Here is a 72,089-nt window from a genome sequence, read left to right on the forward strand (position 1 = left end):
GTAAAATAGATAGATGTAAAGACAACATTTCTTCATGGGGATCTGGAAGAGGAAATCTACATGAAGCACTTGAAGGCTTTGTAGTGAAGGGTAAGAAAGAACTGGTATGCAAGAAGTCTCTGTATGGGTTAAAACAGTCACCAAGGATGTGGTATCAGAAATTTGATACATTTATATGGGGACTTGGCTTCACCAGAAGCAAAGCAGATCATTGTGTGTATTTTAAATTAATTGGTGACCATGTTCTTTATCTAGTCTTGTATGTGGATGATATGTTGCTGGTACTGCAGATGTTTAATATGCAAGATAGTAAACCAGTGAAGGTTCCTATTCCTGTAGGTGTGAGGTTATTTGCTAAATAGTGTCCCAAGACACAAGAAGAGGAAGAGGACATGTCCCATGTTCCATATATAAGTGCAATCAGTAGCTTGATGTATGCAATGGTATGTACTAGACCAGAAATTGCACATGTAGTGGGAGTATTGAGCAGGTTTATGTCAAAACCAGGGAAGGAGCACTGGATAGCAGTGAAGCAGGTTTTCAGGTATTTGCGTGGCACTAGTGATTATGGTTTGTGCTACCAAGGAAGATTAGGATTGGACATAATGTTGGATATTCGTGACTTTGTTGATGCAGACTGGGCTGGAGATATGGATTAGATAAGATCTACAAGTGGGTCTGTGTTTAACCTATTTGGAGGTGTAGTTAGTTAGATGAGTAAGAAACAATATGTAGTGGCACTATCAACTACAAAGGCAGAATACATGGTAGCCACTCATGCAAGCAAAGAAGCAGTTTGGTTGTAGAGATTGTGTTCAAATATGGGGTTAGTACTGGGAGCTATAAGGATAGACTGTGATAGCCAAAGTGCAATTTTCTTGGCAAAGAACCTCGCATATCATTCAAAGACAAAGCACATTGATGTTTAGTATCACTTTGTGAGGGACATGATAGAAGACAAAAGGTGTTTCTGGTAAAGGTGGACACTTTGAAGAATACTGCAGATGCATTAACAAAATCTGTGAGCTCTGAGAAGTTCTCTTGGTGTAGAGAGACAATGGGAATTTTAGGGCTGGAAAAATGACTAAGCTCTCTTGCGGCCCCCTGTGGAAAGAAAACAACAAGTGGGAGAATGTTGGGTTGTGCTATATTCTTTCCACGACTAGCCCACGTAGTTAACTGGGGGGTTAGAGGGGGGGCGGAGACCCCCTTCATTGCGCCAATTGTGTAGCGGGGGGGGGGGGGGGTGGGGGTCACAAGGGGTTTGAGGTGTACCCGTAACCCCATTTTATGGGGTCCAAGCAGTGCCTTAGAAAATTTTGGTTTTGGACCCTATGTTAGGTTAGGCAGACCCACATATGGTTTTTGTGCATGATTTTCAGTCCATGGTTTTGGATGCAATGGTTTTCGGTCCATGGTATTGGATGCTTCGACATGTATAAATATGTATTGTAACATTGAAAGGAACATAATGAAAAAATCAAGTTGGTAGTCCCAGTTTTGGGATCCAGGGGGAAATCTCTATGTATATGTGTTTTATGTGTTATGCTCTCGTATTGTTTATTTTCTATGTTTTAGAATTCATATGCAAGTAGTTTCTGTACGGGGTTAAAACCTACACTAATTTGCAAGTATACTGTTTATTTGTTGTGCAAACTTATATGAATGTTTTGTATAAATAATTATAACGTAAGACATCCAAGTACGCAGAGGTAATTAACTGGTATAGGAAGATAAGTAAGATCTTGGGTAATAATGTAGAGCGTGGCTCTAGCAGCATGGAAGCTCCACAACCCCTAGTTAGGGCTGCGCGAAGGTAGTGTATCAGGCCGTGAGGAACAGGGAAGTACGTGAAGTGACCTACGCGCAGGGAAAAATAGTGGGACCAGTCGAACCTCTCAGACATCTCAAGGGTGTGGAAACCTGGTTCTAGCACCCTTCCATACTACTCCGAGTGAGACCTCAGTCCGCGCCCCTCGGAATGTTGCCGAAAGGGCTAGTAGTACAGGGATTTGTTTGGGTAATTAAACTCTGAACCTGGGTCAGGCCCCAACAAGCCAAAAAATGGTTCTATCACTGGGACCAAGATCTGCATAGAGATGTCTAATATCGTATCACTAGAATCTGACAAAGAAAGGAGTTGAAGATTGGTTGGATAGGAAGATTCACGAGTTCACGGCGCAAGAAAATAGGAATCTGCGACTATGAAAGAAAGAGTAGTTAGATTGCTACTTATATACAGAGATCCACAAAATTTTCTTTGAATCCTTCCCAGTGAGTTGTACGAGTGGATCGCAAAGCTAGCAGATAGCTAAAGAAGGTGTAAACTCGATAGACCTATTGTGTGGACTCCAAAGTTGGTGCGCAGACTGGAAGCATAGGAAGATAAGATTGTGCACATTGTTGATCACTGGCTCAATTGAATCATAGGAGGATTCATCATCGAATTCATGGTAGATACTTCAGTCAGCTATAGCAAGGCATAATGATGCTTCCTCAAAGGACCACGAGGTAAGTACGTTAAATCTTTGAACACTTGGATTAAAATGCTACTGTGTGAAAAATAGGTTATGCAAATAAATTGATGTTTGGGGCTACGTGAAGTGGGAAAATCTACAGAAACGAATGTAGTACAGAACTAGAAACTAGCCCCTTGATTTTACCTCCACGAGGGGGTGAAGAAGAGCTCACGAAGGTCTCGCCAAGAAGTGCGATCAATATTATAAGGTAGAGAATTCCCCACATACCACCCCCGCCCACACCACTACTAGTTTCATTATCTTCACCCCTGTCTTCACCATACCACCTCCACCACCACTGCGAAGCAGTATGGCAAGCGCGATAAAGCTACCAGTGTTCAAGGGAGTAGGGAATGAAGATCTAGATCAGTTTTGGTTCATGATAAAAGCTGTATGGGAAGCACAAGGAGTCACAGATGACAATATAAATAAGGAAACATTGGTTAGCGCTTTGCAGGATCGCGCGCTGACCTGGTACATTAAGCATTCCAATGACAATCTGATTGTGAGGATTGCAGATATCCAAGCTACGCTAAACAAAGAATTTAGCAGGCCAAATTCAGAGGCACAGTTGATCATTGGGTTCAAGGAAATCACAATGTTGCCAGGCAATACCCCTTGGGAGTTGGATCAAAGGCTGCAGTGCACAATTCGCAAAGCTAACATGACGTTAACAGATGGGCAACACCGTGAATGGTTTGTAGCATCGTTAACGCCACATCTACGAAACGCGCTGTCACAATAGAGGCTAACCACTCAGGCCGAGGTCTTGGAGGTCACAATGAGATTGCACAAGACCACGATACAAGATCCCAGCCTGGGAGTTCATCAGATTCACATGCAGTTGAAAATCCTGTGCCTTGAGATGTAGAGTTTGAAACAAGATAGGACAATCCACCCAGAGATGTGCAATGAGGTATGGTGAGTAAAATTTAAGGGCCAGGGGCATGACAAGGACCACTGCTTGGTGTTCGTGAATTACCTTGCGGGAGGAGGGCCAATGCCATTAAGACTGTAGGCACAAGCAGGACCGAGCGTGGCGCCTACACTATGGTGCGTGATTTGTTAGATAGGAGGAAAGCATGCTACAAATAACTGCCATCTATTACAGAAGTATATGCATAATTCATAGAAGTTGTTTTGTAATTTTTGTAGGTCAGTAGGACATGATGAGCGCACCTGTAGAAGTTATGAGCTGATGATGGATCAAACTCCTACCTACAAAGTTCAGGTTGAAACACGACCCCTCGATCAACACGTAGGAATGACACGCACTGAATTTCAGGGGCACAGACGAGGGGCCTAGTGGAGGGGGACCGGGAAGAGGTCGTGGACAGCTGATATGTTACAATTGCGGAGGGCCAGGTCATTATGCCTACGATTGTATGAATCCAATGCAACCATCATGCTTGTATTATAGGTTGTTTGATCATGAGATAGAGGATTGTCCCAACTGATAGTGAGGTTGCGCGATAAAGGAGCACTACAACCTCCCCCAGCGCAGAACCTGCAAACGATGAGGTTTGAGCCACGCGAGGAAGACCCTAATATAAATATCATGCTCCGAAGTGGAATTATGACAGGGGATGACAAAGGCAAGCAACCTAAAGAAAGTACCTGGGTTCGCAAGGCTCTAACGAAGGAACCAAAATTTTATTTGGAGCGCGCTAAGGAGACCTTCATGGAAGCTAAGAGGAGCTTCGCTAATGCCTCCACTTCAGTAAGTAAAGGCATACTGGAGCCGGAAATGGACGCATCAATGCTCACTACATTCTTGGAGACATGCATGAAGTTGTTGCGCGATAGCAAGGCTATAAAGGGGCTGCAAGAACTCATAACTAGATGCGCTGGGACCACGCCAGGAGAACAGCGCGTAGTCTAGAAGCTTGGGAAGCACACAACGCAAACAGGAAGGGAGATGAGATTGAATGTGCATATTGGGGAATATGAGATGGTCCAAGTGATTTTGGATCTAGGATCGAACATGAACATCCTACCAAAGCAGACATGGGAGCGCATGGGCAGGCCTACGTTGTAATGGTCTCCTATCCAACTGTGAATGGCGAACTAGCAAAAGATCCTACCTATGGGGAGATTGTATGGAATCACAGTAGATATCGAAGGAGCAAGCATGCTAGTAGATTTCAAAGTGATAGAGATTGTTGATGACAACAATTCCTACCCCATGCTATTGGGAATAGATTGGGCCATTGACATGAATGGAGTGATAAATCTAAAGAAGCGCAAGATGATATTTAAGAAAAAGTCTCTGCGCGTAGTGGTATCTTTAGACGCTACAGAAGAATCGCGCTACACGGAGCCAGTGTGTGACTACGACAACGACAATGATCTAGACTGCATCTACAAGATAACCGCGCGGGAGAAAGACTAGGTAAATCCAACCGCGGATGGCCGAATCTCATGGGAGCACGAAAGCTCTTGCACATTAAATTCTGAAGAAGAGATAGAACGATGGTAGAACTGGTTACACGAGGTAACCATGCTCAATTGTAACATGATGACGAGGTCGCTGCACTGTGTAGCAATAGAGGTAAGAGATCTGCCTACGTATGATAGATTAAGCGAAGTGGATGACTTCCTAAACATATTTAAAAGAGAAGTGCTGGAACAACAACACTTTGAAAATTTGAAATGGGTACTGCGGGCTACACCCGCAAGGTGGTGGGGTACGTACCAAATAAGTTTTGAGGACTGGCGCGAATGCAGAAGGATGACGCGCATGTGGTTTGGGAAGCCTCTGATGTGGTTAAAAGACAAGTATGACAGATGGGATGATCCACGTGCACAGCTCACAAAATGGACAAAGGTTTATGGGGAAGAGCCACAACCTGAATGGGTGCACCTGTTCTGTCATACCTTGGATATTATACCCATGAATTGGCATATAGAGATGGAGCTATGCCATGGCACGAATGAATGTGATATCTTGCGCGAGGGATTCCTATTAACCTTCATGTTTGAGGATCGTTGGTGGGATACTGTTGATGATGCGCTACGAGAAGTAAAAGCATCTATTTTTAAAATATACTAGGAGCCAATGGAAGTGATTCAGCCTGAATGGGCGACCCAACTAAGCTACACATTGGAGTGTTACAACGTAAATATTGAAGAAGACAATGAAGATTCGTGAAAAGTTAAAATTCTAGAAACTGAAGGCTATCATAAGGTTCAAGGGCCATCGATTGAAGACCCTGACATAACCGCGCTGGTAAAGATAAAGTAGGTAAACATTGGTACGGAGGTCGAACCTAAGTATGCAACACTCGAAAACTACTGGGATGACGCCACGGTGGATATGGTCATTGAGTTACTCCACGATTACCAAGACTTATTCCTGACCAAGATCATGGACGTAAAGGGGATCGTTGGCGATTTAGGGATGATGAAGATCACCCTAAAACCCAGCGCAAATTCAGTTAAGCAGAGGCCTTACCGCTTGAATCTGAAGTACAAGGAAAAGGTCTGCATAGAACTAGACAAAATGCTCACAGCTGGAATCATTGAGCCAGTGGAAGAATCTGACTGGGTAAGCCCTATGGTAGTGCAGGAGAAGAAGTAGAAGGGAGAAATAAGAATATGTGTGTACCTCAAGAAATTGAATGATTCATGTGTGCACAACCCATTCCCAACTCTGTTCACAGATGAAGTATTAGAAAATGTTAGCGGGCAAGAAGCATATTCTTTTACTGATGGGTTCTTAGGGTACCACCAGATCAAAATCGTGCCGGAAGATAGGAGAAAGACCACCTTCGCGATTGAGTGGGGTTGCTTTCAATACACCATTATGCCATTTGGGTTAAAGAATGCGTCAGCCATTGTTTCGTGTATAGTTGTTGCAACATTCAAAGAATATATCCACAAATTCTTGGAGGTCTATCTGGATGATTGTATTGTATTTGGATTGGTTAAGCACCATGTAGCGAGCTTACGCTTGATGCTAGATACTTGCCAATGACACCAAATCATGTTGAACCTCAAAAAGTGTATGTTCCTCATTCCCTTTGGGAACCTGTTGGGACATGTGGTCTGCAAACACTGACTAATGGTAGACCCTGTGAAGATTGCAGTAATTCTGAATTTGGAAGCACTGCGAAGTGTTAAATAGTTGCGCGCTACCCTGGGACATACGGGGTACTACAGGAAGTTCATCATAATCTATGCCCAGATCACCGCGCCAATGGAGAAGCTATTGAAAAGGGAAGTCACGTTCTGCTGGAATGATGATTGCATGAAGAGCCTGGATGTACTAAAAGAGAAATTGGCCTCTGCCCCAATCCTGGTCTTCCCAAAATGGGATGTGGAGTTTCATGTCCATGTTGACGTGTCATGTATACCACTGGGAGTTGTGCTAACACAAGAGAGTGGAGAGGGCTTGAATCAACCTATCATGTTCGTGAGTTGCAGGTTCTCTAAAGCAGAAAAGAACTATTCCACAACCGAATGCGAGGGGTTGGCTATGGTGTACGCGCTCCAAAAATACCGACACTATTTTCTAGGGGGACATTTCAAGATGTATACAGACCATTCCGCACTGAAATACTTGGTCAACAAGCTTGTGTTGGGGGGGTGCATATGCAGGTGGCTCTTATTGTTCCAAGAATATGACTTTGAGGTCATGCTGAAGCTTGGACGCCTGAACGTAGGACCGGATCACTTGCCGCGTATTGAGACGAGAGAGGAACCTACTAGTTTGAAGGAAGGATTACCTGATGCACAACTCTTTGCTATGCGCGTAGCGGATGGACACTTTGAAGATATAATCCACTTTATGACAATGGGAACTATGCCGAAGGAATACTCCATTCAGCAGAAGAAGGAACCGGTGGTGTGCATGATTTATTTTTCTGTCATCACAGGGCACGTATACAAAATGGGCAATGATGAGATACTGCAAAGGTATGTACTTGAATTTTAATGAAGTCATATCCTTGTGGAAGTGCATGGGGCCATTGCAGGAGGACACTATGCAGGATGATTGATTGTGTAAAAAATTCTCTTCGTAGGGTTGTGGTGGCCAACCCTTCATCAGGATTCAAAAGCACCCTGCAAGGCCTATGATATATGTCAAAGGACAAGTAAACCATCACGGAGGAACGAGATGCCTTTGAATCCACAAATGACATTGCAACCCTTCGAAAAGTGGGCAATCAAGTTTGTAGGACTTATCAAACCTTAGGGAAAAACGGGTGCACGATACATTATCACCACGACAGAGTACTTGACTCATTGGGCGGAAACGCAACAGTCAAAGACTGCATGACCACCACGACTACGCAGTTTTTGTTTGAACACATGTTGACTCATTTTGGCTGTCTGAAAATGTTAATGAGTGATCGTGGTACACATTTCCTGAATGAAACCATCAAAGTGCTAACAAAAGAGTTCCATGTGTATCATCAGAAAAGCACACCGTATCACCCACAAGCCAATGGAACAATAGGAGCATTCAACAAAATACTGGATACTACGCTAACCAAAGTATGCAATGCATAGCGGAGCGATTGGGACCTGCACATACCTGCAATACTATGGGCTTATAGGACAACGTGCAAGAAACTGATGGGATAGACACCTTTCCGGTTGGTTTATGGTGTAGAAGTTGTCATGCCAATGGAGTATATTGTACCTAGTCTATGCATAGTAGCGCTCACAGATATGACGGACCGCGAAGCACTGGAAGAAAGGCTCACGCAGTTGGAAGAACTTTAGGAGGAACGATTCCTGGCTAACTTTCATCAGCAGGTGCAAAAGAAGCGTGAGAAGGCCTGGCACGATCACCATATTAATTTGCGCACCTTCAAGGTAAATGATTTAGTGCTTTTGTATGACAGTAATTTTAATAAATTCCCGGGAAAGTTCAAAATGCATTGGCTGGGACCATACGTTATTAAGGAGGTCACAGATGGAGGCACAATACAACTAGTCAAACTAACTAGAGAACCTTTCCTAGGCAAAGTGAATGGCAACCGATTAAAGTCCTATACGGGTGGCTCGGCTATCAGACTAGTTGGCAGAAGCACAATCTTCACGCTTCAAGGATTTGGAAGAAGGTGTGGGACTATAAACAAATGCAGGGGATACAGGCACATATGCAGAGAAGCACTTCCGACACCACGGTCTCGGAACAACGCATGTAGTAGATCCAGCAGGCAGCAGTTCGAGCAGAGTTGGAAGGACTGCACGCGAAGATCTCTGCGACGATTTTTGTGTTGGGGGCTTGTTGGGAATGGAATCCCCCCAAGACATGTTTTGGGTCTTAAGGCCGAAGTGTTGACCAAATCCTTTTGTAAAAGCTCTGCGAATTGCGGGTGCGGAGTGTGAAATCATAATAGAGTCACAGGGTTGTCCACCCTAGTTTTTGTAATGTAATGTCGGCTGGATAGACCTACCCATGGTCCGTGGACCATGGGATTTTATAAATAGAGCAAGGATCTAAGTGTATAAGATAACAAAATGAAAAGAGAATAGGAGGATGAGAAGTCTAAGTGATTAAGTAATAGTGTAAAGTGTGTCTTTGGGTTGTAGGGTAGGGGAAGGCTCTGCAACTGAGTGCGCAGAGGCCTAGTAGTATGCAGCTAAGTGCATGGACCCCTACAGCTGAGTGCGCAGGACAATTCGAGTCTGTAACCATTGGAAGAATCAATAAAGAGAAGTTTACCATATTTATGTGCATCTTTTCCTATTTTAATATATGATTGGGTATAATTTGCAAGTATACTATTTATTTTCTGTGCAAACTTATATGAATGTTTTGTATAAATAATTATAATGTAATACATCCAAGTACGCAGAGGTAATTAACTAGTATAGGAAGATAAGTAAGATCTTGGGTAATAGTACAGAGCACAACTCTAGTAGCTTGGAAGCTCCACAGCCCCTGGTTAGGGTTGTGCGAAGGCAGTGTATCAGGCCGTGAGGAACAAGGAAGTGCACGAAGTGACCTGCGCGCAGGGAAGCAATGGGACTAGTCGAACCTCTCAGACATCTCAAGGGTGAGGAAACTTGGTTCTAGCACCCTACCATACTACTTCGGGTGAGACCTTAGTCCGCGCCCTGCGAACTGTTGCCGAAAGGGCCAGTAGTATAGGGATTTGTTTGGATAATTAAACTTTGAACTTGGGTCAGGCCCCAACAAGCCAAAAAATACCATGGGCAATAATACCATGGGTACACTATACCATGTGCCCAAAACCACTACTATTTAACTAGGTCAACCTTGACTCAAACCCGAGTCAATTTTACCTAACAATTCCCCACTTAAAGTTGACTTGGGGTCCCTTGATTAAATCGTTCCAAAAATGGTAAGTGAGACAACCCCCCCAACTCTAGCACTTACCCCCTTCAAATTTTTTTCCCGAGGTATTTGTTAACCAAACATCCCCCCTATCACTTAGGCCTAACAAAGACTTTACTAGTGATTTACCTAGGGGTACGTATGCCTTACCAAGTATTAAAACAATATGGCCATTTAAATTTACATGCAAAAATTTTACTCCATCATAATAATTAATAATTTTCTTTTGTTAATTACTTTTTTTTCTATCCTAACACATCCTCTCTCCTTGATACACTTGGGACCATGTGCTCTTCTCTCCTCCATTACGCATTTCAGCCTTGTATCCATATTTCATTGAACACTTTCCTTTTAATTTGTGATGATTACGTTCCCAAAATTCAATCTGATTTTCCAAAGAAAAATATCAATGAAACACAACATAACATCTATAGCGACATCAACATGGATATGATCTTTTAGACCTCATGTATTGGACATATCACTCTAGGATCATCCTGCAACCTCGCACTTTTGTCTATCCCCACCAATTTAACAATTAGTGCTAGCATGGACTCAATGGTGGACGCGCTGCTCACAACCTCCACTTACCATTACTTTAATTGCACCCCCAATATGTGCACTTGGCGGTCATTGAAAACAATCTTTGCCTCATGCACTACATTCTTTCACATTGAATATATCGTGCGGCTGACTCCTACAGTCCACAGTTCTGTACCTAGAAATGAGATAGAGTCAAGATCTCGTTCATTGTAAACGCTTATCTCCTTCGTGTCCTCACATCTCACTGCAAAAATGATCCTCTCCGACACACCACTAACACTGTCGCAAACCCCACATCTTCTTCACTACCACCACAAATCTCCTTTAACACGCCGAATGCTTCCAATTTAGTTTCTGTAAATCTTTCCATCTACTCTTTCTCATAAACTTGCTCCTCCTCTTTCTCAGGTCTGTTTAGTCCAAGATTCTCCAGCTCAAAATCCATTTTTCGCCATTACTTTCCATTTTGTTCCAGTAAAACTTCATGTGGTTTTTCATATCCTAAGGGATTAAGCTTAGGACAAGCTAGAGGGGGTGCTACATCACTGAGAGGACTTAGAGGGTGGCTCGAGTGGGTGATGGTGGGATGACTGGAGGTTCTTCTCTCAATCCCAGAGCCCAATTTCTTTCAATCCTCACCCATTTTAGCCAAAACATCCTTTCGAGAGTGAGCATTTCTAAATGAATTTGGCTTCAACTTCTTCTTTGGCGCATTGACCTTTAGAGCGTATGATAAATATGATGCTAGTAGTGGATCATTCCTTCAATGACTAGATGAATCCAATACAAGCTGAGACTTTCCCATGTCCTACCACCCCATTGCTCAGTGTTCATAGACTCAAATGATCCAGATCTGTGATCGCCCAAATCAAACCTCTTCCCAACAACCCAATTATCGACCTCATTTGCTCTGGACCCCTGCCCCTTGACATCATATTCAAATGTCTATCCACCAGCACCATAACTAGATTTGCATTGAAATCTTTCAATTCCATCATCCCCATCCATTGTAGAACCTCTCACAAGTGGCTTCTCGTTGCTCCATACCATTTTTAACCAAGGTATAACAACAACTGCATGTTGCCACTTTCCCAAGAACACCATGCCACTTCTCTCAATGCACCAAGCCATTACAAACCACTGGCAATAGAAACATCTCTCTAGAGCTAGCTTGGCTTTGATACCAATTGTTAAGAATTTACTAAAGAGTGATAAATTATTTACGTAGATGTACTGAGAGGAACAATAACCAACAACAATCATAAACACACATGTTTATCTGAGAAAAACCAAAATCTGGGGAAAAACCCAACCCAATGAGATCTCATTATCCTTGGCCAAAATCCTAGCCAAGATGACTAAATGAGAATTCACTGCTCGCCTCCTAGGCCTGCCTTACAATGATGTCTTCTCACCTTTTATAGGCTCCATTACATGCAATACTATGGGTAGTAATACCATGGGTACACTATACCATGGGCGCAAAACCACTACTGTTTAACCAGGTCAACCTTGACTCAAACCCTGAGTCAATTTTACCTAAAAAAATGGATCCCTATTTTTTAGGGATACTTTTGGATTTTTTCTTTTCACTTTTTTGGGAAAATTGCCATGTATTTCCCGGAAAGATTGCATAGTTCTGGGAAGGACTGTGTTGGGACAGGGTCCCATAAGGTCAATTTTGGGGCAAAAGCCCAAGTTTTTGTATGTAAAGTGTAAAGTCTCCACAATTTGTGGTCCCGGAGCACGTAGATGTAAAGTGTCATAAAGGATTTTTAACCTTAGTTTATGTATACTGTGTCGGCTTTAGAAGATCTACCCATGGTCTGCAGACCATGGGATTGTATAAAAAGGAGAATCTTAGAGAGTCTAAGGCAGTTCATAGAAGTTTTGAAGGAAAATGTAATGGGTCAATAGGAGATAAGAGCAAAGAGTCTTAGAGTAGAAGAGAGGCTCTGCGGCTGTGTGCGTAGAGGCCTAGAGTAGAGTCCACAGTTGTGTGCATGGATCCCTGCCGATGGGTGCATAGGGTAGTTTGAGTCTATAAGAAAATATGAAAGTATCAATAAAGAGACTGTTATGGAAATATCTGTGTTTTACCCATTTACTTCTGTTATGAATGAATGCATTTATCTTATGATGAATAATGGGTTTATGATTTAATGCTGTATTGATGCGCGGATCTGTATGTTTTACAGTTTTATATGAACGCAAGTAATAATATATTTTTACGTGAAAAATATCTTAATGCATGCTAAAGATATGAGACCCTTAAGCTGATCCGGGTAATAACAGACTTAGGAGTGATTACAGAGGCACGTAAGCAGTTGATCTGCCTGTTTAGGGTCCGTGAAAGATAGTAGTAGACCTTCGCAAAGGTCTAGAGGCTGATAAGAGGAAGTTATATCGATAAGCCTCAAGGGCTTGTCAATCTCCGTGAAGGTAGATAAAGGGGTACAAAACCAATATCATAACCATCTCTAGGTGTGGAAACTTGGTTCCAGCATGCCCCCATATTGCTTTGGGTGAGACTTCAATCCACACTCCACGGATTGATGCCGAAAGGGCCAGTAGTGTAGGGATTTGTTTGGAAAACTTAACTCTGAACTTGGGTCAGGACCCATTAAGCCAACAAATTGTTTCATTGCTGGGACCGGGATTTGCATAAAGAGATGTGTGATGTCATATCACTCGAATCCAACTAAGAAGGAAATTGAAGATTGGGCTGATGGAAAGATCCATGAATTTTTGACACAAGAGAATAGGAACCCATGATTAACAAATGAACAATGGTTGGATAGGTATCTATACATAGAGATATACGCAATTTTATTTTGTTCCTTCCCGGTCGAATTATACGAGTGGATCGCTAAATTGGCAGATGGCCAAAGAAGGTGAAGGCTTGATGGTCCGATAGTGTGGACCCTGGAGTTAGTGCGGATATTGGAAGCTTCTGAAGATAATATCACACGCACTGTCGATCACTGGCTTGATCGTATCATTGGAGGATTTGTGATAGAGTTCGAGGTTGATACCTTAGTTAGCTACATCAAAGTAGAGAGTCGATTCTTTAAAGGACTGCGAGGTAATTATTTAAAGTCTTTGAATACTTGGATTAAAATTCTCTTGTGTGGAAAGTGGGTTATGTAATTACCTTGATGTTCGGAGCTACGCGAAGTGGAAAGTTATTTAGGGATAGAAAAGGAACAAGACCTAAATATAGCCCGCTAATTGAGCCTCCTCTGAGTGATGATGAAGAAGTAACACAAGATTCTCCGAATAACGCTGTTCAGTTAATAAGGTGAGGGTTCCCGCGAATACCACATCCACCCACACCACCTCCATCTTCACCTCCATCGCATATACCTTCACCCACTCCACCACCACTTCCACCACCATTCAATATGGAAAATTTAGAAAAAATTCCCGTTTTCAAGGGCTTGGAGAATGAGGACCCGAACTAGTTTTGGTTCCTTGTGAAGGCTATGTGGGAAGCCCAGGGAATTATAGATGATTGGATGAAGAAAGCTATGTTGGTTATTGTTTTACAGGAACACGCGCTAATATGGTACATGAAGTACTGTACTGATAACCCGATGGCTGTGTTGGCGGACATTCAGACTGCATTGAATAAGGAATTTAGTAGGCCCAAATATGAAGCGCAATCTTTTGTTGGATTCAAAGAAATAATGACAAAACCTGGCGAGACACTCTAGGAGATGGATCAGAAATTGAAGTGCAATATCCGTGAAGCTAACATTAATCTTATGGATGGGAAGCACCGCGAATGGTTTGTTGCTTCACTCTTGCCTCATCTAAGGATTGCTTTATCACAACAAAATATTTGGACCGAGGTGGAGGCCCTGGAAATTACAACGAGACGGCACGAGATACTAATTCAAGATCTTGCTTTGGGAGTTCAATAGATTCACATGGAGTTGCAGAACCTTTTCCTAGAATTCCAAAGTCTGAAGAAGGATAGAGCGGCTCGGCTAGAGGTGTGTGAAGAGGTTTGGTGTTTGAAATGTAAGAGTCAAGGGCATGATAAGTATCATTGCCCTGTCTTTGCGAATTATGTTGTAGGAGGAGGGCCGATGCCTCTGAGGCTGGAAGCTTAAGTAAGACCAAGGGCAGGGCCTATGCTATGGTGTGCTATCTATCAGGTAGTTGGAAAACATGTGATAGATAATTGTCACTTGCTTCAAAAATTTTTGCAGACACCACAACATCTCTTCTGCAACTTCTGCCATTCAGTAGGCCACGATGAGCATAATTGCCAAATTTATGAGTTAATGATGGATAGAATGCCCGCATATCAGATGTAGATAGCAACTTGGTGTTGTAGGGAAAAGTATCCGACTCGGATGACCCTATCCCACTCTAAGGGTGATAGTACCTTAGCAACAACTGTAAAACAAACTACTTAAGGTTTACTTCTTTATGAAAGCAAAAGAGAATGGAGAAATGCACTAACCGTTGCCTTGCGCTTAATGTCGAATCCAAACTCTTCTCTTTGGCTGCTTGCTCCCAGCTCTTTGCTCTTTTGCTGGCCCAGCTACAATGAGATCCTACAAAATAACAAAGAAGGAAACTACAAGAAGCATGCAATCATAACTGGTTCAAGGATTAGTGTAAACCAAACATGCAATTATCACAATATATTATTGAAACAAGAGCACATAGAAGAACCTCAGTAGCTTTTATTAATGAAGAAGTAAAGGTTCTGAGAGTATTACAACCATTGAAGGTTCCAATCCAGCAACACCTCCCAGCAGAAAGAATTTCTCCTCTTCACCTCTCTCAAACAATCACCCAATAGCTCTATAGTGAAACCAACAGCATATCATTACTTTGCACCAAATTCCAGCCTCCTGAGCTCATAGGAGAGAGCTCAATATATAGATGAATTGAGAAAGGATGAGTCAGCTTGCAACTGATGTGTAGCTGCCTTGTGTCCTCTCTCTCTTCAGTTAATCTTTAGTTGATCTTCAGTTCTTGAGTCCACTTGGGGAACTTTGCTTCCACTTGGAGAAACAGAGCCTCTGACTCATCACAAGGCGAAATCCCTGATCCAAGTGTCATTTTTGGAAGATTCCAAAGCAATGACTCATTGTGCCACTTGTCCCATCTCGCTCAGCGCAGGTGGCCTTTGTCCCACTTGCTTTGCAACGCAGGTACACCATGGAGCAACTGAGTTTCAGCGCAGAAACCTACTGGAGCACCTGCTTTGATTTCAGGATTTCTTGTTTTTGAGTGTTTTCAGGTGGAGAACTGATTTGAGAGCTGTTGGTTTGCTGACCTTGTTCCTCTAGGGGTAGGAACATCATGTTTAGAGAACTTTGGATCCCTTGGTTTATTGACAATTCATGCTTGTTGCTGTAAGGCACAAAATTGTCTATAACAGATGCCCCCTAAAGTATGAGGTCGTTTATCGGGTGAAATGCTTTATTGAGAGGATCCGAAGTTCATTCAATCTGCTGAGAAGTGTCCTGTAATAAGATACAATACAATACATTATTTTTCATACATTTTCATGATCTAGCTGAGGCGGGTATTCCCATGCTCAGCTTTATAAATACATTTTGGTACATAGAACAGACGATCGTCTGATTGTAGACTGATAATTCTCTGCTGAAATTATCATCCTTTGAGAAGGATGATCATCTGCTGTAATGATGTACATATCAAATGTCTTTATGTCCTGAATATATATCGCAGCCCGGATGGATGAAACTAGATCCGGGGTCTTCAATCTCTTCCGATCTTCACTCGATGTACAAGTCGATCCATGTGAGAATTTCTTGAAGTCGAACATGGAAAGACATCGCTTGATTATCGGTCAATGATGTAAACCGTTAACAAGCGCGAGAGGAATCACCGATAAGGATGATGACCCTCAAGGTACGGCAGTACAATCCACATGGTGGGAATAAAAGACTTGGCGTCGACCACCATGCAAAATCTTCTGGTCGAAGGTCATTGATGTATACCTGTCGCCGGAAGTGAGAAACTTGCCATTGAGGCATGCAAGCTTCAAAGTACTGAAGGGTGTGTTCCTAGATCAACTCCTTGGATAATGAGCTGATGTCGACAAGGAGCGATCCATCAAAGGAGGGCCTTAATGAATCCCACATCAGTGACACGGAACGGAGCTAATGATTGTGATGAGGTGAAAACAAACTGTGATGTATGATTCAGGGTGGCGGTCATGAAGTGGATGAAGGATAATGTATGGCAGTGGATGGGACGCGGTTGACTCTTTGCAGAACCACATCTCTTGAACATATAACGACACTGATGTGATGGATTGGTAGCATTACCCCAATTGTGGATGGTGTGGCGAGGACCATGGTTATGAGACCGGTGAATGAAACAACCCAACCCGATGTGATACGGAGGACAAAGTGTCATGTTCAAGAGCGACTTGCTACCATTAATGCTGTGAGGTTCTCCCAATTTTTCCCCAGTCATTGCTGACCAGTACCTCTTTATTTTTGTCAAGCTTGAGGAGGATAACATATGCTTGTTCTATAACCTGCCCTTCGGGCAAGCCCATCGCTATGTTTTAACGAGCCTAGCGATAGGGAAACTCGTTCTCGTCTAAAGACAAGTTTGTCGCTATTTAATCATTTTAACGAGTCTAACGACAAGGAAAACTCGGTCCTTTTCATTTTTAGAGAGTCTGAAAAGGTACGGAAAGTTAACTCCAAAATTCCTTTTTCGTCTTCTAATCCCTTAAGTCCGAAAAAGTATAAAACCATACAGAAGGGATGAATTTTCGATTTCTTTAACGAGCCGAACAAAACAAGTGCTCGATCTTTTTGTGCAATAATCCCTCAGGTCCAAAAAGATTAAAATCTAGAGGAGGGATAGCTCTTCCGATCCTTTTAACGAGCTGGAAGGCCAAAACTCGGCAAACTTTTCATATTTTACGAGTCAGTGAAAAGAGCTCAAAGAAGACTCGTCTTTTGAGGAACGAGTGATAAACAGGGATAACAGCAGATTCCAGGTACAGGTTGGAATTTTCCAATCACGGCAGTGTCACAAGGATGGCTAAGTGAAATCACTCTTCGCAGCTGTTCCTCAAAATGGGTAAACACACATATGGAGATGAATGATTGGCCAAAATGAACGGATGGAGGTGATGGCATATAAACACGACCAAGGGCTTTTAATATGGCTTTCAAAGGTTACTTTTCTCAATGGTTATTTACCGGTTCATTTTTTCTGAGTGAGCTTGAACTGCTAGGGAAAGATTGCTCACAATTTATGTTTATTTTTTAACGAGCATGAACTCTTCTAAAACTGCTCAATTCTTGCGTTTATTTTTTAACGAGCATGAACATTGCTAAAACTGCTCAATCTTGATGCCCCCAGCATAAAAATGCGGACGAGGCATATGTCCTCTAATTCTTAAGGGGACATTTCATTTTTTTAATGAGGTTGACATCGTAAATAACTATCCTCTTTACTCTTTATTTCATTTTTTAAGCGAGGTTGACTTGAGATAGGAACTATCCTCGAAACCTTTAGATCCATTAAAAATAGAAGGCTTCATATCCCGTTGCACCCATCTCCGCAAGATTACTCGGTGATGGTGGGGCAAAAGTGCCTATTAAAGAAGGGCCTTTTAGGAAAATTACTCCGATATATTGGAGAGGATGATTGCCTCCATGGATCGTTGGAATGCCTCTCGTGTTGGATGGCGGCACAACTTCTGTCGAAGTTGTTGTCGAACTGCCTGATCGACCTTTTCTTTCGCCATTCAACGACTGTGAATTCCCATGGCTTTTGTCTAATGTTGAAATTAAAGCATCATCTTGGCGCTTAAAACTTGACAACATCATAACCTGTGATGGGGAAGCATTTCCACTGTCAACCAGATTCTGACTTGGGTCGGGAAATGGATCAGTCAATACGGCTGGAGTGTGCGGATTCTTTACGAATCTTTTAAACTCAGCTTTGTACGGGCAATCTGCCATCCAATGATCATCGTCACATATGTGACATCTCCTAGACGTTTTCTCCTTTCTACGAGGATTTTTTCGAGGAGATGACTTTCTTTGATCTTTCTTCCCTTCGTGTTGATTCTTCTTGCTTCCTGGTTGATTGGTTTCTTTGCCCTTATCTGTCGATACAGCATTTACTTCCGAAGCAAGAACTTCTTCATGCGCATTTTGATTCGAATCCTTACGGGCCTTCTTTTGTTGGGTCTTTTTTGGATTCGTGTTTACCGTGCCTATCACGCCATCACCAGCATGAGAGTCACTGTTTGATTTAGGAGGAGGAGGGATTGAAAACTCTGGTCTAGGGGCGTCTGGTATTTTGTCATAGAGCGTGCCGGACTGAGTATATACTAAATCCAAATATTGTGCACGAGCGATAACCTGCTCTTCTGTTACGACTCCTCCCTTTGCCACATCTTCCGTTATGGCCGGAAGTAACGACTTTATAAACCACTCAGCTAAAAGCTGATCAGGAACGTATGTTTTAACCATTCTTCGTCGACGTCGCCACTCGTGTATGTGATCCGATATATGAGTTGTGGTTGTCTGTTTGAAGTTGGTCAATATCTCTGTTCCCGTTTCATACCTTATTGGTAATTGAAAGTGGGTTAAGAATGTCGTGGCAAGGGAGCCAAAATTGTCGAACGAAGCTCTAGGCAATTCTATATACCATTTTGCCGCTGGACCTGTCAATGTCCTCTGAAAGAGGCGAAGCCTTATCGAATCGTCATTCAAAGTGTTCGACGAACACCATAGATGAAAAGTCATCACATGATTCGATGGGTCTTCACCTGGATTTCCATTGAATTTAGGAATGTCGGATGGAAGTTTGTGCGGAATCACTGGCCACCATGGGGCGTAAGCAATTGGATCATTGGTTAACCGATGTAAATCAGGCAACTCTAAAGTTGCCACGAATGGTAACTGTTGATTCAAGTTAGGTGAAGCGTAACCAGGATACGATGGAATCGCCTGAACAGTTGGTCTTCGCATACCAGCATAATGGAGTTGATGTTGGTATGATTGATACGGTTGATGGACTTGACCACTGTAAAGTGGTTGATTTTGACCATTTTGAATATATGGTTGTCCCGTATTCGTAAAGATTTGCTGTTCAGAACCCTGGTACACTTGTTGGAATTGCGGCTGTTGGTATTGCACTATCCACGGTTGCGACACCATGGGTTGTTGCACTATACTAACCATTGGACCAAGATGTGGGGTAGTTGTACCCGACTGTACTTGTGTTGCCCCACCAGTAGGTGATTGTGGTTGGGTCGCAGGGTCAAGGGGCTGTTGCATGAGAACCTGAGAAATCTGAGGTTGACACACAACAGGCATTGTTTGAACTTGCGACACGGTCACAATAGCTGGTGTAGTTGGGATGTTTGTCACAGGTACACACTGTTGCATAGAATATACAACTCTTGGTGGCTAGGATAGCATAGGTACCCAACTACTCGTTGCAATTCCACCATAACTTGAATAAGGTTGAGAACTCCCGTATGGGTACCCTCCCGGAGGGGGTAATGAAAAGGCATACTGCCCCCCGTACAGTAGCAATCCAGAACTCAAGGCAATTGATTGTCCTGGAGGACTGGATGGCCTAATTAGATTCCCAAAAGGGTCAATTTGATGAGTCTCACCATGAGAGTTACCAGACATTACTCCGGAACAAACAGGAACAGACCATACTGTCGAGATAGTCTCTTGGTGGACTCCTTCTAGCGATTGAGAGCTAGTTGGAACAGATAATATGCCGGCGAACATTGTTGGATTTGCAGCAGGTAATTCTGCCGTCGCCGTGTCATTTGACACAGTCCTAGATGTTGGCGGTTGTTCAGACATTTTTAGTCTATCCAATTGATCGCCTAGTGATTCTACAGGAACTTCCACTGGTGATGGACAAACTTTTGTTGTAGCAAGAAATAGAGTGACCCCTACTCCAAACTGAATTGGAGTGGATACTTGCGGTTCCTCTATAATTTCCTCTATCGCAATCAGACCAGGTGGAAGAGGAAGACCGTCAGGTCCGTAAAAGATTTCCGGTGCCGAAGAAGGGGTTGTATCAAAAGCGACAGATGTTTGAGGCACAAAACTCTCTGGACCAGTTACAGATGGAACTGGTTCAGTCATACAAGTATTTTCCCCCAAACTAGGATCAGTATTACTGTCCCTCTGTGGTGGTTGAACTTCTTCTATGGAGGCAGGGTTTCCGGAAATGTTTGGAGTGACCAGAATCTCAGATGTTGTTGGAACACTTGTTCTAACTTTTAAAGGAGATTTTGAACTGGTTCGACGAGTTCGCTTTGCCCAGATTGTTTTCGATTCCGGAGACAAAGATGGTTGACTCGCAAGCCTCCGAGAACGACGGATATTCAATTGACTTTCTTCCACGATTGCGGATTACTCGATCAACTAAAATATAAAGGGGAAAATTTGTGTTTCCGATTTGAATGAATTTTATTAGACGCTTTTAAACATAACTTTGCTTTTTCATGTTTTAAGAGTCGAGAAAAAGCTAAAGATGACTCTAGTCTCCTTCGATGTATTAACGAGCCCGAAGTGACAAATGCTCGGTTGGACCTTTTCAGTTATAGAGTTTGAAAAAGGCCAAAAGAAACTGCTCTGGAGATCTAGGCAGAGGGTGTGCCAAACCTTTCGCGAAACCACAGAATACGTTTTACGGTACGGGTGGTCGATCTTCGTGAATGCTGTGTTCACTGCATCGCGATCAGTAGGGCGGCCGACACGGCTTCCTATGGATAAAGGATAATTGCCTATAGGGGTCTCCCAATATATATGCGACGGTACGTGGGAGCACAAGTCCGTATTAGTGCCACCGACTCTCAGGAGGAATCACCCACCTTCGTAGAGATCGACAGTCACTATGTTTAACGACGCCGGAACACGTCTCTACCTAGACCTCTAGATGTTTGCGTTATGTTACAATGCGTTGTTAGGTTCATTCAGTATATTTTAAGTTGATCTTTTTAAAGTTTGCCTTTCAAGGTTCACCACGAGATGTATATGACAAATTCCTAAATGCAGCCTAAGATGAGAAGCAAGCTTTTTCCAAATCTTTTTGACTGATGAAAATCTTAACTACTGAGAGAGAAGAAAGGCAAATTCTTTTCACACAGTTCATACAGCACAAACTAATGCACTTTCTCCTAAATCATCATGCAAACTTTTTCAAATGCAAAATGCACAATGCATGTATTTTCTTTTCCCTTTCTTAATGTTGATGGATTACAAAAAGAAAGTGGTTATATAACTTTGATTTCAATTTAGAGCGAAAACAAACAAGTTGTCCAAAATCAAAAGACACCTTAAGATTCACTTGCTTAATCACTGGAAATATATGAAATCAAACCATACTGACGAAAGTAAAATGACTAATCAGCTATGGACAGCAAACAAGCTAACTCTTTAGACCAGCAAAATGCCTAACACAGGTTCAGATCTAAGAGGCCAAAAGCAAGACTAGTTTACTCTTCGTTATGGGAAATTGTAAATGAGTAAGAAATACAAAGAACAAGTACAATTTCGTTATATAACAGAGACAGAATGATGGCCAGTAATATTGGTTTCAGAACAGGTACAAGACTGACACCTAGCAGCAAAATCTAAGTGAAAACAGGCAAGAGAAAGTGAGGAAACCCCAAATGCACTAGGCAAATTTGGGCCAACGCAGGTGCTGCACAGCCAATCTGGCTCTCAGCGTAGGTAGCCCCTTCGGGACCTGCGTTGCAAAGCAGGTAGCCTGTGTACTACCTGCTTTGGAAAACGAAACTTGCGTTTTCACAGTTTCCGGGTCATAATTTTCTCAAAAATGCACAGTTTTTGCTCAAATCAGAGACAATCAGTCAAGCACACTCAAAGGGATGATTAGGAAGGTGAAAAGCTATCACTAAGAGCTTACAAGGATCCTTGTAGATCAGCTCTTCAAATCATGAACTTGCTCAGAAATGAGCTAGAGTAGCTGCCCTCTACTTCGCTTTTGATATAGTCAAAAGCTTTTCGATTTGGTACTCTTTTGTTCAGGCAATGAATAGCAAAATACTACAAACACAATCAAACGGATACGATCCCCAGCGGAGTCGCCAGTTTGTTGTAGGGAAAAGTATCTGACTCGGATGACCCTATCCCACTCTAAGGGTGATAGTACCTTAGCAACAACTGTAAAACAAACTACTTAAGGTTTACTTCTTTATGAAAGCAAAAGAGAATGGAGAAATGCACTAATCGTTTCCTTGCGCTTAATGTCGAATCCAAACTCTTCTCTTTGGCTGCTTGCTCCCAGCTCTTTGCTCTTTTGCTGGCCCAGCTACAATGAGATCCTGCAAAATAACAAAGAAGGAAACTACAAGAAGCATGCAATCATAACTGGTTCAAGGATTAGTGTAAACCAAACATGCAATTATCACAATATATTATTGAAACAAGAGCACATAGAAGAACCTCAGTAGCTTTTATTAATGAAGAAGTAAAGGTTCTGAGAGTATTACAACCATTGAAGGTTCCAATCCAGCAACACCTCCCAGCAGAAAGAATTTCTCCTCTTCACCTCTCTCAAACAATCACCCAATAGCTCTATAGTGAAACCAACAACATATCATTACTTTGCACCAAATTCCAGCCTCCTGAGCTCATAGGAGAGAGCTCAATATATAGATGAATTGAGAAAGGATGAGTCAGCTTGCAACTGATGTGTAGCTGCCTTGTGTCCTCTCTCTCTTCAGTTAATCTTTAGTTGATCTTCAGTTCTTGAGTCCACTTGGTGAACTTTGCTTCCACTTGGAGAAACAGAGCCTCTGACTCATCACAAGGCGAAATCCCTGATCCAAGTGTCATTTTTGGAAGATTCCAAAGCAATGACTCATTGTGCCACTTGTCCCATCTCGCTCAGCGCAGGTGGCCTTTGTCCCACTTGCTTTGCAACGCAGGTACACCATGGAGCAACTGAGTTTCAGCGCAGAAACCTAGTGGAGCACCTGCTTTGATTTCAGGATTTCTTGTTTTTGAGTGTTTTCAGGTGGAGAACTGATCTGAGAGCTGTTGGTTTGCTGACCTTGTTCCTCTAGGGGTAGGAACATCATGTTTAGGGAACTTTGGATCCCTTGGTTTATTGACAATTCATGCTTGTTGCTGTAAGGCACAAAATTGTCTATAACACTTGGCCTTCGGATCAAGGCGCTGGGGGGCCACGAGGAGGATATCAGGGGCGCAGATGAGGTCAAGGTGGAGGAGGACCTGTGAGAGGTCAGGGGAAAGTTATTTGCTACAATTGTGGAGGTCCAAGACACTATGCACGAGAATGCACAAACCTGACGCACCTGTCCTAACAATATTGTACCCAGTTTGACCATGCAACTAAAGATTGCCCTGTATTACTAGCTAAGATATGCGAAAAAGAGGCGTAGCCTCAAAAACCTATGCAGAACCTATAGATGATGAGGGATAAACGCCGCGAAGAGGACCCCATTGTGAATAGTGTGCTGTGAAGTGGAATGAAAACTGGTGAAGATAAGGGAAAGCATCCTGAAGAAGGTCAATGGGTCCGCAAATCTCTAGAAGAGGAGGTTGGATTTTTTTTTGGAGTGCATGAAGGAAACCTTCATGGAAGCAAAGAAAAGATTCGCTGAGGCTTCTACCTTGTGAAGTCAGGATAAGAAGTCTGAAGAAATGGACTCATCCATGCTTACTACATTTTTTGAGACCTGTATGAAGCTACTATGCGATAACAAGGTCGTAAAGGGATTACAGGAGTTGATCAATAAATGTGATAGTAATGCTCTTGAGGGACCACACGTGGTCAGGAAAATTGGTAAGAATAAGGCGAGAATAGGGCATGAGATGAGGCTCACCGCGCAAATAGGAAAGTATGAAATGGACAAGGTTATTCTGGATCTTGGGTTAGATGCGAATGTTTTGCCAAAACAAACACTGGAAACAATGGGGAGACCTATGCTGCAGTGGTCTCCTATTCAATTGAGGATGGAGAATTGAAAAAATATTATCCCCATGGTGTTTAAAATGCAACAAGATGCTGGAGCTTAGTGAAAAGAAGTCACCTTCACTAAGTGGGCCTGCAGGCTATTTTTGGGGCAAAGTCTATTTTTAGATATATGAATCATGGTCTATGAGTTGCAGGATGCTATTTATGGATGATTGGTCATGTTGGTAAAAATAGATGGACCTCTATTTTTAGACATATGGGCGGAGTCTATTTTTATACTGCCAGGCTAAAAATAGAACAATCGAATATTATTAGCTCTTAATAATATTTGGACTATAAACATTATCTTATCCTCTTGCAGCACTTTAGTTCGAGCTACGGATGTGGCACATGCAACTGCCAAAAGGAAATACACTTTTCCTATGGGTTAGTTGAGCTATTGCATGATGGACTTCAATTAGAACTCAAGTGATTGAGTTTGGTGGAGTTGATTGAGGAGTTGATGGAGTTGTGTTCAGTTTGACTTAGTTGAACTAGTTGTATTTAGTCTAACTGCCAAATACACTAGTGATGAGTGATGTGAATTAATTATTAATTGATTCACTAATTATTAACTCATAAATCAACTAAAGTATACATCAGTCAACTCAGTGCATGGACAGTTTAGTAGAGACAAGTGTTAGAGGTGGGTGAAAGGGTGAGACTACTATCAGTTGTGACTATAGCTGTGCATGCGATTTGTACAATCATTGATTGAGATTGCCAATGAGGATTGCGCAGTACAAGCCAAGGGAATTCAAACTTGGATCTGATCTATTCTCAACTTGGATTGCGCAGTAGAGGCAGGCAAACAGTGGAGGAGATTTGAACCCGTGACTTGTTTAGATCTGAGCTAGTTTGTGTGTAGCATGTGGAGATAGTACTGAATACTTGTGAGGAGTATTGTACTATGTATTGTTACATGTTCTCTATCATTATAATATACAGATAGTTGGGGGTTTTCAGTTGTATGCTTTTCCCATTACATACTGTGTTGATATGTGTGATTGATGTTTCAATGTGCACATGCGATTGTTTCTTAATTTTGCAAATTGATGATCAATGGTATAGGAGGTTATGTATTAGGCATGCATTCCGCAAATAGTGTATAATCAGGATAATCTCTGTGAATAAGTGTTATATTATTCAAATTTCTACACATGGGAAGATTACAAGGAGTGATAGTCGATATTCAAGGCGTGAGCGCATTGGCAGATTTCGAAGTAATAGAGATTATCGATGACAACAATCCCTACCCCGCGCTCCTAGGGATCGACTGGGTATTGACATGAACAAGGTGATCAATTTGAAGAAGCAGATGATGTCATTTGAGAAAAATCACTATGCGTAGTAGTATTGTTGGACCCCGCAGAAGGACCGTGCTATACTAAACCGGTTCGCGATTATGAAAGTGATGACGATTTGGACCAGATTTATAAGATAACGATGTGAGATCAGGATTGGGTGAATCCGACAATAGATGGACGTATTTCATGGGAACGCGAAAGCTCCCACACATCAGATTTAGATGAGGAATTGGAACACTGGCAAAATAGATTGCACGAAAGTCTATGCTACACTGTAACATGATGACCAAATTGTTGCGTTGTGTATTGTCGGAGGTGAGAAGTCTGCCTTACTATGATGGTTTAAATAACATTGATAAATTTCTGGATGCATTTAAAAGGGAAGTGCCAAAGAAGCATCACTTCCAAGCCTTGGACTTGGCACTGCACGCTACGCCTGCAAGATGGTGGGGTATGCATATAGGCAATTTTGATGGATGGTACGAATACAAAAGATTGATGAGGGTGCGGTTTGGTTGCCAAAAGGTGCGAGTGACAGATAAATGTGATGGGAAGAGTGATCTACGTGATCACTTAGCCAAATGGACCGATGCTTATGGAGTTGAACTGCAACTAGAGTGGCTACATCTATTCTGTCACACCTTGGATATAATACCTATGAATTGGTACTTGGAGACAGAGCTCCGCCATGGCATGAATGAATGGGATATTTTGAGACAGGAATTCCTGATGACATTCAGCTTTGAAGATGGCTTCGAGTGCACTGATGAAGCACTATAGGAGGTCAAAGCAGTGATCTTTAGAATCCCACAGGATCCCTTGGACTTGATTCAACCAGATTGGACCACTTGGTTGCGCCATGCACTGGAGTGCTACAATGGGATTGTTGAAGAAGAAGAGGAGGATCCGAGGAACATTACTATCCCAAAATAAAAGGTCACCATGAAGTAGAGGGGCCTCAGATAGAGAATATTGATATCACTGCGCTGCTGAAAACGAGACAAGTGAACATTGGGACAAAGGTGGAGCCGAAGTTTGTGAAGATAGGGGACCACTGGGATGATGCTATGGTAGATAAGGTCGCTCAATTACTCTGCTAGTACTAGGATTTTTTCCCTACAATTTTTTCAGACTTGAAATGGATTATAGGTGATTTAGGGGTGATGAGGATAACATTAAAACCAGACGTGAAGCCTGTGAAGCAGAGGCCATATCACCTTAATCCTAAATATAAGGAAAGGGTCCATTTGGAGTTGGATAAAATGTTAGCGATAGGAATCATTGAACCAGTGGAGGATTATGACTGGGTAAGTCCTGCGGTAGTTTAGGAAAAGAACCAGAAGGATGAAATAAGGATATGTGTAGATCTTAAGAAGCTGAATGACGCTTGCATGCATGATCCTTTTCCGACTTCGTTCACCAATGAAGTGTTGGATAATGTAGGAGGATAGGAAGCATATTCATTCACTGATGGGTTCTCAGGGTACCATCAGATCAAGATCACGGTGGAAGATAGGAGTAAGACGACCTTCACGACTTAATGGGGATGCTTTGAGTACACTGTAATGCCTTTTGGACTGAAGAAAGGGTCGACGATCTTTTCGCGTGTAATCATCGTAGCATTCAAGAACTTCATTCACAAGTTCTTGGAGGTATACTTTGATGACTAGACGGTGTTTGGGCTGGTGAAACGCCATGTAGCTAGTCTACGCTTGATGTTGGATACATGCCGAAGGTATCAGATTGTGCTAAATTTGAAGAAATGTTTGTTCTTCATTCCCTTCAGAATCTTGTTGGGTCATGTAGTATGCAGACAAGGATTAATGGTGGATCCAGCTAAGATCACGATTATAATCAATTTGGAGGTGCCAAGAAGTGTTAAATAGCTGCACACAACGCTGGGGCATACTGGTTATTACCAAAAGTTCATCAAGAGTTATGCCCAGATTACCGCATCGATGGAAAAACTATTGAAGAAGGATGCTACATTCTGTTGGAATGAAGAATGTTAGCGGAGCTTGGATGTGTTAAAAGAGAAGATGGTCACCGCACCGATCCTAGTCTTCTTGGATTGGAAGAAGGAATTTCATGTGCATGTGGATGCGTCATGTATTGCGCTGGGAGCAGTACTGACACAGGCCGGTGAGGGAGAGTTGGATCACCCTATCACGTTTGCAAGCAGGAAGTTATCTAAGGCTAAGAAGAATTATTCAACGACAGAGCACGAAGGTTTGGCTATGGTGTATGCGCTCCAGAAGTTCAGACACTACTTTCTAGGTGGACACTTTAAGATGTATACAAACCATTCTGCATTAAAGTACTTGGTCAACAAGCCTGTGTTGGAAGGGAAAATATGTAGATGGTTGCTGTTGTTTCAGGAATATGATTTTGAAGTCATTGTAAAGCCAGAGCAATTGAATGCAGGACCAGATCATCTATCATGCATTGAAATAGGGGAGGAGCCTACCAATTTGGAGGAAGGACTTCCTGATGCACAACTCTTTGTGGTGTGCATAGCAGAAAATCATTTTGAAGGCATCATACACTTTTTGACTACAGGAAAGACTCTAAAAGGGTACACCAGCCAAAAAAAGAAGGAATAGGTGGTGCACACATTAGATTTTTCTGTTATTGCAGGCCACTTGTATAAGATGGGAGTGAACGAGATATTGTGACGTTATGTGCCTAAGTTCAAACAAAGCAGAATCCTAGCCAAAGCTCATGGAGGGGCTGTGGGAGGCCATTATGCAGGAAAATCAACAACATAGAAGATTTTACGTGCTGGGTTGTGGTGGCCGACACTGCATAAGGATTCCAAAACTTATTGTAGGGTAAGTTCATGGGAAAGTAGAAGAAGGAAGAGGCCCAGTCGAAGATTCAACAGTTGGCTGAAAAGAGAAAGAAGGAGACTGAGGAGAAGGCACGTGTAGAAGCAGAGCATGCTACCAAGGAACAAGAGGAAGAGCACGACTTTGACAAAAGTCAGAAATCTCCTTCACCACAGATAGAGGAAGAGGAGCAATCAGGACAGGGTGGTGGAGATTTGGAAAGCACTCCCTTTCAGGTGAAGCAGAATAGGGAACAGGAAAAAGAAGGACCGCGGAAGAAGACCAAGGCCACTAAGTCATCCCTAGACTCGATCACCTTGATAGAGGGTGACTTGGATGACATTGGGGACAAGGTAAGGGATATGACCATAGAAATACTACAACAGTTTGAGTAACAATAGAAGTAGACATTAAGTGCCATTCAGACGGGTCTGCATGAGCTACAGATCCAAGCCACTAGATTGAAGATAGGTGCAGGGCAGAGCAGCATAGCCTCAACCAGTTTAGTGCCAGGGACAACTAAAGCAGCGGAATTAGTTCTCTCTTTGGATCTCCAGGAAGTCACGTTGCCAGATGGAGCTCTGAATGTGGAGGCAGAAGCTGAAAAGGATATTATCAGAGCGCTGAGGAACATTGGCGTCAACTTGGCTGTGCTTCCCAGTGAATTTATTCACACCCTACAAGCAGATGTCATTAAATAACTTAAGGCCCGAGAGTAGCGCGCGCTATGCACGATCAGTGAGAATAAAATCAACAACGAAGAAATTTTCGTTGAGAAAATAGCCGCTCTAGAAGCTTGGAAGAAGGTGCAGGAGAAGAATGAGCACACTACCACGGTAGTAGCCAAAGCATGCAAAACCGTTCCGGAATTGCATATCCCAGAAGAAGCACCGGTGGATTCCAAGTTTAGAAGTTGGTTGGAGGTTTGCGTGATGCAAAGACCGAGATGGCAAAGGTTCAGTTTGAGCTGAACCTAAAAATCACACAGCTTGAGTTGAAGTCACAACCTTCATCTCCACTAGAGGATAGGGAACAACACAAGGCACATGTCAAGGATGCAATCACTATAGTGGATGCCATGATGGCGAAATACATTGTGCTCTTCGAGCAATTGATGGAGGTACTTATGAGTATGCAGGAAGATCCCAACCTACGGAGATTAAATACCAAGGCAAGGGAATTATATCAATAGTACGATGAAGCAAGAGTGACGATGTGCACTGTCACTATCACACAGAGATTGGAAAAGCTGCAGGAGGCAAAGAAATTGAAATAATAGGTGGAAGCAGCGCAATGGAAAGAGGCAGTCCTTAAGGCCAGATTGGGGCCTTGGCTGGATGAAGCCTATGTGATCTCTGCCACCATGGGGGAGAAGTTGGCTAGCCTATAGACAACACAGCAGAAGATCCAGGAAGATAGCACAGGACCAACAATCGAGCAGCTGGTGGAGTAAGTCAACTACGTAGCTACGTAGTGCACAACTAAAGTTGTAGTAGTGCAAGTGGAGTTGGGAGGTCTTTGCAATAAGATCTCCACGCCAATAGAGTGACTTGGGGGCGAGTCATGATATTTGTGTTGTGGGCCTGTTGGGACAGGGTCCCCTAAGGTCAATTTTGGGGCAAAAGCCCAAGTTTTGGGGTTGAAAGCCCAAGCTTTTGTATGTAAAGTGTAAAGTCTCCAAAATTTGTGGTCGCGAAGCACTTAGATGTAAAGTGCCATAAAGGATTCTTACCCTTCGTTTATGTAAATTATGTCGGCTTTAGAATATCTACCCATGGTACGTGGACCATGGGATTGTATAAAAAGGAGAGTCTAAGGCAGTTCATAGAAGTTTTGAAGAAAAATGCAGTGGGTTAATAGGAGAAAAGAGTCTTAGAGTAGAAGAGAGGCTCTGCAGCTATGTGCGTAAAGGCTTAAAGTAGATTCTGCATCTGTGTACATGGACCCCTGTAGCTGAGTGCACAGGGTAGTTTGAGTTTGTGAGAAAATATAAAAGTATCAATAAAGAGAATGTTTTGGAAATATCTGTGTTTTACCCATTTACTTTTGTTATGAATGAATGCATTTATGTTATGATGAATAATGGGTTTATGATTTAATGTTGTATTGATGTGTGAATCTATATGTTTTACATTGTTATATGAGTGTAAGTAATAATATCTATTTATGTGAAGAATATCTTAATTCATGCTAAAGATACCAGACCCTTAAGCCGATCTGGGTAATAATAGACTTAGGAGTGATTATAGAGGTGCGTAAGCAATTGATCCGCTTGTTTAGGGTCCAAGAAAGAGAGTCGTAGACCTTCGCGAAGGTTTAGAGGCTGGTAAGAGGAAGTTATATTGATAAGCCTTAAGGAATTTTCAATCTATTCGAAGGCAGATAAAGGGGTACAAATTCGACATCATAACCATCTCTGGGTGCAGAAACTTGGTTCCAGGCGAAGGTTTAGAGGCTGGTAAGAGGAAGTTATATCGATAAGCCTTAAGGGATTGTCAATCTATTTGAAGGCAGATAAAGGGGTACAAAATCGACATCATAACCATCTCTGGGTGCAGAAACTTGGTTCCAGCATCCCCCCATACTGTTTTGGGTGAGACTTTAGTCTGTGCTCCGTGGATTGATGCCAAAAGGGCTAGTAGTGTAGGAATTTGTTTGGAAAAATTAACTTTTAACCTAGGTCAGGACCCACTAAGCCAATAGACTCGGGAAATTCTCTTGTTCATGCACTAAGTGGTTTCTGAGCACAGTGGGGTTTGAGCCATTTCTGGGCTCTGTGGGTATGAGCTTCCTCTCATATCTGCGTAATTTCCTAGCTTGAGGATGGCTTCCATTTAGTACTATGAATTTCCTGAGCTTAAGGCTAACTAGCAGTTAATACTACTCAATTCCTAAGAGTAAGGCCAGTTGTCCTCAAGAACTGCGTAGTTCTTCGAGGCAAGCCCATAAATGTTAAGGGACCAAGTCAGGAGATTAGCTTGTGGGTTAGAAAATGAACTAAGTGAGAAAAGACAATCCAAGATGAAAAGAATAAGGCTCATTTGAAGCATAAGTACCTTGATTTGTGCAAGATGAGCTGCTATGGTTTAGAACGAAGGCTCCAAAATCGAAGCATAGGAAAAATTTTGGAGGGTCGTTGTAGTCGCTACAACAAGGTCAGATCAAGTACTTGTACTAATGATTGTATTAGTAGCCTTATTCCATTTTTATTTATCATTTAAAAAAAGTTTCATGAAGTTTTGGGTAGTGGCCTGAGACCTAGCCCTAAAAAAGTGGCTTAGAATTTGGGGTCACTGGCATGCATTTCTATGGGAGCAATTGGAAGGCCTCAATCTAATGCATGGATTTTCATGGGAGCATATGAGGGTCCAAATTAGTAAAATGTCAAGTTTTCTCAAGGTTAAGTACCTGGAAGTGTTGGTTGCCTCCTGAAGGGTCTGTAGCTCTGAGGTAGGTCAAATTGGTTTATTTTTGTCGGTTCTACTTCCTTAACTATACATGGGTATTTGAATCACATCATAGTAGCCTCTCATCACATGTTTACCACAACAAACTAGTTAACTTGGGTAAATGTGGGAGGAGGGTGTTATACAGTGGTATCAAAGCATGGTTCACCCCTTGTACTGGATGGGTGATGTGTTGGTCATGCATACATGTCGCTTACATATGTGTTATTTATACTTGTGGTCTATGTGCTTGTGGTGTATGCATGGTGTTGGTCATGGTCACATTCATGTCTCTATGTGAAAGTTGATGGTGTTGTGTTGGATGTGTTTGTCATGAGTGTACGTCGGTTATGCCTTGGTTATGCATGTTAGTGCTTATATGTTGTTATACATACATTGACATGGTTATAGTTGTCATACATGAGATCACGGTATGTGGTGGGTATGGTCATGCATGGTAATTGAATGATGGTTGAGATGATGTTTATGTATTGATATGATTATGTTTATACATGTATTGCACTAATCTGGTTGATCTTGTAGACAAGATATTCTCCCCTGAACTATATTAAGGCATGTTGATTATGTTATGTTTTGGTTTAGCTGACATGTTATACTTGTAGGAAGAGATCAAATATGAATAGAAAGATGGTATATTACAGTTCATGAGACTCTCCTTATGGATCAGATGGGCAGCGTGGTGTTGGGCACTCTTCTGATATAGCAGAGACATTGAGAATATTGAAGGCAAAAATAAGAAGTTGCAAAGTGGATGTTGGGCATGGAATCTCCCCAAGGCATTTTTTGGGTCTCAAAGCCCAAGTTTTGACTGAATCTTATTCTAAAGCTCCGTGAATTGTGGGCACGGGGTGTGAAAGTATGATAGAGTCATAGGGTTGTCTGCCCTAGTTTTATAATGTAATGTCAGCTGGATAGACCTACCCATGGTCCGTGGAGCTTGGGATTGCATAAATAGAGCGAGGCTCTAAGTGTAAAAAGTGGGAGGTAGAGAAAAACAAGTCTAAAGTGATTGAGTCGAAGTGTAAAGTGTGTCTTTGGGTTGTAGAGTAGGAGAAACTCTACAGCTGAGTGCGCAAAGGCCTAGTAGTCCTCAGCTGAGTGCACGGACCCCTACAGCTGAGTGCGCAGGGTGAGTTGAGTCTGTAACCAAGGAAGGAATTAATGAAGAGAAGTTTTGTCATAATTATGTGTATCTGTTCTTGGGTTAATGCATGTTTGATATGATTTGCAAATATACTATTTATTTACTGCGCGCACCAGTATGAATGGTTTATGTTGTTAAGTATAACTTAAAGCATACAAGTAGGCTAACATAATCAACTAACATTGGAATGCCAGTAAGGTCTTGGGTAGTAATGTAGAGAATGATGTTCAGCCCCTCGGTAGGGCTACACGAAGGTAGTATATCAGGCTGCAAAGTATGGGAAAGTGTGTGAAGCAACCTACGTGCAGGGTTAAACCGTGGACGACTTGAACTCATTAGACATCTCCAGGGTGCGGAAACCTAGTTCTAGCACCCTACCATACTACTTCGGGTGAGACCTCAATCCGTGCTCCATGGACTGTTGCTGAAAGGGCCAGTAGTACCTGTTGGCTAGTTGAATTGTTTATTGATTAACAATCAAGTACCACATTAAATTGTCAACCTGGGAAAGTCTTTTATTTCAAAGGCTACCGCGTACTGTATGTACTTAACTCTAAAAGCATCAAAAAGCTGTAGTATACATAATTCTCACGCAATGTCATAACAGTGCATTGCAAAGATAAAACGAAAGCAGTTAATTAAGATTACAAATCTGAAAAGAAAAGTGATGGATGCTCTGTTAGCAGAGGATCAGGAACCTATCCTCCAAGCAAGGACGTTCAGCACCTGCCCCTGTAACCAGATTGCTAATACACACTGCAATTCTAATTCACCGGTGAAGTACAGTTTTAAACGATTAACAAAACAGAGTGCCAGCAAAAAGGAAATTATCAGAGGTAATGCTACAAAATCCAAAACAAAATATCAGCAGAAAGGAATTACCAAACACACTTACACACTTGATAGAAAAGTAAATGGGTGAATCTTGTGAGGAAGGTGGGCCCGGTCCCTCTCACAAGATTCCCCAGAACACAAATGCTAGATTAGGTGCTCAGAACAATCTTCTATTCATCTGCCAAAAGATCCAGTTACAATAAAAGTTCAGACTTTATTGTTGCCTTTCAAAATTCCCCTTACAAAACTATTTTTCTCCCCCCCTCTCTAATGTAGATGTCTCCTCTTTATAGAGGAGACATCTATTACAATAGACTATCATAGTTCATTCAGTTAAACCTTTCTGTCAAAAATAAGAGTTACAGGATGCTGTTACAACAGTGTGACAGTGTATTCTTTCTTGGTTTTCTTACTGTTACACAGCTGGTAACCGAACTTCGACTGTCTTCTTGGGATCCTCGCACTATCCTTTGCCGTTTCCCCATGGTTGCTGATTTAGTAAACCCGTGTTGTTCCTGATATTTTAGCAACTGTAACTGTGTTTTACCCTTTTTGGACAGTTGCTGATCATGCTGCGTCAGCGTGGAATTCTGGCGATCTTCAGATAGTTGTCGTTTGTTATTTCCAGTTGTTGCAAAATAGCATTCCCCTGCTTTAGATAGTTGTCGTTGCTGGCTATAGCAACTGCGTAGTTGCTGCTTCTGGTGTTGCAGCAACTACGTAGTTGCTGTTTCTGGTGTTACAGCAACTATGAATTATAATTCATGCAGACTTTAGACAGTTCAACAGTTACTTGGAAACTTAGTTAGCTTTTCCAAAGATAAATATAAAGATAATCATGAATATGTAATGAAAAATTAAACATATAGATATGCGGAGAGTTACTTCATACCTTGGGGTGATTAAGTCATTATGTAATCAAAGCTTTCAACTTATGAACTGAAAAAGGATAATATTATGGCAAAAATATAAGGTCAAAATTGGTCAATTCTGAGTCCTAACATCCCCCCCAACTGAAGAGATTGCATGTCCTCATGCAATGCTTACTCTGAGTCTGAGTCGGAGTACTGGGATGAACAATGTAAATTACTGAGACAATAGTTATAGGAAGTGGCATCAAACTTATCTCTGAACCCACAGACAGTCTGTATTTTCCTCCATGCTGCTGCTTCTTCCTTTTTGGATAATCCAAACTGGCCCTTGTATTGTTCACCAGATAACCATAGAAGTGGAAATTTAAATCTGTAGCCAATCCAATTTTCAGCACAGTGTTGCATGCATCTAACATAGTAAGGTACCCTTGAGAGTGATGCCTGTAAATTAGGTGGATTATAAGGGTGATATTCCTGCCTCTCCTTGGGGAAGTTTTCCCAGAACAAGTTATTAGCCTTAATAGCCAAGGGTGCTTTGGTTTTCACATAATGTTGGCAATCTCGTAGGACCACTGCTTGTAGTTGCCTGACGTGATCCTTCATTTCAGGGTCACTTATCATTCTTTGATGCTGTGCAATGAAGGTGGCTGCGTTCTGAGGTTCAGCCCTAATCCACAGAAGGCAATTCTGTTCATTATGTTGAGCTGAGGTAAAGGCGTTTTGCCATGTAAGTTGGTTGGCTAAAAAGGAGATGAAAGCTCTCAGCTGTATGTTGCCAACAACAGGTAGCATATTCATGTTTCTTTCTTTGGACATGGCTTCATTATGGAGATAAAGCTCGCATAACAAATTTTGATCATTTTTAGGTGCCTCTGCAAAGGTTTGCATAAATTGTTTTGATGTAACCACCTGATGAGGTCTACCTTCTCTAACTGCCTTTATCTGTAAGAATGTCAGTCTTTCCCTCAAAAATGTTGCATAATTGAAAGAGGGTTTCCTTGTGGCAAGTGTTCTTTGGAATAACTCAAACATCTGGGACAATCTGGCTTTTAGTTCCTTAATTTCTTTGTACTGAGCTCTACACTGCTCAAGTGCTTCCCAGTTCTTATATGCATAATTGAACCAGGTCCCCTTCTGCTGTTGGAATGCTTTGCCTTGTGACAGCTCATATTCTCTCCACCATTTTCCTTTTAATTCTTGAAAACTATATGTTTCTGTGCATGCATCACTAACAGAGGGAAGTTCTGTTTTTGTACAGGCATCAACAAGGATAATCTGCTCTGTGATAATTGGAGTAGGCCGGAATGATCCAATGTCTTCCTTTCCATTTCCAGCTACTGTTTCTTCGTCTTGTTCTATATTCTGTACTGATTGCTGTGTATCTGCTTCCTCTTCTTGTTCCATGGCAATTTGGGTAGGCCGAGGTGAGTCTATGCCTTTTTCCTCATTTCCTCCTGTTTCCTGTGTAACTGCTTCCTCCTCTTGTTCCATGGCAATTTGGGTAGGCCAGGGTGACTTTATATCTTCCTCTTCTTTATTCCCTGTTACTTCCTGCATAGTTTCTGGAGAACTTGCTGGTTCTTGTGTTTCAGCAAGTTCTTCTGTTTGCTCCCGTGCAGTTTCTGGAGAACTTACTGGTTCTTGTGTATCAGCAAGTTCTTCTGTTTTCTCTTGTGCAGTTTCTGGAGAACTTACTGGTTCTTGTGTGTCAGCAAGTTCTTCTGTTTGCTCCTATGTAGTTTCTGGAGAACTTACTGGTTCTTGTGTGTCAGCAAGTTCTTCTGTCTGCTCCTGCACCTTTTCTGGAGAGCCTGTTGGTTCTTGTGTGACAACAGGTTCTTCTGTCTGCTCTTGCACCTTTTCTGGAGAGCCTACTGGTTCTTGTGTGATAGTAGGTTCTTCTATCTACTGCTGCACCTTTTCTGGAGAGCCTACTGGTTCTTGTGTGACAACAGGTTCTTCTGTCTGCTCCTGCACCTTTTCTGGAGAGCCTACTGGTTCTTGTGTGACAGTAGGTTCTTCTGTCTGCTCTTGCACCTTTTCTGGAGAGCCTACTGGTTCTTGTGTGTCAGTAGGTTCTTCTGTCTGCTCTTGCACCTTTTCTGGAGAGCCTACTAGTTCTTGTGTGTCAGCAGGTTCTCCTGTCTGAGCAGAGGGTTGTGGTGTTTCCGTCTGTGTAACAACAGGTTCTTTTGTTTCAACCACAACAGTAGGGACTTCATTCATTGGTTCTGCCACTACCTTGTATCCTGCTTGAGTATATATCTCACCACAATTGGCACACAAATATTCATTGTCCTTACTCTTCTCTGCTGCAAATTCTACTCGTGCTAAAATATGCAGGCTAAATTCATTTTGATAGGCTTCCTTGACCCTTATTATTTCCTCCTGGTAGTCCTGAATCTGGGACTTCAAAAATTCAATTTCTTCCTGCAGAGCAGATATGGTAGGCTGAGCTTGTGGAGCAGCAGGTTCCAGTGGAGGCAGAGGTTGTGCTTCAACATTGATTTGATCCCTTATACCCTCAACAGGTGGTTCTTGTGTGTCACCTGGGGTAGTGGCTGTTTCTTGTGTTGCAGCTTCTTGGCCAATATTACCTTGGGTGTCGGCAGCTGGTTCTTGTGTGTCAGCTGCCTTAAAATATGATGTCACGAAACTATGAATACTCTGCATCTCAGCCTCCGAGGGTGAGGGAGAGGAGTTTCCAGGGCTGGTGGGAATGCGGGTTTTTAACGTGATGGGTGGTGAGCTAGGGAGGGTGTGGCTAGGAATTTCAGCTATTATAGACGATCGAGTCCTTTGCTTTGGTAGAGAAGCAGGGAATTCAAACATTTTTCTTTTCCAGCTGGCTTTCTTTAAGATAGGGATGGTGGCAGAAATAGTAGCTGCTTTAGCCGAAGCCCTAGTTCTTCTTCTTTTTGGTGGGGTTCCCTTTTTCTGCTGTATTTTCCGTTTGAGGAGAGTAATAGGGATGTTATCATCAGAGTCATCGGTAGAAATACCAAGTATGGGAATGGAAGGATTGGTTCTATTGGGGGATGGGGTTGTTTCCACGGGTATTTCTACTGCTGATTGCTCATTTTCAGCAACTTGTGGGGGTGTTTGCTGGAGGACTTCTTTGGGCATTTGTTCTGGAATGTCATCTGCTTGCTGAGGGATTTCTACGGGTATTTGCTCAGGAATGTCCTCTATTTGTTGAGGGATTTCTTCATCTTGCTGAGGTATGTCTTCAGCTTGGTGAAGAATTTCCTCTTCTTGATGAGGAATTTCATGTTCCGACTGTGGAATTTCTGCCTCTTGATGGGGACTAATGGGGGGTGGAGGGTTATTTAAGGCGAGGCCTCTATTTATCAGCAATTGAGCTAAACGGTGGTGTTTCAAGGAAAGAAGCGGACGCTTTGCGTTGACAGTGTAACGTGACATATTTTTAAGACATCCCAATAAATAATATGGCATATTTATCAACTGACCATTCCTCAAATGATTCAACAAGACGAAATTGTGCTGGTAAATTACCTGGTACCGGCCTTCGCACGTCAGGTATTGCTTCAAAAATTCAGCAACTTTCGGCCACGGTTGAGGCAATGACTGAAGTGCTATGCCTCTGCCCTTGGGCTCTACCTGCTCGCGTGGTTGAAGAAAATCCTACTGTGCATTAAGGATCAAGTGCTTCCTACTGAACCACCGTATGCCATTAGCTGGTAACCCGGTAACTTGGGCTATGACTTCCTCCGTGACTGGGATTTGAACTCCTTGAACGACAGAAAATCCTTCTGTTAAATTTCATGCAAACTTGAGGACTTGCTGTGCGTCGAAGTCTGGAAGTCTCCTGAAATAATCTAGCCATCCCGCTTGCAGAAAGATTTGATAAACCTCGGGATAGAGCTCAAGAAGTGTTGTTGTGCTAGGTTCATATGTGATGAGATTTCCTCCCATAGCTGCTATTTCAGTGAAATTCTCAGTTCAGAGCCGAGCTTCCGAGTTCAGTTCAGAGTAAACCGTTGCAAATGGTAACATGCCGTGATAAGGTGACTTTTACATATTACCGGGAGAGTTAAGAGCGGCGGCAGTTGGCATAATATGCAATTATGAGAGCGCTTTGGTAATCCCCCCTATGCGTAAGTGATATGATTGGAAGTACAATTATTCGGTAGTCCTATCAACATCTCCGCATTAACTATTATTTAATGTCCATACATAATCATGCGTACCTTTATGTTTTACCTTTTTGGTTGCTACGTCGAAAAGTCTTGTCTTATCTTTTGCTGGATCATAATGATTACAGCGGGTCTAAGAGCATGAGAATACCGACAATTTTTAATAATAATGACGGGAAGTGATAGTGGAGTATTGTAATCATCACAAGAAGTGGTGTATTTTATAAAAATTCGTTTCTTGGGGGCTGAAGTGGAGAGACTGGTGTTTTTATAAATGAGAGAATTGCTAAAAAGGTATTACGGGATCGGGAAGTGGTGTTGCAGCAACGAGATTGGTGTTGCAGCCACTGGAAGTGATGTTATATCATCGGGAAAAGATATTGTAGTAACGTGAAAAGGTGTTGCAGCAACGGGGATCGGTGTTGCAGCAACAGGAATTGGTGTTGCAGCAACGGGAATTGGTGTTGCAGCAACGGGAATTTCAAGTCCGCAAAGTGATTCCTTTAAAGCTTTCGTTCTTATCTATTTTCCACAGCTCAAATCTGCAAAATACTGAAATATAATATGGTAACCTTTGGCAGGGATTATTAGTTAAAGAAAAAAAAGAATATCTAATCTAAAAAAAATGCATAAATAAACAGAAATTTAAGTGCTTTAAGGGACAACAAGTTCCCCTGGAAAAGAATATTGTTTAATTGCCATGCAAGTGGCTTTAAAATCTTCTTTAGAAACAGGCCTCTGATATAAACGGAGTCGATAGCCATTCACTAGTAGTGGTGTTCTGCTTCCATCAATTGTTAAAAGTCTAACTGTCCCATTTGGAAAAACAACATCCACTTCATAAGGCCCTAACCACCTTGTTCTTAACTTACCTTGGAAATTATCGAAATGGGAATCATAAAGTAGAGCCCAGTTACCTTTCTGGAACTACTTTTGCTTGATGGTTCTGTCATGCCACCTGCTTCTTTGTTGTTGTATCATGGTTGTCTGATGGATGGCATCCAGTCTTTTCTCGTCCAATTCTTGAAGTTGCTGTAACCTAGCTGTCTGTGCATCAGTCAAATCAAGGTTAACAACTAAAGCAGTTCTTAAAGTTTTGATCTCAAACTCTATAGGGAAAATGGCATTCTTTCCAAAAACTAATTCGTAGGGTGAAAAGCCTGTAGTATTCCTCCAAGTAGTTCTATAGGTCCATAATGCCTCGGGCAACCTTTGAAACCAGTCCCTTCTATTCTCCTTTATTGTTTTTGTTAGGATGGCTTCTATGACTTTATTGGTGCTTTCTACCTGCCCATTTGCTTGGGGGTGATAAGGTGTAGTCATTTTGTGCTTAATATGATATTTCTGAAGCGTATTTTTGAAGCCATGAGAGTTGAAAGGAGGTCCTCCATCCGTGACTAATTCTCTGGGCAATCCAAATCTAACAAATATTTCTTCAAATAAAAATGTTAGTACTGCTTCTTCATTAGCTTTAAGGAGTGCCTTAGCTTCTACCCATTTAGTCATATAATCTGTGCATACTAATATGTACACTCTTTGATTGGATGGAGGATTAATGGGACCTATAAAATCTAATGCCCATTTCTCAAAAGGTTCAAGAATTACCTGGGGATTGAGTGGCATTTCATCCCTGTGATTAGGCTGGCCCATCCTTTGACAACTATCACAAGCCTTCACATATTTTCTAGCATCTTTGAAGAGTGATGGCCAATAATAACCCATTCTGAGTACCTTGTGTGCTGTTCTTTTATCTGCAAAATGTCCTCCACAAGGGCCATCGTGACAAGCTTTTAGTACATCATAAATTTCATCTTCACCAATGCACCTCCGGATTTCCTGATCGATTCCTGTATGGAAAAGACACCCGCTTATCCAGCTGTACCTAGCACTTTGCTGGATGATCTTTCTTCTTTCCCTGTGTGATAGATGTGATGGTAATTTCCCTGCAACTAGATAATTGGCAATGTCTGCATACCAAGGTGAGTGAGCAGATACTGCAAATAAATACTCATCAGGAAAAGAATCATCTACTGGAGTATTTTCATCAGTTTTTAATCGAGAAAGGAAATCAGCAACTACATTTTCTTTTCCTGGCCTATCTACAATTGTGATTTCAAATTATTGCAATAATAACAACCATCTGGTGACTCGGGCATTTGTAACTGATTTATTCATTAAATACTTAATGGCCGAGTGATCAGTATGCACAAAAGTAGTGTAGCCAGTAATATAATGTCGAAATTTATTGATAGCATAAATAACTGCTAGGAATTCCTTCTCAGTGACTGTGTAATTCAGTTCAACTGGTGTCATATTCTTACTGATAAAATAAATGGCATAGGGAAGACTATTTTCTTCCTGACCCAAGACAAGTCCAATTGCAGTGTCTGAGGCATCAGAGGATATATGAAAGGGTAGTGCCCAATCAGGTCCTCTCAAAATGGGAGCTGCAGACAACTGATGTTTAAGTTCATTAAATGATTTTTCACAATCATCAGCCCACTTAAATTGAGCATTTTTCGTTAATAACACAAATAGAGGAGAAGCTATTTTGGAAAAATTCTTAATAAATCTTCTATATTATCCAGCATGTCCTAAAAATCTTCTTACATCAGTTTGTGTTTTGGGGATAGGGAGGGTTTGAATTACCTGTATTTTAGCTGGATCGACTTGAATTCCTAGGAATGAGACGAAGTGACCCAATACAATACCTTGATTCATCATCATATGACACTTTTTAGTGCTTAAGGCAAGGTGTGTTTCTATGCATCGCTTAAGTACTTTTTCAAGATTCTGCAGTGCATCCTCAAAAGTCACTCCATAAGGAGTAAAGTCATCCATAAATATTTCTAATGAATCATTTAGCATATCAGAAAAAATCCCTATCACTGCTCTTTGAAATGTTGCTGGAGCATTACATAGCCCAAATGGAAGTACCCTATAAGCAAAGGTCCCCCATGGGCTAGTAAACGTGGTCTTGTCCTGGTCTTGGGGTGAAATCTTAATCTGATTATATCCACTAAACCCGTCCAAGAATGAAAAGAATTTCTTACCTGCAAAATTATCCAATACCTGATCAATGAATGGTAAAGGGAAATGGTCTTTCTGGGTGGCTTTATTCAGTGCTCTGTAATCCACACATACTCTCCATTTCCCATTTTTCTTGGGTACAATTACAAGTGGGGAAACCCACTCACTATCAGATATAGGGTATATAAATCCTGCATTCAAGAGTTTTTGAAGTTCCTCCTTCACAATTTCCCTTAGGTTGGGATTCATTCACCGCTGGGGTTGACAGGCTGGCCGGGATCCCTCTTTAATATAAATCCGGTGAGTGCATAGCTCAGGGGAGATCCCTTTCATGTCTGTATAGTCCCATGCAAATGCTTCTTTATTTTCCTGGAGTAACTTTATTAATTGCTGTTTTTCATTATCAGTTAAATTAGGATTTATATTTAACGTTTTGCCAAGCTCAATTTCTATTGTTGTACTTTTGGAGGGGCTGCCTACTGCTGTCTGAAATAAATTTTTATCTTCCAAGTTCTGCTGAGATTCAGCTTCCAAGATTGCAGTGAAGTGATTGTACATTTCTGGGTTGACCGAAGAAGGTTCAGAAATGAAGCTGCTGATTAATTCATCTTTGGTAGAGTCTTTGAAAGTTAAGGCTTGTCCGATAGTCAATATAGGTTGGGTTTCTTCATCCTCATAATCTACCCATACAGAATTGTCATTATTAATCATGGGTGTAGCATGAGGATAGAGGGTAAGCTATTTGGTTTCCTGCCCATTAGAGATGGTCATTGATCCTGATCTACAGCTGATGAAAGCATCTGCTGTAGCCAGCCAAGGTCTTCCTAGAATCAGCGGATGACCCCCCAACTTTGTTTTAGTTTGTAACACCACAAAGTCAGCTGGGTAATTCCAGGATTCTACAGAAATTATTAAATCTTCAATGACCCCTTCTAGTTTAATTGTGGAGCGATCAACCAATTCTAGGATGGTTGGAGTTTCCCTAATAATTTTTTTTAACTGAAGCAATTGTGTTGTTTCAAGTGTCATAATATTTATTGCAGCTCCTAAATCTACTAGAACTTTAGAGACAAAGGTTTTTCCAACCTGAACTGTTACTGTAGGGTGACCAGGGTCACCATATTTCACAGGAGGATCTTTTTCTGTCATTAAAGCAATCAATTCTCCCATCACATGAACTGTGAGGGGGTCCTTAGCTTTTCTTCCAGGTTTCTTTATGCAGATATCTATAACAGTCCTAGCATAAATGGGAACATCTCTTAGTGCTTGCAACAATGGGATTTTAACATATAAATTCTGTAGTTCACCTAAAAGGTTAAAAGCAGGTTGCTCCAGTGTTTTAGTGAGAGCCAGACGTTCAGTGAATGGCGGATCTGTTATTTGATCATTGTTGTTAGATGTTGATTCAACTGTTTCAGCATTATTGTTAGCTGGTTTTTCTTTTCTAACTTCCTCTTTATCAGAGTCAGTGATGTCATCAATGACAGGTTCAAAAATTCTCCCTGAACGAAGATGGATATTGTTACATTGCATGGGGGAGACAGGTTGATTTTGAATATCAATTAGTTGCAAGGCTTTATTATTGTTTGGGTTGGGGTTGGGTTGCACAGGAAGCTGCGGCCTAATTGTCTGGTTATTTGGAGGAGTATTGGATGGTAAGGAAAGAGACTGTTGATGTTGAGGAAATGGCATCTGTTGGCCTGCCCAGTTTGGATTCCATTGATTAAAATATGGTTGCTGGGGAGCCCAAGGATTCCATATAGTAGGATCAGGAAAAGGAAGATTTGGTTGCTGCATAGGTGGAAAATTCATTGTGTTAAAGGGTGGGTACTGCATTTGGTTCATGGATGGGTAATTTGTTTGAAAAGGAGAATGATTATTCCAACGACTAAATGTTGTGTTAGAATTCATACCTTGTCTTTGTGGCCATTGCCTCCTCTGTGTCATCAGGTACACTGCTTCAGCCTCTTCTTCATTTGACTGCAATGCTGCTTTAATTCCAGGCAGAGAGGGGCATTGCTGGGTCTCATGGTCCTTTTCGCAGATCGTGCAGATTGGTACCTTATCTAGTGGGCATTCCCTGAGTGGGTGTTTTTCTCTGCATTTGGAACAAAAAATGGATAGGGCAGCTTCTGCTTCTGCCTGTTTCTTCTTTACCTGCAGAGCATCAATTTGTGAAGCAAAAGAGCTTAACATCTCACTTTTAAATTCTTCTAACAAATTACCTATTACATTGTCCCTGCTTTTTGATCTGCTCACTGCTCCTCTTGAACATCTCATGCAGAGATTGATAATTTCATTAAATGGTTCCTTGGAAATGTCCCCTTTTCCCAGCATGTTTAACATGTCCAAGCAGTCATCTCGTACCCCTTTCAGCAATATAGTTTTCAGAATATCTTTACTCATGTTAGGGTGGTCAGACCGCTGCAGATTATACTGCAATCTTTCCACAAAATCTTCCAGATTCTCGTCCTCCTTCTGAACCATTTTAAACAATTCTTCCTTCCTTTCTCTTGTCCGACAGTAATCTTGATACTTGGCCAGAAAGCTTTCTTTCATCTGATCCCAGGTAGTGATTGCCTGAGCTCCTAAGCTCATAAACCACCTTAACGCATTCCCTTTCAGTGTTGCTGGAAACAGTTTTAGTTTCTGATTAGGGCTCACATAATCATAACTCCTACATAGTATATCGAATTCAAAGAGGAATTCATCCGGGTCTTCAGAGGATAACCCATGAAAGTTGGGTAATGCTGAGAGTGGAATGTTTTTCATGGGGGTTGCTCCTCTCGGGAGCTCCCCAATAGGGAACTCCAGGGTAGAGAGCGAATTTTCCCCTCTTCCTTCTGTTTTGTTATCCTCCATTGGTCTTTTTCCTGAATCACTTGCTTTATCTTCTGTATCTTCTGTTTCTTCAGGTTCTTCTACCGGTTCCTCAGTGTATTCTGGTACTTCTAGCTTCCTTTCAGGTCCCAGTACTTCCTCCGTCTGTCGATCTGTTTGTGAGGAATACTGGATCTGAGGTCTCCGGGAACTTGTCCTCTGTGATGTTTCGGCCTTTGAGATGATTTTGTCAATAAAGATTTTTCTTCCTCCTCCGCCTTTGCCGCCTGTGAAATTAGGTTTCCTGCATCCTCTCATGCACCTGTTATTCTCAAAAAGAAATCATTAATGCTTTTAGAAATCTCTAGTCACCTTCCCCGGCAACGGCGCCAAAATGTTGGCTAGTTGAATTGTTTATTGATTAACAATCAAGTACCACATTAAATTGTCAACCTGGGAAAGTATTTTATTTCAAAGGCTACCGTGTACTGTATGTACTTAACTCTAAAAGCATCAAAAAGCTGTAGTATACATAATTCTCACGCTATGTCATAACAGTGCATTGCAAAGATAAAATGAAAGCAGTTAATTAAGATTACAAATCTGAAAAGAAAAGTGATGGATGCTCTGTTAGCAGAGGATCAGGACCCTATCCTCCAAGCAAGGACGTTCAGCACCTGCCCCTGTAACCAGATTGCTAATACACACTGCAATTCTAATTCACCGGTGAAGTACAGTTTTAAACGATTAACAAAACAGAGTGCCAACAAAAAGGAAATTATCAGAGTTAATGCTATAGAATCCAAAATAGAATATCAACAGAAAGGAATTACCAAACATACTTACATACTTGACAGAAAAGTAAATGGGTGAATCTTGTGAGGAAGGTGGGCCCGGTCCCTCTCACAAGATTCCCCAGAACACAAATGCTAGATTAGGTGCTCAGAACAATCTTCTATTCATCTGCCAAAAGATCCAGTTATAATAAAAGTTCAGACTTTGCTGTTGTCTTTCAAAATTCCCCTTACAAAACTATTTTTCTCCCCCCCTCTCTAATGTAGATGTCTCCTCTTTATAGAGGAGACATCTATTACAATAGACTATCACAGTTCATTCAGTTAAATCTTTCTGTCAAAAATAAGAGTTACAGGATGCTGTTACAATAGTGTGACAATGTATTCTTTCGTGGGTTTCTTACTGTTACAGAGCTAGTAACCGAACTTTGACCATCTTCTTGGGATCCTCGCACTATCCTTTGCAGTTTCCCCATGGTTGCTGATTTAGTAAACCCGTGCTGTTCCTGATATTTTAGCAACTGTAACTGTGTTTTACCCTTTTTGGACAGTTGCTGATCATGCTGCGTCAGCGTGGAATTCTGGGGATCTTCAGATAGTTGCCGTTGTTATTTCCAGTTGTTGCAAAATAGCATTCCCCTGCTTTAGATAGTTGTCGTTGCTGGCTGTAGCAACTGCGTAGTTTCTGCTTCTGGTGTTGCAGCAACTGCGTAGTTGCTGTTTCTGGTGTTACATCAACTATGAATTATAATTCCTGCAGACTTTAGACAGTTCAACTGTTACTTGGCAACTTAGTTAGCTTTTCCAAAGATAAATATAAAGATAATCATGAATATGTAATGAACAATTAAACATATAGATATGTGAAGAGTTACTTCATACCTTGGGGTGATTAAGTCATTATGTAATCAAAGCTTTCAACTTATGAACTGAAAAAGGATAATATTATGGCAAAAATATAAGGTCAAAATTGGTCAATTCTGAGTCCTAACAGTACCGAGATTTGTTTGGCTAACTTAACTCTGAACCTGGGTCAGGCTCCTATAAGCCAATAAATGGTTCTGTTCTCGAGACCGAGATCTGCATAGAGATGTCTGATGTCGTATCACTGGAATTTGATAAAGAAAGGAATTGAAGAGTGGTTGGACATAAAGATTCATGAGTTCGCAGCACAGGAAAATAGGAATCCACGATTATCAAAGGAAGAGTTGTTATATTGCTACTTATATATAGAAATCCACGAAATTTTCTTTGCATCCTTCCCCTCTGAGTTGTACGAGTGGATCACGAAGCTAGCAGACAGTCAAGGAAGGTGTAGGCTCGAAAAACCTATTGTGTGAACTCTAGAGTTGGTGTACAGACTGGAAGCATCAAAAGATAAGATCGCGTGCGCTTTGGATCACTGGCTCGACCGAATTATAGGAGGATTTATCACTGAGTTCACGGTAGATACTTCAGTCAGCTATAGCGAGGTGGAACAACGCTTCCTCAAAGGACCACGAGGTAAGTACATTAAATCTTTGAACACTTGGATTAAAATGCTACTGTGTGAAAAGTGGGTTATGCGAATAAATTGATGTTTGGGGCTACGCAAATTGGGAGAATCTACAGAAACGAAGGTAGTACAGAACTATAAACTAGCCCCTTGATTTCACCTCCACAAGAAAGCAAGGAAGAGCTCACGAAGGTTTCACCAAGAAGTGCGATCAGTTTGATAAAGTAGCAAATTATGTGCATACCACCCCCACATCCACCACCACCAGTTTCACCATCTTCACCCCCATCTTCGCCCACACCACCTCTGCCACCACCACAGTTCAATATGGAAAGCACGATAAAGTTTCCAGTGTTCAAAGGAGTAGGGAATGAAGATCCAGACCAGTTTTGGTTCATGGTAAGGGCTGTATGGGAAGTGCAGGGAGTCACGAATGACAATATAAAGAAAGCAATGCTGGTCAGTGCTCTATAAGATCGCGCACTGACTTGGTACATTAAGCATTCCAATGACAATTTGAATGCAGGGATCGTGGATATCCAAGCTGTGCTAAACAAGGAATTTAGCAGGCCAAAATCAGAGACACAGTCGATCATTGGATTTAAGGAAATCGTGATGCTTCCAGGTGAGACCCCTGGGAGCTGGATCAAAGACTGAAGTGTACAATTCATGAAGCTAATATGACCTTGACGGATGGGTAACACCACGCATGGTTCGTAGCATCGCTAACGCCGCATCTAAGGAACGCGTTCTCACAGCGGAAGCTAACCAGTCAGGCCGAGGCCTTGGAAATCGCAATGAGACTGCATGAGACCCCGATACAAGATCCTAACCTGGGAGTTCAACAGATCCATGCATAGTTGAAAAAATTGTGCCTTAAGATGCAAATTTTGAAACAATACAGGACAGCTTGCCCAGAAGCGAGTGAGGAGGTATGGTGCATAAAGTGCAAAGGCCAGGGACATGACAAGGACCATTGTCCAGTCTTTGTGAACTACCTGGCAGGAGGAGGACCAATGCCATTGAGACCAGAGGCACAAGCAGGCATGAGCACAATGCCTTCATTATGGTGCACAATTTGTCAGATAGGAGGGAAGCATGCTACTGATAACTACCATTTATTACAGAAGTATACGCAGAATTCCCAACAATTGTTCTGTAATTTCTGCAGGTCAGTAGGCCATGATGAGCGCACCTGTAGAAGTTATGAACTGATGATGGATCAGACTCCTACCTACAGAGTTCAGACCAAAACATGGGACCTCGATCAAAATTCAGGGATGGAATGCACTAGATTTTAGGGGCGCGGATGAGGTCGAGGTGGAATGGGACTAGGAAGAGGTCGCAGTTAGCTGATATGTTACAATTGCAAAGGGCCAGGGCATTATGCCCACGATTGTACAAATCCAACGAGACCATCATGCTTATATTGTACCCAGTTTGATCATGAGATGGAGGATTGTCCCACACTGATAGTGAGGTTGCGTGATAAAGGAGAACTCCAACCTCCCTCGACTCAGAACTTGCAAATGATGAAGTTTGAGCCATGCAAGGAAGACCCGAATGTAAATATCATGCTCTGAAGTGGTATCATGACAGGAGATGACAAAGGCAAGCAACCCAAAGAGAGTGCCTGGGTTCACAAGGCTCCAACAAATGAACCAGAATTTGATTTAGAGCGTGCTAAGGGGACATTCATGGAAGCTAAGTGGTGGGCTCCAGTATTGCAGCAATAATTATGCAACTCCTGGGACTCCCGTCTTTACTTTTATCAACCCGGTAGTTCGTAACAAACTTGGAAGCGAAAATGCTATATGCACAAGTACTAGCACATGCCACAGCTGTCACTTGGTCAGTTGGCACAAGTCCGCTAGGAGCTTAAGACAACTTCTATGAGCTCTTAGAAGAAGCTTTTTAATTGATGGATGAAAGCTAACTCGAAGGAAGCTAATCTATTTGTGAAAAGAGATTGAACAACTGAAGGAAAACGCAAACCCTAGCAAACCCTAATTCTACCAGCTAGTCCTACTGATGCAAAGGAGAGAATACAAACTAATGAAAGAGATGAAATTACTTCTATGAAGGTAAAATACATCTGTCTAGACTACCTCTATCTGAAGAAAACATCTTTTTGTATTTTTGATTAAGTCGTCAGTTTCATCATGCATATGCTTTCACTGTTCTTTGACTGTGCAGGGGTGGATCAAGGAGGATAAATGCTTGGAAGAGGTCGGGAAGGTTCAAAGAGGATCTAAGGAGTCCCTAACACCCTTCCAGAGAGTTCACAAAGTCTGGCTATCAAGAAACCTCATTTGTGAGCTTCTACAGGAAGTCTGCAGGGGTTCTATAGGATGTTCAGGAATTTCTACAAGATGTTCAGAAATTTCTATAGGATGTTTAAAAATTGGATTTTGGAGGATGGGTGAGTGAGGGAAGATGCATGAATGGATATGGAGGTAGGATAGGGGTTTGAAGTGGCCCAGGGACTGGTGGATGGAGTGGTGAGGAGGTGTAGATGGCTAAATTGGCTCAAAGAAGGCTGAAACAATGATTGCACAAAAAGGTAGGGTTATGTGGGCAAGAGGACAGATGTGAGATGAGGAACCTAGCTAGGAGATGGAACAGCTAACTCTGATGAAGCTTAGGTGGATGAGAGAGTGGTAGAGATGCCCTGCACAGTGTACATTTAACCGAATCAACAAAGTCTTACAAATAATCAAAGTCCTAGATAATCTAATCTAACTGTCAATAAAACGAATGAACAACAGCTTTATTTGGAAATAAAACCATGTACATCAATCATGCAAAGAAACATTTCAGAGATCTGAACCCATAACTAACTTCTGCAAATGAAAACAGTACACTAAGGATTGCATGGTCAAGCAAACTAGTGTTTTTGTTGGCAGCAAAGTCATCCTAGTCACAGCTCCTGATCCCACTGAGGGAGAGGTGAAAACACAGATGTTTGTTGGCCCTTTTCTTGAAGATTTTTCTGTTAGCAACCTATCAACTAAATCTGATCATGAAAAGTTATTTTACTCATAAAAAACAACCTAAATAACAAAACAAGATTTAAATCTAAATAATAGATTTTATTCTAAGAATGCAGCAAAGACACATGAAAGTAAACAAAGGAGGTACTGGGCACTTGAGATGGGCCCAACCCCAAGAGCTACAGCCTCCTAAGAGAGATTTAGAGCTGGTGAAAAGCTGGATTCATCTTTATTGATCAAAAGAAATGTTACATTCCAAAAACTGTCCACAAGAACTTGAAAATGTGCTGAAAGCAAAGCTAATCTACTGCCTAAAAATCGAACTACAAAATGACTACAAAATGAATACAAAATGACTATAAAGTGACTAACTACTGGCTAACAAAATGAGGCCCTAAGCCTTCTTATTTATACAAATTGATGACCCCAACAGTCCTCCTAAACTTTAGGGACTCGGCTACCCAAAACTTGTAGTTAACAGCAGTCCTACTTGACTTGCTTGGCTGCCCTTGTGATAATTGATTTGGTGGCCCTTGAACTCCGAGTTGATGGTGGAGAATTCAAGGTAAAGGCCCATAAATGAAGGGGACACCTTCCTACAAATCCTCTCCCTTGTTCTCCCACGAATTTGGTTGCTAAGTGCTCATTAAAACCTTTTATTTTGTCTCCAAATTGACCAAAAAGGCTACACAAAGCACACATTAGGCTTGTTGGCATAATGACTAACCCAATTCACTCTATTAGCATAAATATAATAAAAAACATGCAATAAACTAATGAGAATGGTGGATTAAGTCAAATTAGGAGGTTGAATGAGCCCAAATAATTATCCATTTTTGGGGCTCATCATCACCCCCCTACTGAAAGTGTTGCTCATCCTCTGAGCAACCAATCTATCTCTTCATCTTTGATGGCCCTGATGGCCTCCCTGTCATGCTAAGCTTCTGAAGTGATGTCCTCTTCTTAGTCATGAAACCATGCTTTTCTCTCTGCTCCTTCCCACTGCCTATGCTTCTTTTCCTAGAGAATTCTCAACTTCCTGTAGAACTGTCTCAACATCCTGTAGAACTGTCTTTGAGTCCATTATCTGAATTCTCTCTCTCCATGTGAAGGTTTTTGGCTTCCTCATTCATAGGTGATGGACATCCTTGAAGGAGGCTCCTCCTTTTGTTTAGCTTTTGTGTCCTTAATTAAAATTTTCTCCCTTGTCTGTGGTTTGGGTCTGCCCACTTTGATCTATGTGCTCCTTCTCGCCTTAAAATACATGGAAGGTTCCCTCTTTCACTTCTCCTTCTGCTTGGGGGATGTGCTTAGGGTGGCCAGTACAACTGCTGCCTCCCTAGCTAAAATCTCGGCCAATTTCTCCTTCTGCTGCCCTTTCCCCAAACTTCCTGTAGAAAGTCCTGTAGTGGCCGTTTTCTGGCTTCCTGTAGAAGCAGTTTTCCCTGATTTGGCTTGCTTGGCTGGGGGTGCCTTCTCTTTGACTTGTGTTGTGGTTAAATCCATCTTATGCCTGAGCTCAGTTAACAAATGGAAGTGATAACCATATACAATACTGAATCGCCCCTCATAGGTAATATATTTCCTAATCTGAAGGCTGACCTTGCTCCAAAAAGGATGTAAGCTGGTTGGTCTGGTTTGGTGAGAGTGCCCTGTTTCAATGCTCCGAGCAGAAAGGGACTGCTTTTTTATGCTTTCCTCTTTTGATCCTCAGGACAGGATTTCTCAGGTGTTTGTATTTCAACTTTGCACCAATTCCCTGGTTATAATGCTTTTGCTTCCCAAACCCGACTGTCAAAATGGAATCAGGCTCCCAAAAACAGAGTGCAGAGCTTCATCCTTAGCATGCATAAAATCACATAAAATTCACATTCTTCATGCATAGGTTAACCCTCACAGTGGTTTTATCTTTTTTAGCAGAAGAATTTCTTAACAGGAACTGTGGAAGAGAATTTGACGTAGAACCAACTGAAACATTCCGTGTAACACACAGGAAAACTACTATTCTAGATTCACAGGCAGACTTGTTTCATACATTCTTATTCAAAACAGTTTAATTCACCACCTTTCGAAATATCATGCATGGGAATGGTGTTTTCCAGCCTACCTCTCTTCAATCTCCAAACTAGATGAAGAAAAACTCGGGCTTCTCTACTCTGGAAGGCTTTGTTGTACTTTCTTGTAGAACGTCTTTCTGTAGAATGTTGGCCGGCTTCTGTAGGATGTCTTAGCACCTCTGAACGATCTTGGTATGTGGGAGAATTTTGAACAGGCCGAAAAACTCAGTGGAGGACGATAGGTTAACCGATTGTGGGAGCGGAGGACGCATCCTTCAGCTAAGAATGTTGCAAGTGCAAATTAATCAGCGGGTGGTGAGAGTCAGCCGAGCATCATTTAATTGTGGCATGATTTGTGGTGGGGGAGTGAAGTTACAGCTGCAAGGACGATGATAAACTGGAAACAACAGCGGTGAGAGTTCGATCGGCTGTTTTATGGAGATTTCCGTTGATGGAGGGTGAGCTGGCCAACTGCACGTTGGCCCCATGCAGACTGTTGGTCCCCTGTAGTGCTTAACTGTTTGTTCTCTGCCTGTAATCTCGTCCATCAATCACGCTGAGGTTTAACTGGTCATCACTACCTGTTTTCCGATTTCCTCCTGAGATGGCTGAGCGCACGTGTCTTATTCACCCACCGAGCATTGTTGAACTGGATGAGGGTGGCCAGTTAGCTGGCCACCGATTTTTTTAATCCCAACCATCTCATTGCTCATGCTGTTTCCGAATTACATTCATGTAATCAGAGGAATGAGTTTTAGTCACATACCTGAAGTCAAATGGTTGCTGTGAGGTGCCTTTTGCTGCTGCATGCATCTGTTTTGGTGGTTTCATGATGGATCCTTTGTGATATAAGCTCTTTACTATCTGATGTGTGGTTATTTTGCTTGTGCAGGTATCCTCTAGCTGGATCTAAGCTACAGGAGTTCGTTTCCACGTTCAGATCTGCACCCTCAAGCTGCTGCTGCTGAATTTTCACAGGACCAAAACTTGTTTTCGCCATTGCTCCCGAACGATAGATCGAATCGATCTAAAACTTGTTGTGTATGTTCCTATCATCATGATGCACCTCCCATAGCAAAATTGAGATCAATGGATGCACAGGTTTCGAGAAAATGGAAAATGGCTGATGATTTCAAAGATCAATTTCTCGGAAACTGTGCATTGGAATCAGCTGAAACTGCTTGGGTAGGTTACTATCACCCATATGCATCTCCCCATGAAACAGGTTTTTAAATGGATGCACGGATATGGAGAAAATGCAAAAATGGCTGACGGTGATGGAGGTGGATTTCTTGGAAATCGTGCATCGGAATGGGTTGAAACTGCTCGGGCATGTTTCCATCATCCCTATACAATTCCCTGTAAAACGGTTTTTCAAATGGATGCATGGTTTTCAAGTTAGGGCAAAACAAAATTCTGTTCTATGTATTTTTTCTTGAAAGCATTCTGCAAGTTTTTGCATGGAAAGAAAAACTGAGCTTGGGCTGTGATGTAGGCATGGAGATGATGGAGGAGGAGTTTTAAGGTTGCAGGAGGACTTCTGAACCCTTGCAGAAGCTATCGTGTTCGCCAAACCACCTTTTTGCAATCCATTTTTAGCTTCTTGTAATTTCTACAGGAACTTCCTGTAGAAAACACAGCTTTCATAAAAGAAGCACAATGAGGTCAAAAAAAATGATGGAAAAGGGTGAGGAATGGAAACATGGATGCTTGTAGGCATAACCAAGAGATTCCAAGCTTTAGATTCCCTTCCAAAATCAAATCTGGCTCGCCTGAAGGTTCTACAGGATGTTTCCTGTAGAAATACAGAACTTCCTGTAGAAGGCACCAAAACTCCTTTGCCTTTGTTTTGAGTGATCCTCCTGACCTGCAATGTCCTTCTTGCAACCTGCAATTATCCAATGGAAATTAGGTTTATTTTTATTTTTATTTTTCTCTTTTTTTTTTGAAAAACAACTAGGGCGCCTCATGGAGGTTTTCACCCTAATTCCCTGCCCTGGGCACCTCCAAGGGAGGTTTTCACCCAGAGATATTATTCTCTTTTCTCTTTTTTTCCCAACCCATTGACCGCCTCATGGAGGTTTTCAATCAATGAGCCAATCTAAGGCGCCTCCGACGAGGTTTTCACCTTAGATTTTTATTTTCTTTTTATTTTCATTTTTTCCTCTTTTCCTCTCTTTTTTTTCCTACCCTACCTTGAAAAACAAAATTCTTTTCAAGTATAAGAATACTTCCAATGGAGCCATGTGCACATCGAGATTAGAGACAAGATGATGTGGAGGCTTGAAATGCATGCTTTGACAGCTATCCAGATTTCAGAGACCAAATGGTTTGACTTTTAAGGGATCAAACATAGCTGAAGAAGAGAGTACTGCTGCAACTTAGTGACCGTTTGAAACAATATTTCAATATAGCTCTGATATCCTTGGTCCTTTTGCTGATCTAGATCATGCTTCATGTCACCTTCTACCATGACTTTCTCATCTTCCTCTTTTTGCTGATCTTTCTATTGAATACATGGAAGATTTGATGGTAACCATGAGGGAACTCTCTCGATCTCTGATTTTGGTGCCTTCTCTTCATCAAGTGCAGCCCATGGTTCTCTGATCTTTTCTTTTGAATCTTCTTTTGCCTTTGGTCCTTCAATGTTGTCAATATAATCCCTATTTTGCAACACTCTTCCTAAGCTATGGTGAAGATCATCGAGCTCAAGATGAGTCATTTGGACATGTTGTGCCTCATCTTTGCAATTGGGTTGAGCTATTCCACTGTGCAGGTTTGGAGATGGTGGTACAGATAGTTGAGTGGGGATGTATATTTGAGATGGATGTGGATGGGGTTGTGGATGAGCAGGTGGTGGAGGAAAAGGAGTGGGAGGAGAGTTGTACTGCGGCCTCCACCCTTGATGAGGTGCATTCCACTGAGGCTGTGGCTGAGCATAAGAGTGAAATGAATGAGCAGCTGGTTGGGCATAATATGGATCTGTGAAGGAATAAGGAGGAGGTGTGAACCAGGAAGGATGAGCAGGGGGACCCAAAGAAGGCATGAAAGTGGCTTGATAGGGGTCATAATAGGTCTCAGATGTCCCTTGCAGTTCCTGCTGATAAGATCTAGGTTCATGTGGCCTCCTTTGGTTCATATAGTAGAGTGATTCAGTGGCTCCTTTTGCCCTCTGATATGCAGCTTTGATTCCAGGCAAGGAAGGGCACTAATTCGTAGGATGGTATTCTTCACAGACGAAACACACTTCTAGGGAGTGCATTGGACATTCGTCCCTAGGATTCTTTCCAGTGCACCTGGGACAAAAGATGGCAAATGCCCTCTTGGCTTCCTCTTGCTTCTTTTGGATCCACAGGGTATCCAATTGCATGGAAAGAAACTGCCTCATATCACTTTTGAAATCTTCCATCTGATCTTCAAATTCGTCTTTGGACAAGGTGCTGCTCCCAACATTTCTGCTTTTAGCCATTTGCTCCAGAGGAATGGTTTCTTCCTCTTCTTCCCTTGAGGTTCTTCAAATGTGTCTTGCTGTCCACCTAAGGGTTCTTAAATCACAGCCATCGAAGAAGAGAGAATGTTGGCTGTGTGAAGCAGTGGGGGAATTGTGCAATCATTTTTCATAATTATCTCTACTCCTACAAGGCATGAAAGGAAATCTTTTTGGTTGATTTTTTATTTTTTCCTTCTTTTACCTGCAAAACTAAAATATATTGAACTGCAACTAACTATCTTGCTGAAATGAAAATGCGGAATTGAAATGAAAGCAGGAAAGGACTAATCTATTTTGCTCAAATGAAATTGCAGGAATGAAATGCTAGTCTACACTTGCAGAATTGAAATTGCGGAATTGAAATGCTAATCTATGAAAGTAGGAAATGCTAATCTACTTTTGCGGAAACGAAATTGCATAATGGAAATGAAATAAACTACTTAGCAAAAGATTGTAGTGGTAAATAGAAGAAAAGCAGCAATCACCAATACTCTGACGCTTCCCCGGAAACGGCGCCAAAAAGATGGTGGGCTCCAGTATTGTAGCAATAATGCTGCAACTCCTGGGACTCCCATCTTTACTTTTATCAACCTGGTAGTTCGTAACAAACTTGGAAGCGACAGTGCAGTATGCACAAGTACTAGCTCTTGCCGCAACTGTCACTTGGTCAGCTGGCACAAGTCCGCTAGGAGCTTAAGCCAACTTCTATGAGCTCTTAGAAGAAGCTTTTTAATTGATGGATGAAAGCTAACTTGAAGGAAGCTAATCTATTTGTGAAAAGAGATTGAACAACTGAAGGAAAACGCAAACCCTAGCAAACCCTAATTCTACCAGCTAGTCCTATTGATGCAAAGGAGAGAATGCAAACTACTGAAAGAGATGTCATTACTTCTATGAAGGTAAAATACATCTGTCTAGACTACCTCTATCTCAAGAAAACATCTTTTTGTATTTTTGATTAAGTCGTCAATTTCATCATGCATATGCTTTCAATGTTCTTTGACTGTGCAGGGGTGGATCAAGGAGGAGAAATGCTTGGAAGAGGTCAGGAAGGTTCAGAGAGGGTCTAAGGAGTCCCTAACACGCTTCCAAAGAGTTTCACAAAGTTTGGCTATCAAGAAACCTCATTTGTGAGCTTCTACAGGAAGTCTGCAGGGGTTCTACAAGATGTTCAGGAATTTCTACAGGATGTTCAGAAATTTCTACAGGATGTTTAAAAATTGGATTTTGGAGGATGGGTGAGTGAGGGAAGATGCATGAATGGATATGGAGGTAGGATAGGGGTTTGAAGTGGCCCAGGGACTGGTGGATGGAGTGGTGAGGAGGTGTAGATGGCTAAATTGGCTCAAAGAAGGCTGAAACAATGATTGCACAAAAAGGTAGGGTTACATGGGCAAGAGGACAGATGTGAGACAAGGAACCTAGCTAGGAGATGGAACAACTGGATCTGATGAAGCTTAGGTGGATGAGAGAGTGGTAGAGATGCCCTGCACAATGTACATTTAACCGAATCAACAAAGTCTTACAAATAATCAAATTCCTAGATAATCTAATCTAACTGTCAATAAAACGAATGAACAACAGCTTTATTTGGAAAGAAAACCATGTACATCAATCATGCAAAGAAACATTTCAGAGATCTGAACCCATAACTAACTTCTGTAAATGAAAAAAGTACACTAAGGATTGCATGGTCAAGCAAACTAGTGTTTTTGTTGGTAGCAAAGTCATCCTAGTCACAGCTCTTGATCCCACTGAGGGAGAGGTGAAACGACAGATGTTTTTTGGCCCTTTTCTTGAATCTTTTTCTGTTAGCAACCGATCAACTAAATCTGAGCATGAAAAGTTATTTTACTCATCAAAAACAACCTAAATAACAAAACAAGATTTAAATATAAATAACGGATTTTATTCTAAGAATGCAGCAAAGACACATGAAAGTAAACAAAGGAGGTACTAGGCACTTGAGATGGGCCCAACCCCAAGAGCTACAGCCTCCTAAGAGAGATTTAGAGCTGGTGCAAATATGAATTCATCTTTATCGATCAAAAGAAATGTTACATTCCAAAAACTGTCCACAAGGAGAACTTGAAAATGTGCTGAAAGCAAAGCTAATCTACTGCCTAAAAATCGAACTACAAAATGACTACAAAATGAATACAAAATGATTATAAAGTGACTAACTACTGGCTAACAAAAATGAGGCCCTAAGCCTTCTTATTTATACAAATTGAGGACCCCAACAGTCCTCCTAAACTTTAGGGACTAGGCTGCCCAAAACTTGTAGTTAACAGCAGTCCTACTTGACTTGCTTGGCTGCCCTTGTGATAATTGATTTGGTGGCCCTTGAACTCCGAATTGATGGTGGAGAATTCGAGGTAAGGGCCCATAAATGAAGGGGACACCTTCCTACAAATCCTCTCCCTTGTTCTCCCACGAATTTGGCTACTAAGTGCTCATTAAAACCTTTTATTTTGTCTCCAAATTGACCAAAAAGGCTACACAAAGCACACATTAGACTTGTTGGCATAATGACTAACCCAATTCACTCTATTAGCATAAATATAATAAAAAAAATGCAATAAACTAATGAGAATGGTGGATTAAGTCAAATTAGGAGGTTGAATGAGCCCAAATAATTATCCATTTTTGGGTCTTATCACTAAGAAGAGCTTTACGGATGCCTCCACTTTAGGAAGTAAAGAAAAAATGGAACCAAAAATGGACCCATCAATGCTCACTACATTTTTGGAGACATGAATGAAGCTGCTATGCAACAGAAAAGCTATGAAGGGGTTACAAGAACTCATAAATCGATGTGCTAGAACCATGCCAGGAGCACCACGTGTAGTCCGGACGCTCGGGAAACACACAACGCGAACAGGAAGAGAGATGAGATTGACCACGCAGATCAAGGAATATGAAATGGATCAAGTAATTTTGTATCTAGAATCGGACGCGAACATACTGCCAAAGCAGACCTGGGAGTGCATGGGTAGGCCTACACTAAAATGGCCTCCTATTCTATTGCGAATGGTGAACCAGTGAAAGATCCTACCTATGGGAAGATTGCAGGGAATAACAGTAGATATCGAAGATGCGAGCATGCTAGCAGATTTCAAAGTGATAGAGATTGTTGATGAAAACAATACCTATCTCATGCTATTGGGAATAGATTGGGCCACTGACATGAATGGAGTGATAAATCTAAAGAATTACAACATGATTTTTGAGAAAAAGTCACTATTCATAGTGGTACTTTAGACCCTACGAAAGGATCGCGCTACACAGAGCCAATGCACAACTACAATAGTGATGACGATCTAGACTCTATCTACAAGATAATTGCGCGGGAGCAATACTGGGTGAATCCAACAGTAGATGGCAAACTCTCGTGGGAGCGTGAAAGCTCCTACACCTTAGATTCATACAAGGAAATAGAACGATGGCAGAACCGGTTACACGAGGTAGCCATGCTCAACTGTAACATGATGACAAGGTCGTTGCACTGCATGACAACAGAGGTAAGAGATATGCCTATGTAGGATGGGTTGAGCGAGGTGGATGATTTCTTGAACAAATTTGAAAGAGAAGTACTAGAACAACAACTTTTCGATGCTCCGAAATGGGTACTACGCGCTACACCCACAAGATGGTGGGGTATGCATTAAAGAAGTTTTAAGGATTGGCACGAATGCAGAAGGATGATGCGCATGCAGTTTGGAAAGCCTCAGATGTGGATGAAAGCCGAGTATGACGGATGAAACAACCTACATGCCCACCTTGCCAGATGGGTACAGGCGTATGGTGTGCAACCTGCACGAAGGCACACTATCCACAGTAGGAAACACGATCAACAAGCAGTAGTGGGCAAGACAATGGCACGAACAACCCCTCCGTTTGGGACTAGGAGGTATGATAAGACCAAGCACATAGAAGGTTATCCGCGTGGAAGCCTTTGACAAAGTATGTGTAGTACTGAATAGGGTCCACAATGTGAAATGGAATGACTGGGACCTGCGCGTACCAGCGGTTCTATGGGCATATAGGACCATGTGCAAGAACCTGACTACGCAGGCACTGCCAAGGTTGGAATATGAGACAAACACTGTAAGCCCTCTAGTACTTGAAAAGCCTAATCCAGCATTGGTAGGGATGACAATTTGTAGAACCTTGGAAGCTGAAATCCAAAAAGGAAACCTAAGACTCCAATAACTTGAAGAAGAAAGGGTATGATTAAGAAAGAAAAGCGCTTTGGTAGATATGGAAGTCAAGAAGCTGGAGGATGAGATAAAGGAAGATATTCTCACCGAAAAAAACTAGGATGGTAAGGCAAGGTGCATACAATCATGCTAACAAGTTTGAGAACTATCGCCGTGAATTGATTAGTCTAATACCTTGGCTTGGACCGCATATTGCTAAGTATAGTGATTAGGGTAGCATGTTGCAAATGGTGAAGTGCGTCATGCCGAACATAACAATAAAAGGTGGGGATTCTCTAGGAACCATGATGGAGGATAGGATGGAACTCTACATTACTATTGTGGCCACTTTACTAGCTGAAGGAAATACAGTCTTAGTGCTCCAAGTAGTTGAAAGGAAGTGTGGGATTGTAAACTACTCTGCCTAGAAGTTGCGCAGGGTTGGAGCTGCGCACATAAACAAAAAGTCACAAGGTCCACGACCACGCACGGGGGGCTATGCTGCTGTGTAGGTTGGTCAGAAAGGGACCGTTGAAGTCACTATTCATGATGGGATGCTTGACTTGAGGCCAAATGGAGTATACAAAAGGAATTTAAGACGCGATTTATGGGCAAGATTTGGGAAAATATGCTGCCAAGAAATCATTAATGAACCAGAATTGGGGGGAACGGTCGAATTTGAATTCGAAAAGTACTATAAAATACAAAGGGCTACCCAAAAAAAAACACTTGGTCATTTGCAAATTGACTTGTCGAGAAAAACCTTGATTGTTGTGAGCCTAGCATTGATTAAGCCCCTGAATTCATGAGTGAGAGATTGCTGCACAGATACAATGGCAACAACTAAGGATGGTATGGAGATAGCAGAAGTGACTACCGAGGAGGCCACGAAGGATGCTAAAAGGATACACAACAACAATATTTTCTAGGTGCTCATGGAGATGAACCTCAGAATGTGGATCAACTGTAAGTCGCGGTTGTCATCCACGGTTTACAACAGCCTGTAGAGTTTTTCAGAATTTAAGGCAGACATGCATAACATATATATCAGGGTGCGCAAGGACCCAACTAAACAGTGGACAAAGCTATCCTTTGTAGCCACCAACGATGCCATTTTTAATGTCCTGGAGGCATGGCCGTCAGAATGGTGTGCCCCAGACATTGCAGAAATTGAGAATTTGGTAGTGCAAAAGAAGAAAGACGAGGCCAAGATACACATCGCACAGTTGGCTGAAAAACAAAGGAAGGAAACAACAGCAGCAGAAGTGGAGGCAGCATGGGACACAGCACAGAAAGCAGCCGAGCATGAAAAGGCCGCAGCAGCAGCAGCAACACAGGAAGCAGCCGTGAAGGCGGGAAAAGGCCAGACAATGCCTTCACAGGGGCAGGAAGCAGAGGAAGCAAAACAGAAGAAGGAGGCATGGACCCATGAACTGCATCAACACAGCTGAAGCGCCAACACCCAGTAGAGCGGGTAGGGTCGTGGAAGAAGGTCAAGGCCTTAAAATTGTCCATTGACCCAATCACCCTATTCGAGGGTGATCTGCATGACATTGGCGAGACAATGCATGCTGTCACTAATGAGGCTCTCCAAGATTTCATGCAGGAGAACCAGATTGTGTTGGGGGCCCTCTGAGCACATTTTCAAGAATTACAGGTGCACCCCCCTCAGGTTGGTACCCTTTCGATCAACCTCGTAGTCGGATCCATGACAGCAGAGCAAATGTTACACACACGGATGACGAACACAATAGTGTTGTCAGAAGGGGCTCTAGTGACATCAAATGAGGCCAACAGCCCTTCGGTTAGTGTGCTGAAAGGTCTCAATGTTAATCTAGATGCCCTCCTGCATGAGACATTATATGTGTTGCAGGATGGGATAACTGCAGAGCTGCGAGCTAGGGAGAGTCGTGCGCTCCAAGTCCTCAGTCAACAGAAAATAAATATGGAACAACTAAGCTTGCAACATGATGAATTGGTGTCGCAAAATCAACATTTGGTACAGGTGCTAGATGATGCTTGCTAAAGCATCCCGAAGTTGGCCATCCCAACAGATATACCAGTGGAGGCACAGATCCACAGGTTAGCAGCAGGGGTCCGCGAGGCCAGGGAGGAAATGACAAAGGTTCAACTAGAGTTGGATCTTCAGATTTCCAAGCTGCGGTGAAAGGTGAAACCATCCACTCCCCCGGAAGTCATAGAATAACATGATAGCACTATCACAGCGGGATTGGAGGAAATTAGAGGTGTAGTGTGAGACTGCACCAACATGTTGGAAGAATCACTTGAGGTCCTCATAACTCTGCAGGAGCACCCCAACATCCAGCGCTTAGAGACAGACACGTGAGAACTCCAACATTAGGATGACAGTGTCTGAGGAACTGCGCAGATAGTGGTCCTCACCCAGAGGCTTGCGTAGATGCAGTAGGCTAAAGCACTAAAGGAAAAGGTGGAAAAAACACGCCATAAGGAAGCAGTCCTAAAAGCGCGTGTCCAGCCTTGCATGGACGAGGCCTTCACCATCATGACAGACATCGAAGGCAAGCTCGCACACATGCAAGGGATGCAGACATTGATGCAGAGAAGCAATCCTAACACAGAGGACTCGGAAAAATGTATGCAACAGATCTAGCAAGTAACAGCTCAGTACGCTACTGACCTCCACGTAGTTTGAGAATAGTTGGAGGGACTCTGCGCAAAGATCGCCGCACCAACAAAGTGACTTGAGGGCGAGTCATGATGTTTGTGTTGGGGGCCTGTTGGGCATGGAATCCCCCCAAGGCATGTTTTTGGGCTCAAAGCCCAAGTTTTGCCCAAATCTTGTTGTAAAGCTTCATGAATTGCGGGCATGGGGTGCGAAAGTATGATAGAGTCATAGGGTTGTTCGCCCTAGTTTTGTAATGTAATGTCGGCTGGATAGACATACCCATGGTTCGCAGACCATGGGATTGTATAAATAGAGTGAGGCTCTAAGTGTAAAAAGGGGGAGGTAGAGAAAAACAAGTCTAAAGTGACTGAGTCGAAGTGTAAAGTGTGTCTTTGGGTTGTAGAGTAGGAAAAGGCTTTGCAGCTGAGTGTGCAGAGGCCTAGTAGTCCGCAGCTGAGTGCGTGGACCCCTACAGCTGAGTGCGCAGGGTGAGTTGAGTCTATAACCAAGGAAGGAATTAATAAAGAGAAGTTTTGTCATAATTCTGTGTATCTGTTCTTGGGTTAATGCATGTTTGATATGATTTGCAAATATACTGTTTATTTACTGTGTGCATCTGTATGAATGGTTTATGTTGTTAAGTATAACTTAAAGCATGCAAGTAGGCTAAGGTAATCAACTAACATTGGAATAACAGTAAGGTCTTGGGTAATAATGCAGAGTGCAATGTTCAGCCCCTCGGTAGGGTTGCGTGAAGGCAGTATATTAGGCTGTGAAGTATGGGAAAGTGCACGAAGAAACTTGCACGCAGGGTCAAACCACGGACCACTCGAACTCATCAGATATCTCCAGGGTGCGGAAACCTGGTTCTAGCACCCTCCCATACTAATTTAGGTGAGACCTTAGTCCACGCTCCGCAGATTATTGTCGAAAGGGCCAGTAGTACCAGGATTTGTTTGGCTAACTTAACTCTTAACCTGGTTCAGGCCCCTATAAGCCAACAGTGGATAATGACAGAATCATTCATGCATAGGAGAAATAAGCAGAAGTCAATGCAGTAATCCTTCACAGTTTGTCAGAATTGTAGAGACATGTACCACTTAAGATCAGCCATGGGTAGGACAACATAACTAATGGGGCATATGGTAGTAGATCTCATGGTGGGAGTAGGTCAGATAGGGATGACATGATTAGAGATGGAAGGATATTGGATACTCCTGATAAGAGAGGTGACAGACACAGGTTCTATTCTATTTCTGGTTTTGACAGGCACTATGATCATCGTCGTTATCATTTGTACAAAAGGAGTGACAGGGGATATTTTCCGAATGAGTTTAAGAAATCGAAGCCACCTACCTTTGATGGAGATTTGAAGAAGCTGGAAGCTACATAAGCATGAATACTCAGGATGAAGAAATTATTTGAGCTACATGAGTATAAAGATAAAATGAAGGCCATAATAGATATCTTTAGCCTCAAAGGGAAAGCAAACATTTGGTGGGAAGATGTGAAGTGGGTTAGAGACATCAAAACAAAAGAGTTGAGCTCACATGAATTTAAGACACTTTTCAAGAAGAGATACTTGTCAAAGAGGTACTATGATAGTGAAGCCAAGGAATTTTATGAGCTAAAGATGGTATCCATGACATATGAGTAGTAGATGACTAAGTTCCTAGATTTATTGATGTATGTATCATATATTAAGGATGAGAAGGCCAAAGTTAAGAGATTTTTCAATGGATTTCCATTAGCATTTAGAGATCAGGTTGAGTATGAAGAGCCTTGGTCACTTGAAGAAGTCATTGGTAAATTGAAGCATTTTTATGAGCAATCAAGGTGCAAGACATAATCTCAAGAATGTTGGAAAGGGAAAGACAAAGCTAAAGGTAATTGGCAGTCGAAAAGAACAAGGCCTCAAGATGCAGGTGAGAAAGAAAAAATTGCACCATATAATAAGTTGAATGTAGTTAGATAGGGACATGGGTCACAAATTGGAGGGAAACATAATAAAGGTGATGGTATGGGACTAGAAGGACCTGTCTAGCATAAAGTAGAATAGTCCATAGCGAACATGACAATCATTACAACTAACAAACAAGGGAAGGTCCCTCTAACATCCAGCGGAATATTCCACAATGGATATGACGGTCATTATAATCAATAAGTAAATAAATATTTTTCTAGTATCCTTTTAAATAGTCCACAAGGATGGGACAACAATAACAACCATTACAACACATTCTCAGCAAGATAAGCACTAAAATAACTAAAATAGTTCAACTATCTTAGTACTTGTGAAAGCAAACATGAATAAAAAAATGCACATAATAGTCTTACAAACATTCATAAGTCATGCATGAAGAACATGCTGGCCTTAAAAGGCTCCTATTATTGAGGAAAAGTTCCAAGACACATATTTACATTGTACATCACTAGCCTAAGTAGTGGGACATTGCATCCACTCCTTGCTCCTCAAAGAACTAGTTGATATCTCTAATGCCTTGTGGGATGTGCCAAGGTGAAAAGTCCTTTTCTCATACAATGAGGGGGTATATATAACCAAGGGGTGATTATTACCCTTTGTGACTCTTTGACTACCCTCATGAGTGTTAAACATCCTAGGACTTTTCAACTTACATGACTCTTCATATTCATGTGTGTCCATTGAACTTCCACTTTACAATACATTTGATTTACAATATACATGGCCCACAATAGTGATGTGGCATATGACAACTCATGACATGGCTTGACATGACACTGCTAACATGGATTGGCTTGATGATGTGGCAATGTCAAGTCGCTATTGCTGTTGAGTGTTAGATGTGTTCTTGGATATGCTTTCTCTTCTCCTCCACATAGCTTGGTAATGTGGGGTCTTCAATGATCTTCAGTCTTGGAAGGTGGTTGCACACTTGTGTTCCTTCGCTTGCTCTTGGTAGGTCCCCTTGTTCGTTCAGCTACAAGTGAATCTTTAGGCATGATTCCCTCCTTCTTATCCTTCTTTATCATCTCGTCATAACTTGATAGTGTACATGCTCCTGCAATTCATTCATGATGGGACAACACCAATCCAAAAACTCCCTAGTCTAAGATGATGCATTATTATCCATGAACTGAACCCGGGACAAGTGATAGGCTAGGAGAGAGGGCCTAGTAATTGCACATTGCACAGTTCCAGGTGATAGTGAGAGAGTTTGATCACTGAGACTACACAAAGCACAACTTAGGCTTGACTGAGGAACTTTTCAACATAGTCCCCACTAGGGAGAGAAATTGCATAGTGGCCAATGGGAGTCAGAATTGCACAGTTCAAGCCAGTAGTGGATGATGTGGGATGAGGCCCTAAGATGTCAATTCTGCATAGTTTTTAGAGGCAAGAGGTATTGGGCAGAAGAGAGGCCTAGTGGAAACGTTTGTGCAGTTCTTGAGGTTAGTGAGCTCTAGCTGAGGGAAGGAAATTGGAGGACACATTTGCACAGTTCTGGAGGCCAAGGGAGGTTGGTCTCTCTATGCATTGCAAGGTTCCGATAGGCAGGGGAAAATCTTGAGGACAAAAAGTGTGAAGTGTGTAGTTGAAGTTAGACTGGGAGGAACAAATGTGCAATTATGGGGGTGAAGGAAGGTTGTTTGGCTCTAGCATTGCACAGTAAAAATGACCTGGAGGATAGTGATTGTACACTGCACAGTTCTAGGTAGTAAGATTACTTCAATGAGGGTTGAGACTACAAAGTCTAAAGTTTATTTGGGGCCTGATGAAGCTGGGTTTCTCGATTGAGAATATTTTTCGAAGTCAGCCAAGTGTGGGAGGAAGATAGGCTTGTGATTAACTTGAACTTGTGATCACACACTTAGCGTACTTCGATGACATGAAAACATAGACCACCGGAGCAACAAACAAAGCATTACCCTTTGTGTGACTATCTCATGACAAGAAGCGACAAGTGCGACACTTGAGATAGGATTTAGGATGAATGTGATGACACTTGTGCGACAATTCTCAAGACTTTGTGTATGAGTGTGGCAGGTGTTTACATGGCTAGGATAACTCATATACACAACGAAAAACATTTGAAACCACCAGAAATGATCTCAACGTTAAATATCAATCAAACATGCGAAAAGACGATAGTTATCCTAACATATAAAAGGGAACGAAACACTTAGCAAAAACATAAGGAATGAATTTTAATGTTTGCGAGACATAATGATATGATAATGGTAAGCTATCCTTCTTACTACACTGAGAGGTGTATTTCATGAAAGATGTGCTTCGTTTTTCGTACCTACCCTCCAAAGGGTTGTGAATCAAATGGAGTCTTCATGCGATCTCGATCTTCTATCATACCCTTGGGTTCCTTGGTCTTCTTATATGATGATTATATTTTCCCCTCAGCTCCTTGAGTGTCATCTAGTATGTCTTCCTTCTCAATCTCCTTTATCATCTTTCCATAGTGTAAGAGAGTACCCATGTCTATAACTCACTCATGATGAGATGACATCAGGTTGAAACCCCTATCCTAAGATAGAGCACTTGGATTCATCAACTGGTTCAGGACTGAGTGAAAGGTTAGGGGAGAAGGCCTAGTGACTGCACGATTATGCAAACTATGTAGCCAAGGGTCAATATTGATCATCAAGACTTCCTAGTGTGAAGCTCAAGCCAAACTAAGGGAAATTTATACACAACCCTCACTAAGGGAAAAATTTGCGCAGTGCCCACTGAGGGACAAAATTGTGCAGTTTAAGCAAGTAGTGGCTGCTATGGGATGGGGCCCTGGGGGGGAAATGCACAAATTCAGGAGGAAAGCGGGACTGGGCAACTAAGAGGCTTGAGGGACAAAACTACACAGTTTCTGGAGGTAGTGAGTTCAGACTGAGGGAAGGACATTGGAGGAAGAATTTGCATAGTTTTGCATGCCAAGGGAGAATGAGATTTTTACGCATTGCGTAGTTCCAACAAGAAAGGAAAAGGCTTAAGGGTTGCATATGTGAAGTGTGTAGTTTAGGAAGGCTGGATGAGGCTAGGTTGCTAGGAATCCTTTAGAATTTGGCTAAGCGTGGGATCAGTGGAACCGATATGAACAATGATAGAAATTGATCGTGATCACACACTTGGAAAATTAGTGATACAACATAGATCATCCAAAACATATGAAAACATACTTCAATTAATGCAACAACCTTTCTAAAAACTTACAACAAGTGTGGCTGCATGATAGACTTTGTGAGGATAATGAAGACACTTGTCAATAGTACGTGAAACTTTGGAAATGAGTGAAAAACATGTCTATATGATGAGAACAAATCATTTTCACAAATATTACCCCTTGAAGCAATCCAATACTCCTCTTTGAATGACAAGCGATAATTACCATGCTTGAAGACGACACTTGCTATATAAAGGTAAAAGTGTAAACTACTCTTGAGATCCATGAAGGGAGCTTGAAATCATTAGCTGACCAATGAGTGACTAAGGAACGACCAATCACATGATCCACATTAGGCTCCAAAATTTGAGTGTAGGCCAAAATTTTGGAGGGTGTTGCAGTCACTACAATAGGTGGTAAGCCTCAAATCTATAGTGAACAAAAGGCATAGACTATTGGGGATGTTGGGTAGAGTATTCCTTGTATCTATGAATCATTGGATAAACAAGCAGGTGGATCACCATGCTTCTATCATTGATATGCACGGTAAGATTTGTGATCAAGTTGTTTATATTTTGATTGACACTGGATCTAATTATAGTTATGTTAACCCTGACTTGGTGGATAACTGTGGTTTGAATAAGGAAGTGCATGTAGAATCTTGGTTAGTGAAATTGGCTATAGGTACAAAGAAGAGAGTGCATCACTGGGTAATATCTTATGCATTTGAGTTGAATGGTATACCTACCTCAACACATTTGAATGTGTTGCCATTGGGATCATATAGTATGATTTTGGGATTGCATTGGTTGTATCTTCATAGGACCAAACTGGATTGTTATGACAAGTCCATTGAGTGTTTGGATGAAAATTGAGAATAGAGAACCTTGTAGGGTAAGAAGAAGGAAACATGAGTTAGGATGGTGACAACTATGTAGGAAAATCACAGTCGTAGAAAAGGGTGTGTGTTATTTTCAATACATATTTCTAGTGATAAAGGTAAGGATGATGAGGATGAAAAGGTATTAAGCAAGTACCCGATCTTACAATAGTTTCAGGATGTGTTTCTAACAAATATTTCATAGTTTCCAACTCACGTAGAAGTGGAATTTTCTATTGAGTTGATACCAGGGGGAACAACAACATCGAAGGAACCTTACAGGATGAGCACTCCAAAGTTCGTAGAGATGAAGTTACAGTTGAAAGAAATGCTTGACAATTGATACATTGGGCCAAGTGTGTCTCCATGGGGTTCACTAGTGTTGTTTGTGAAGAAGAAGGATGGCACTCTGAAGTTGTGTGTTGATTACAATTTACAGGTAGTTGAACAAGGTGACCATTAAGAATAGGTATATATTGTCGAGGATTGATGACTTGTTCGATCAGTTGAAGGGAGCAGTAGTGTTCTTGAATATTAACTTGAGATCATGATACCATCAGGTACACATTAAAGAAGAGAAAATTTATAAGATAACTTTCCGGACCAGGCATGGGAATTATGAGTTTGTTGTAGTAGCATTTGGTTTGAATAATGCTCCAGCAATTTTTATGTGCTTGATGAATAGTGAGTTGCAACCTTATTTGGACAAGTTTGTTGTTGTATTCATTGATGACATCTTGATATATTCTAAAAATGAGGAAGAACATTTCGAACACTTAGCAACAATATTGAGATTGTTGAGAGAGAACAAGTTGTATTCTAAGCTCAGTAAATGCAAATTCTTTTAGACAAAGGAACATTACTTGGGACATGTTGTTTCCAAGGAAGGCATAGAAATGGATCCAAAAAAGATAAGGGCTATCATGGAGTGGGAAAATCTTAGTAATATGGATGAGGTAAGATCATTCGTGGGGCTAGCATGTTACTATAGGAGATTCATAAGGAAATTCTCCCAGATTTCATATCCTATTACGTCACTGCAAAGGCAAGGTAGGAAATTTGAATGGACAAAATAATGTGCAACAAGTTTTGAGCGCATGAAGCAGTTGTTGACGAATTCTCTAGTGTTAAAGATTGCAGATCCGGAAAAAGGGTTTGTGGTGTGTACAAATGCTTACAAGAGAGGACTTGGTGGAGTCCTTATAAAGGAAGGATTGGTAGTGTGCTATGAGTCATGGAAATTGAATGAGCACGAACATATTTATATGACACATGATATTGAGTTGGCAGTGATCATCCATGCATTGAAGATGTGGAGGCACTATCTTCTTGGCATGAGGTTTATATTGATGAGTGATCATAGTGGATTTAGATATCTATTTGACCATCTGAATTTGAATGCGAGGCAAGCTAGATGGTTGGTCATGATTAGTGAGTTTTAATTGAGATCAGGTACATTAAAGGTAAAGAGAACAAGGTTGCAGATGCTCTTAGCAGGATGATACAGGTGAATCATATAACAACTATGAGTTCTTATGGGACAGACTTACAAAATCAGATTTTACAGGTAGGACAATAGGATGGGATGCACATGGAGCTTATGCATAGGTTACAATAAGGTATAGGTGATCAGGCTATGGACTATAGTCTTATAGTAAATGGTTTGATCAGATTTAGGGATAGGATATATGTGCCAGACAACAATGAGGTCAAGAATGTTAGTAAATTATATATTATAGAGCAATGGAACACATAAAATATATTGTAGAAATATAAACACAAAAAACACATAAAACAAGAGAGACACAGATATACGTGGTTCACCCAATTTGGGATACGTCCACGGAGAAACAACCAATCCTTCCTTTTATATTATCCAACAAACTGAAGAGATATAACCTACAACATATCCGATGTAATTCCCTCTTCGCTCTCACACAATATCATCTCTCTTTATCACTCAGAATAAGGATCTACATAGACAAAATACAATTCCCTCATATATAACGAGGGGTTGCCTTCTAGGGCAAAAAACCCTAAATTAAACATAACTTCTACCGTCAGATCTCTGCCTAATGAATGACCCAGATTGACTATGAAATTACAACATTATACAAGGCAATTTTACATCTATTTTTAGCTTCGGGGGCACTGCCCTTGATCCCCTGCCAAGTGGGGGGCGCCTCCTAAAGATCAATGCCACCCCCCCCGGACCCCCCTTGTAGCACAAATATTATGGGCGGTGTTGTTGCCACATTTTGAACTGGGCTCCAATGCGATCCTATGAATAAATAAGATAATCATGCTCCACACCCAACAAAGAAGACTATCTTACGAGAGTTTCATGCAAAATCATGTTCAAGTCACCCAGGATACCAGAAGACACTGAAAATAGTGAAGAAGTTTTATCATTGGTTGAATCAAAAGAAGGATGTGGAAGAGTTTGTGGCTGGATGTTTGGAATGTCAACAGGTGAAAGAAGACTATAAGCATCTAGGTGGACTACTACAACTGATTCCGATTCCAGAGTGGACGTGGAAGGTCATTTCCATGGATTTCATCATAGTTTTTTCAAGGACATCTAGACAACATGATTCCATCATGGTTGTGGTAGACATGTTGACAAAGGTAGTGCACTTCATTCCAGTAAAATCTACGTATTCATCTAGTGATGTGGCACATGTATTTATCAGAGATGCGGTAAGGTTGCATGTTGTTCCAAGGAATATTGTGTCAAACAGGGATGATAAAGTCACTTCCAATTTTTGGAAGGAGTTGTTTGTAGGTTTGGGGACAGAGTTGGCCTTCAACAAAACTTATCATTTGTAGACATATGGATAGACAGAGAGGTTCAACTGGATATTGGAGGACATGTTGAGGATGTATGTGATGCATCAACAAAGGATATGAGAAGAGTAACTTCCGCTGGTGGATTTTTCTTATAATAATGGTTATCAGGAGTCATTGAGGATGAGTCTGTTTAAGGCACTCTATTGGCAGAGTTGTAATATTCCCATCAGTTGGAGTGATCTAGTGAACAAGGTTTTGATAAGACTAGACATGTTGGCAGAGATGGGACAAGAAATGTAGGTAATCAAGAAGAACCTAAAGGAAACATAGGACAAACAAAAATTTTATGTAGATCAGAACAAGATGCTTAAGAAATTTCAGGTTGGGTAACAAGTGTACTTATGCATCAAGCTCCAGAAGAGCTCCTTGAGGATTGGATCATGTGCCAAGATGACATCCCAATTTTGTGGACCTTTCAGTATTCTTGAAAGGATTGGAATAGTAGCCTATTGACTTGCATTTCCTTTGATAGTAAAAGTCCATGATGTTTTACATGTGTCATTGCTTAAGAAGTATGTTCAAGATGTTGATAATGTGATTGAATGATCTGTATTGTAGGTGGAGCTAGATGGAGAATTCCAGCCGGAACATCAGTGTATATTACAGAAAAAGATGCTCATACTCCAAAATCGAGAAATCAAGCAGGTTAAAGTGCATTGGAAGAACTTTAGGCCCAATGAAGCTACTT

The sequence above is a fragment of the Pinus tabuliformis genome, chromosome X (genome assembly GCF_031772625.1).
Source record: "Pinus tabuliformis cultivar Carrire ecotype Pingquan chromosome X, CPIR1, whole genome shotgun sequence".
In the NCBI taxonomy this organism is placed as follows: domain Eukaryota; kingdom Viridiplantae; phylum Streptophyta; class Pinopsida; order Pinales; family Pinaceae; genus Pinus; species Pinus tabuliformis.